This window comes from Elephas maximus, chromosome 12 (assembly GCF_024166365.1).
Source record: "Elephas maximus indicus isolate mEleMax1 chromosome 12, mEleMax1 primary haplotype, whole genome shotgun sequence".
Lineage (NCBI taxonomy): Eukaryota > Metazoa > Chordata > Mammalia > Proboscidea > Elephantidae > Elephas > Elephas maximus.
In genome coordinates, this window is record NC_064830.1 from 75184349 (window position 1) to 75256437 (window position 72089).

General features: G+C 43.5%; 1 pseudogene; it reads left to right on the forward strand.

The window, feature by feature from the left end:
* Window positions 1-47246: 47246 nt before the first annotated feature.
* Window positions 47247-48471, forward strand: LOC126086667 (plasminogen activator inhibitor 1 RNA-binding protein-like; annotated as a pseudogene).
* The last annotated feature ends 23618 nt before the right edge of the window (window positions 48472-72089 follow it).

Sequence of the window (72089 nt, forward strand, 5' to 3'; positions counted from 1 at the left end):
ACGATGAGATTCCATCTCACTCCAACAAGGCTGGCATTAATCCAAAAAAACGCAAAATAGTAAATGTTGGAGAGGCTGCAGAGAGATTGGAACTCTTATACACTGCTGGTGGGAATGTAAATTGGTACAACCACTTTGGAAATCTATCTGGCGTTATCTTAAACAGTTAGAAATAGAACTACCATACAACCCAGAAATCCCACTCCTTGGAATATACTCTAGAGAAACTAGAGCCTTCACACAAACAGATATATGCACACCCATGTTTATTGCAGCTCTGTTCACAATAGCAAAAAGCTGGAAGCAACCAAGGTGTCCATCAACGGATGAATGGGTAAATAAATTGTGGTATATTCACACAATGGAATACTACGCATCGATAAAGAACAGTGACGAATCTGTGAAACATTTCATAACATGGAGGAACCTGGAAGGCATTATGCTGAGCTAAATTAGTCAGAGGCAAAAGGACAAATATTGTATAAGACCACTATTATAAGATCTTGAGAAATAGTAAAAACGGAGAAGAACACATACTTTTGTGGTTACGCGAGGGGGAGGGAGGGAGGGAGGGCGAGGGTTTTTTATTGATTAATTAGTAGATAAGAACTGCTTTTGGTGAAGGGAAGGAGAACACTCAATACATGGAAGGTCAGCTCAATTGGACTGGACCAAAAGCAAAGAAGTTTCCGGGATAAAATGAATGCTTCAAAGGTCAGCGGAGCAAGGGCGGGGGTTTGGGAACCATGCTCTAAGGGGACTTCTAAGTCAATTGGCAAAATAATTCTATTATGAAAACATTCTGCATCCCACTTTGAAATGTGGCGTCTGGGGTCTTAAATGCTAACAAGCGGCCATCTAAGATGCATCAATTGGTCTCAACCCACCTGGATCAAAGGAGAATGAAGAACACCAAGGTCACACGATAACTAAGAGCCCAAGAGACAGAAAGGGCCACATGAACCAGAGACCTACATCATCCTGAGACCAGAAGAACTAGTTGGTGCCCGGCCACAATCGATGACTGCCCTGACAGGAAGCACAATAGAGAACCCCTGAGGGGGCAGGAGATCAGTGGGATGCAGACCCCAAATTCTCACAAAAAGACCATACTTAATGGTCTGACTGAGACTAGAGGAATCCCGGCAGTCATGGTCCCTAGACGTTCTGTTGGCACAGGACAGGAACCATCCCCGAAGACAACTCATGAGACATGAAAGGGACTGGACAGTAGGTGGGAGAGAGATGCTGATGAAGAGTGAGCTAATTATATCAGGTGGACACTTGAGATTGTGTTGGCATCTCCTGTCTGGAGGGGGGATGGGAGGATAGAGAGAGTGGGAAGCTGGCAAAATTGTCACGAAAGGAGAGACTGGAAGGGCTGACTCATTAGGGGGAGAGCAAGTGGGAGTAAGGAGTAAGATGTATGTAAACTTATATATGACAGACTGACTTGATTTGTAAACGTTCACTTGAAGCTCAATAAAAGTTAATAAAAAAACTGAAGTAGAATAGAATATTTTGAATGTATTGCAAGATAGAAGGATAAATATTTTATTAGGTTTTTAATGTTACATTAATGTGTATATGTATTGGGTTGCAATACAAAATGTTTCTTCCTGTGAATCATGTTATAAAAAGTTTGAAATCTGCTGGTTTGTACTTCATTTTCAGATTTTGCAGGATTATAAATGACCTTCTTGCAGGTATGTCTTTGGACACGATTTTTTTCTTTAGGTTCACTTGCCAGCATTGAGCTCCTTTATGGTTTCTGACACAGGCTAGAGGCTCCCATCTAATAAAGTTTGCTTCACACTGTCCCTAAGTTGAATTGCTTCTTAAGTTGAATTGTGGTGGAAAAAGCTAGTGCTGTTGTTTACCTAAGCTTACCCTAACTGCCCTGGAGGACTTGGGAGAGCTGAGCACCAGAGGCAGCCAGGAGGACCAGACCCCATCCATCTGCATGCTCCCGTTCCTGGGGTGCTTGTACGGGGCTGTCACTCCCTTCACATGCTGCTGCAGTTCCTTGGTGAGCTGGTCCCAGTCATGGGACAGGAACTGTGGGGACATGACAATGAACACCTTCACCCCCTGCAGCTCAGGAGTGAATTCATGGTGAGTGTCAACAAATTATATCCCTAGCCATTGCCATAGAGTTGATTTCTACCAGTAGCCACCCTATAGGACAGAGTAGAACTGCCCTATAGGGTTTCCAAGGCTTTATGGAAGCAGACTGCCACATGTTTGTCCAGCAGAGGGGCTGGTGTGTTTGAACCGCCGACCTTTTGGATAGCAGCCGAGCATTTAACCACCGCAACACCAAAAATGTCATGTTTATTGAATGAGTGGAAAAGCAAGATGATGCTTGAGCCATGTACTTGATAAGAGCATGGCGACTTTGGAAAAGAAAGAATCAGGTTCAAATCCCAGTACTTCTAATTCTATCTATGTGTTTGCAAAATTATTTAACTCTCGTAAATTCAGTTTCCTTCTCTGTGAAATGGGGACAATAAAATTTCATCCGTTACTTGGTATCTGTAAATATTCCAAGTGATGATATATGTGAAACATCTGGCTAGTTTAAATTTATTGTTACTGTTGTTCTAAGTAGTAGTATCATCATAGTTATTATTATTTTATGTACAGTTCCCTACATGGAACCTCGTGAGTACTAAATATTGGTCATTGATGATGATGATTAATGATATCCCCAATTTAACTGCATAGGGCTCAGCACATAGTAGGTTTTCAATAAATACTTGTTGAATCAAGGAATACAGGCTGTGGAGCCAGATTGCTTAGTTTCCCATTCGGACCCCATCACTTATTAGCTGTGTGATCCAGGTGAGTTAATTTCTTTATGCCTGTTTCCTCAATTATACAAACCAAACCAAACTCGTTGCCTTCCAGTCGATTCTGACTCATGGAGACACCATGTGTTACAGGGTAGAATAGCTCCATAGGATTGTCTTGGCTATACTCTTTATAGATGGTGATCACCAGGCCTTTCTTCTGCAGTGCCACTAGGTGGGTTCAGATTGTCAACCTTTAAGTTAATTTCTGAACTCTTGCCCAGCCAGGGATTGCTGCTCATCTATAAAAAGGGTATAATAAGAGTCCTTAACTCATTGCGAACGCTGGTGGCGCATTCATTATGAACTTGGCTTCTAACCCAAAGGCTGGTAGTTTGAATCCATCAGCCGCTCCTTGGAGCACTTCAACTTTGTCCTATAGGGTCACTATTAGTTGGTATTGACTCGATAGCAACGGGTTTTTTTTTCTTTCTCTAATAACTCATTGGGTCGTTGTGAGGGTTAAATGAGTTGGCACATAGTAAGTACTCATTAAATATTAGTTGTCGTAATTGTCACCATCATCATCATTCATAATTATTATCTACAGTGCCACAGAGGAGGCCAAGGCCATCTGCTGACTACACAGTGTAAGTCCACACACACATCAATTATGCCCCCTGCCAGAGGACCAAGACTGGCTAGATAGTGCCTTGAAGTTGATCCTGCTTCTGGCTTCCCAGTGCCCACATGCAGATATGATCCTCTACTCACCTTCCCTGGAATGGGGTCGAGACTGCTCGCCACGGCTGATTCAGCCACCTCTGGGTGCTCCGCCAGGGCATTCTCCACCTCTACTAGAGCAATTCAGTACCTGGAATATCCACTGTTCCTTCACGGGGTTTTCAGGCAGGTGCCAGAACTGGGTGACACATTGCCCAAATATCCGCTTTGAAGGGTCACGACTTCCCTTGGCACAGAGAGTAACTGGCATAGGGAGCCTGAGACTCGCAATCTGCCTCTGTCCTGGACTCAAAAAGTAAAACCCTCGACACTCTATGCTAAGAAATACCAACACTCAGGTGCTTTCCAGAGCAGTCATGACCTGAGATGACAGAGAGGGCGATGCTTTGTGTTCCCAGAGCTCTGGGTCCTTGGCTCAAGCAGCTTCCACCAGTGTGAAATTGCTTAGAAGCGTCAAATTTTATTGTAATCATTTATGTAAATTTGGCATCTTTCCCCTAATGTGTAATGTTTGCTTTAGAAATTAAAAAAAAAAAACAACTTGATTTCTTTTCATATCTAAGATTATTGGTGTAGGGTAATGTGTTTATTTTTTTTTTCTTCGTGTAGGGGCTTGGAACATGAATTCGGAGTCAGACAACCTCGATTACAATCTGGACTACACCGTATGATAGGTTTGAGACTGAAGGTAACCTTCTTCCCTGATCTGTGACTCAGTTTCCTCATCCTAAAATGGTATGAAAATAGTATCTGCCTCCTACCATTGAAGGAGCCTGGGTGGTGCGCGAAGTTTGTGATCAGCTACTAACCCAAAGGTTGGCAGGTGGAACCCACCCAGTGATACCGTGGAAGAAAGGCCCAGTGATCTGCCAAGAAAACTCTACGGAACAGTGCTGTTCTGTAACACATGGCATCTCCAGGAGTCTGGGGCCAACTCTATGGCAGCGAAGAGCTGCACAACATTGGGGGCTGGGTTAAATGAGTTAATAGGTATGAAGCTTTACGAGAGTGCTTTCACATCCTAAGTACTCCGTGAAACCAAAATACAAAACCCGTTGCCGTCGAGTTGATTCTGACTCACAACAGCCCTATAAGACTGAGCAGAACGGCCCCACAGGGTTTCCAAGGAGCAGCTGGTAGATTCTTACTGCTGACCTCTTGGTTAGCAGCCAAGCCCTTAACCACTACAGCACCAGAGCTCCTTAACCTGTGAAGTGCAAGCTCTTAACCCCATATGCGTACACCTGTGTAAACACCACTAAGATCATGACCCTCAGAATCGCTCCAGTTCCCAGCTGACTCCCTCAGGCCCTGTCCTACTCAGCAACCCCGGAAGACAACCAATAGCCATTTAAAGCCCCTTAGTAGTTCACAGGAGTCCTTGGGTTGCACAAATGTGTAAGTTCTTCACTTCTGGCTGAAACGTCGGCGGTTCAAACTCCCCTAGAGGTGCCTCGGAAGACACACCTGACAGTCTGCTTCTGAAGGGTCACAGCATTGAAAACCCTGTGGAGCACAGCTCTACCCTGAAACGTGTGGGGTCAGCATGAGTTGGAACTGACTCCACGACAAGCACCAGCAACAAGAGTAGTTACCAGAAAGGCTGTGACTGAGAAGGATGGGTCTTGGCTCCTCCCCGACTGAAGCAAAGTGGGCTGATCAGATCCAAGCTCGCTCCCTAGGGCAGGCTTTTTCACGGAAGAGCAGAAAGATCAGGAGAGGAATGGGTGGGAGCGATGGCGCCACCACCTTTCATGGTTTGGTGGGATGGTGTTCTTTGGGGATTATAGGGCTTTATTCCTGGGCCAGCCCTAAAGGAGTCAGTTCAAATTGAACCCTGGAGAAGGGCCCACTGGCATCTTCATTACCCCAGGGCCACATTGGTCCTAAACACAATGATTTTTACTAATGAACTCACTGCTTATGTCAATGGTCCCTGTGATGGTTTGTAATGTGTCAGTGTGGCATCCATTCACGTCTCCTGAAGCATACTCATTGTCCGAATAAAGACATGCTTCCACCGAACATGGTCCAACTATGCTGCATACAACCGAGTACACAGTCCCTGCTTTGTCTTTGGGTGTTCTTCTTATGTATCCCTCCCTGTTTTTCCCAGGGGTGTGTGTGCCAGATCCTCCTTTCAGCGGCTTTGTTGCTTGGCCTCTCTTGCTGATTGTCCATGAGGCATAAGAGTCAAACCGGGAGGAGGGTGATGTTGAAGAAATTCTAAGATCCTTCACAGAACTATTGGCAAATATGGACTTCAGAGAGTTAGGGCAGTTTACATTTGAAAGAGGGAAAATGAACAAGAGGGGAGATGGAATAGGCCCTTCAGAAAAGAATGAATTTCCTATCAGGAATTTAGAGTCTCTTGGGAAAATTGCTAAAGCCCTCAAATTTTTGAGTAAAAAAAAAAAAAAAAGGCCATCTTGTCATGGTGGTGTACAGGTTAGCAATGGAGTGAAAGATGTCCTGATACTCATCATATCATTTTGTTGGAAAGTTTGTACCTAAACTCCTCTCCATGGACGTCCATTCATTCTTGGTTTATTCCAAGAATTAGAGCATAGTTGCGATTATAACCTAAATGTGGTTAAATATAAACTTATTTTGACACACTTCAGATTTTTTTTTTTCCGTCGCAAATTCTCAGTGTGATTTTCTTCTTTCACTATGTACTGGTAACTTTCAGATTCTAAATGGACTCACCATTTTTTATATTATTTTATTGTGATTTCAGTGAAAGTTTACACAGCAAATTAGGTTTCCATTTAAGAATTTCTATATATATTGTTCCATGGCATTGGTTACACTTTTTACAATGTGTCAGCATTCTCATTATTTCCATTCTGGTTGATCTGCCTCCATTAATCTAGCTTCCCTATCCCCCAGCCCCTTATCTTCTCATCTTTCCTGTAGGGTAAATATTGATCCTTTGGTCTCGTATACATGATTATATAAAGGAGGACAGTACTCAAGGGGGATATTGTTTATTATTTTATGAGCCAATCTGTCATTTGTTTGAAAGGTGACCTGTGGGAGTGACTCCAGTTCCAAGTTTAAAGGGTATGTCAGGGCGAGAGCCTCGGGACTTCCTTTTGTCTGTTCTGGTCTAGGAAGTCTGGCCTTTTTTAGGAATCTGAGTTTTTTTCAGCTTTTTTCTCCCACTCTGTCTGGGCCCATCTGTTGTGTCTCTGATCAGAACATTTGGTAATGGTATCTGTGCACCATCTAGCTCCTCTGGTCTCAGAATACATGAGTCCGTGGTTTGTGTGGGCTATTAGTCCTGTAGACTAGTTTGTTCTCTGAGTCTTTGGTTTCCCTCTTTCCTTTTCAACCAGGCGAGTAGAGACTGGTAGGTGTATCTTAGATGGCTGCTGGCAAGTTTAAGACTGCAGATACTACTCACCAAACTAGTATGTAGAACATTATGTTTATGAACTACGTTATGCCAGTTGACCGAGTTGTCCCATGAGACTCTGGTCCTAAGCCTTCCATCCCAGTAAACCAATTCTGAAAGGTGTTTGGTTATGTCTAGAATGTATTCGTAACCATGCCCCCTATGTGCTTTATTATACATGAGTATATATGCAGCACACAGAGACATGTACATACGTATGCCTACAGAGGCACTTGTACCTGAACACCCATATATTCTCAAATGCCTTCCTGTACACATAGTTGCATTCATATCTACTTATGTAGCCATACACATATTTTTTGGTTGTTATTGCCAAATTGTATATGTTACAGCATTTACCAAAATTGTCCCTTATTCTCGTGCCCTTAGTGTTATTGTTCACCTTGGCCAGATTGTGCAGATATCACCCATATTGGGTATTGCCTTTCCCATCACCGAAAATGACAAGTGTCTGCTCTCTAGAAAGTGATTTCTCCTCCCTCCATCTCCCATCCCTGGTAAGCACCAAAGAAGATAGCTTTCTGTATGAATTAATGTAGCTTCTCTTGTCTTTTTTTTTTTTTTTTTTTATAAAAGTGAGACCATACACTATTTGTCCTTTTGTGATTGCCTTATTTCACTCAGCATAATGTCCTCCAGATTCATCCATTTTATAAGATGTTTTGAGAACTCATCATTATCATTTTTTAATTGGGCTTTAGGCAAAAGTGTACAGCTCAGGTTAGTTTCTCGTATAAAAATGTATACACACATTGTTTTGTGACCCTAGTTGCTATCTGTATACTGTGACAGCACACTGCCCCTTTGCACTTCAGATTTCCCCTGTCCATTGAAGCACCTTCTCTCCCTTTCTGCTTTCTCATCCCATCTCCAGACAGGAGCTGCCCGTTTAATCTCGTGTATCTACTTGAACTAAGAAGCACAATCTTCAAGAGTATCATTTTATGTCTTATAGTCCAGTGTAATATTTGTCTAAAGAGTTGGCTTCAGGAATGGTTTTAGTTTTGGTTTAACAGAGTTTGGGGGCCATGTCTTCTGGGGTTCCTCTAGTCTCAGTCAAACCATTAAGTCTGGTCTTTTTAGTCAATTTCAGTTCTGCACCCCACTTCTCTCCTGCTCCATCAGGGACCCTCTGTTTTGTTCCCTATCAGGGCAGTCATTGGTGGTAGCTGGGCACCACCTGGTTCTTCTAGCCTCAGGCTGTTGGAGTCTTCAGTTCATGGGGACTTTTTTGTCTGTTGGGGTAATATTTTCCTTGTATCTTTGGTGTTCTCCATTCGCCTTTGCTGTAGGTGAGTTGGGTCCAATTGATGTATCTTCGATGGCCACTCGTAGATTTAAGACTCCAGATGCCACTCACCAAAGAGGGATGCAGAACATTTTCTTAATAAACTTTATTATGCCAACTGATCTAGATGTCTCCAAAAACCATGGTCCCCAGACACCTGCCCCTGCCACTCTGTCCCTCGAAATGTTGGTAGTGGTCAGGAATCTTCTTAGCTTTTGCTTTAGTCCAGGTGTGCTGACTTCTCCTGTATTGTGTTATCCTTCCTTTTACCTAAGATAAGTCTTGTCTACCATCCAGTCAGTGAGTTCCCCTCTCCCTCTCTCCCTACCCTGTAAACATCAAAGAATGTTTTCTTCTGTGTTGAAACCTTTTCTTGAGTTCTCATAAATGTGGTCTCATACAATATTTGTCCTTTTGCGTCTGATTAATTTCATTCAACATAATGCCTTTCAGATTCATCTATGTTCTGAGATATTTTGAGAATTCATCATTGTTCTTTATCATTGCGTAGTGTTCCATTGTGTGCATATACCATAATCTGTTTATCCATTCATCCATTGATGGGCACCTAAGTTGTTTCCATCTTTTTGCTATTGTGAACAGTGTTGTAGTGAACGTGGGTGTGCATATATCTATTCGTGTGATGACTCTTATTTCTCTAGGATACATCTCAAGGAGTGGTATTGCTGGATCCTGTGGTACTTCTATTTATAGCTTTTTAAGGAAGTGCCAAATTGTTTTCCAAAGTGGTTGTACCATTTTCCATTTCCACCAGCAGTGTATAAGTGTTTCGGTCTCTCCACAACCTTTCTAACATTTATTACTTTGTGTTTTTGGATTAATGCTAGCCTCCTTAGGGTGCGATGGTATCTCATTATAGTTTTCATTTTCATTTCTCTAAAGGCTAATAATCCTGAGCATTTCCTTCTCTATCTATAAGCCGCGTGAAGGCCTTCTTTGATGAAGTGTCTGTTCATATCCTTTGCCCATTTTCTAATGGGGTTATGTTTCTTTTTGTTGTTGAAGTTTTGCAGTATCTTGTAGATTTTAGCGACTAGATTCTGATTGAATATGTCGTAGGCAAAATTTTTTTCTCAGTCTGTAGGTCGCCTTTCTACTCTTTTGGTGAAGTCTTTTGATGAGTGTGTTTGATTTTTAGGAGCTCCCAGTAGTTATCTAGTTTCTCTTCTGTTGTTTATGCATTGTTAGTTATGTTTGTATTCTGTTTATGCCATGTATTAGGGCTCCTATCACCGTCCCTACTTTTTCTTCCATGATCTTTTTGTTTTTGATTTTATATCTAGGCCTCTGATCCATTTTGAGTTAGTTTTTGTGCATGGTGTGAGATATGGGTGATATTTCATTTATTTGCAAGTGGAAATCCAGTTATGCCAGCACCATTTGTTAAAGAGATTGCATTTTCTCCATTTAACAGACTTTGGGCATTTGTCAAATATCAGGTGCTCATAGGTAGACAAATTTACGTCTGGATTCTCAATTCTGTTGCATTGGTCTATGTATCTCTTGTTGTACCAGTACCAGACTGTTTTGAGTACCGGGGTGGTATAGTTGGTTCTAAAATCAGATAGTGTCATGGCCCTGGGACCCATCCTCAGCCTAGTTGGGGTCCCTTGACCCGTCGGTGACCTGAGGGTTAGAGTCTCTCTGAGTCATCTGTGGTCACCATGTTGGTAACCACAGGGTTTGAATTCTTCTGTCTTTGGGAACACTCTTCTCTGTCTGTTCTCTATCCTTTATTTTCCTTCTCTTTCCTCTCCAAGTGGAAAAGGGTGGTTTTTCACCCCAAGGCAAAGTGTAACCCCAAGAATTACCAACCTTGGCTGTGGGCGTACTTCAGGAATTGTAGTAACTTAAAACCTAGTAGTGGCAAATACTTAGAGGAAATGGTGAACAAAAGTTGAATAGCTTTTGACTTCCCTTAGGGGTATGTCATAAAGAATTGTGATTTTTTTCAAATCCGAGGGAATGAAGAAGAAAAGCTAATTTTCTCACGTAATAGTGCTTTACGGGACCAAGGAAGGTGGTCATTGAATCTGTCACTGAACGGCAACACCATTCTTCAGCTAGATTTATATTATACGAGAAATGGTAAGTGGGATGAAAAGCGTTATGTGGAGGCCTTCATGTCAATGCAAAATGTTAAGAAAACTCAGAAGACTTGCAAAATCTGTGTATAAAAGGACAAGGAAAAGCCCATCGCTCTGTGGCCAGTGCTAGCGGTTGAGGACCGTTTGAACCCCAGCAGCGTGTCTATCTACAGCTCTCCTCCCTCACCTGCACCTGCTGGAGAAGGGCAGCTGGGGCAAGAAGGAGTGGGCTGGTGAGAGGGGGTGGAGAGCATGCTCCAGCTCCCCTTCTTGGCAACTGTTGTTTCCTGGAGTGGGGTGGGGGGTGGGGAGAGATGGAGAATTGAAGAGAAAAGTAAGGCTGTGCAAGTGCCCTGGGAATCTTCCTTAGCCATCACCCCATACAAGGGGGGGCACCGTATCAAGGGTCAAATGTGGCCCAGGGTGCCACAGAGCCAGGACAGAGCCAACAGGAAGGGCCACCCTCTGGCTAGTGTCCCTTCCGCCAAACAACTCCAGCAGCAGACAGGGGCCGGGTTCAGTTTTGTGTTCTCTTTTTTAGTATAGCAAACCTGATTAACTAGAAGAATTACATCCTGGGATATCTCAAGAACCCGAAAGAAATGTATGAAGTCTTTACTACCATCTTTAACTCTTTTGATGTCACATGGGCAGACTGTCAGTCCCTCTTCAGCACTCTCCTCTCCCCAGAAGAGAGGTGGGTGATCCTAGACAGGGCTGGAGAGGAAGCCCAGAGATGACGTGATGCTCAGCCAACCAGAGATGCAGTTGATGACATCTCCCCCTTAGATACCCTCCCTGGGATCACAATCACGCAGCAGAGTATGGTATGCTCACCCATTATCGGCACTGTCTCTTAGTGGGCTTTAAAAATGCAGCATCTAAGCACTTAAATTGGAGTAAGTTATGTGAAATTAAAGAGCAGAAAGAAGAGTTTTCTGCTTCCGTGGTGCAATGGATAGTGCATTCGTTGTCTGGCTAGATAGAGGCACTCAAAGTTATGGGCTCGAATCTCACCAGAGTTGTTAAGATAAGGATCCTTTAGCTTTCCTCAAAAAAGATTTATAGAGTCTTTAGGTAATACACTGATCAGGATCCAGGATACCTAGCCAAGATGGCATTCAAGGCCTATTACAACAGAGAAGACAAAGGCGGAAAGCCCCAGGTTGCCTCATTAGCAGCAGCAGTACAGGATAGGCTCCCTGAGAGGAGAAGATCTGTGGGCCCTAGTGGGGCCCGACCCCAGCCCCTACTGGGAAAGAACCAGAGTACGTACTGTAAAAAGGAGGGTCACTGGAAAAGAGTATGACCCAAGAAAAAGATTGGGCAATGAGTAATTCAAATGTTAGCCCTCACTCTGGAGGAAGACTCTGACTAGGGTGGACCAGGGGCAGGACCTCCACCTGAGCCTCTGGTTATAATGAATATGGAGGAAGAACCTACTCAATTTGCTAGCCACACCTCTCCCGACTCTGCTCCTGGGAGACCGCATTCACCATGACTGTGTCCAGACAGTGGACCTGGCCTGTGCCAGCCACCCAGACCTCTCTGTTGGTGACCTAAGGATTTGAGTCTCTCTGTGGTAGCTTCATAGAAGGTGGCCAGAAAGGGCTGGCTACGCAGTCTCAGCCACACCAAGGACCTCAAAGCAAACGGTCTCCCAAACGGTACCTCAACCCAAAAAGCCGAGCTGGTTGCGGTGACCCTGGCTTTGTGGCCGGCCAAGGCCCGAATTGGGTGATCATTTGTACAGATGGAAGAATGTATTTTCAGTTTTACATGCACACGGTGATCTGTGGAAACGGGAGGCTTCGAATGCGGCTGATAAAGGAATCAAACACAGCCAACAGATTTTTCAGCCTCTTGAGGCAGTGTTATTCCCCTGTGCTCTGGCTGTGGGACACTGCAAAGACATCAGCAGAAAGTTACTCCAGTGGCCCAGGGCAAAGGAAGGGCCGACTTAGAGGCCAAGTGGGCGGCAAGAACAATGACCCCAGCAGTAGTGGCGGCCTTCTTCCACACCCTAGCCCACCACAAGCCACAGAAGACCCTGGTTACAGTGACACAGACCTTTATGTGGCCCATTAGTGAAAAACTATAAGTGACTCTATATGAGGGATGGAAGACATCCTAACGCACGTACACGAGGCCACTCAGTACGGGTGGAAAATAATTTATAATCAGGTAAAGAGACACTTTGTCGGCCAGACTTTGCAGGCAATTTTCAGAGACATTATTAGACAGTGTGTCACCTGTCAGAAAAGCAACCCCAGGACATTCTAGGCAGTGCCAGAGTGGACCAAGTACCAAGAGTATGTTCCAGGAAATGACTGGCAGATAGACTTCACTGAGATACCCAGGGCTCCAGGTGATTACCGGTATCTGCTGGTGTTTGCAGACAGCTTTTTCCAATTGCATCGAAGTATTCCCCTGCAGGACTGAGAAGGCCACATAAATTGCCAGAAGCCTACTAGAAGACATCATCCCCAGATTTGGCCTTCTCCAAACCATCAGGAGTGGTCACTCACTACCAGAGGGTTCGAGTCCCTCTGTGATCGGCTCTGTTGAGGTTTCGAGTGCCTACCTGTTCTTCTCAGGTCACACAGCTTGTGGCCCAACAACTAAGGATTAAGTGATGTTTTCGCAGTGCCTGGAGACTCCAGTTCAGTAGAAAAGTAGAAAGACTGAACCCAACTATGGAAACCCATCTGACCAAACTTTCTCAGAAGATTGAATTAACATGAGTGAAGACCCTTCCCTTGGCTCCGTTCAGCATCAGGGTTGCACCTCAAACCAAACTTCAGGTAAGTCCTTTTGAGCTCATGTATGGGCATCCACAACTCTGTAACTTTTGGGAGGACTTAAATACTTTGGGTCCTGAAAACACCCTGGAGGGTAAAACATACACAAGCAAAGCTAGGTCAGTATTCAATAATATTTGTATTTTGTGGCGGTGGTCCTTCACTGTGGCAGACACCTGCAGAGCCTGAAGTCTCTCTCCACGTTCAGATCTGGAACACACCAGACTCGGCAGGAAAAATAGTAGGGATTTTTTGACGTGTTGATGTCAAACCCCGTCCCCTACACACACGCGTGCGCGCGCGCGCACACACACACACTCTGCAGTCAAGGTCTCCAGAAGGGGAGTGCGAATCCACCACTCTCGCATCAAACCAGCAACTGCAAAACAGTAAGAGTTGCAGGGCAGTGATAATTGGAAGACTCAGGCTTTAGAGGATTAAAAGTGATAGACAATTGTTTCCGTTGATTGTCACCCCCTGTTTGCCTTAAACGCCTTATTGGTGGTTTATTTTCTGGCTCTGGCTTTGTATGGCCTGGTGCCTATTTCCCACTGGACTCAGCAACCAGCTGTCACCTAGCTCTGTTCATGGCTGTGTTTGTGTTTGCCACCCACATGCCTATGGTTGCAATGGAAATTTTGCCTGGCAAACTGTCCAGGGTCTCGCTGACTCCAGTGCTGAAGCCCTGGAGAGTTGGTGTGGGACAGCTTGTGCACAGGCTGGTCTGGCCGGCTGGGTCTGCTGCACAGGGGCACCTGCTGGGGAGGGTGTCCAGGAATTTCCCAAGGGTTTTTTGTTTGCTCTTTGGCTGTTTCTTGCCCAGCCACAGGGGGCCTACAGCCTGGACAGGTTCGACTGCCTCTGAGGCATATTCGCAGTGCTGTAGGAGAGAGAGCCAGGGCCCCCGAGTGCCAAGTGTTGTGACCTGAGCTTTGTGCTCTCCTGGCCCTGAAATTGCAGAGCGGTGCTTGGGTCCAGCAGGCTTGCATAGCCTTCAGTGGCTGTGCCATCGCTGGGTCTTTGTCTGCCCCCTGTGGATGTATCTGGGTGCGTGGGTCCCGCTCGAGCCCAGCCGGCTGGGCGATTCCTTGTATCGACCCTGTCACTACCACCAGTCAGTGCTCTCTAGGATTTTTCTCCCCCTCAGGCACCAGTGTCCAATTATACCAGGCCTCTAACTGAACCTCAGGTAATAGATGAAAGAGAGCACTAGGTTTAATCCTGACTGGGGCAGGTGTAGTAATAGGGCTCCTGGCTCCTTGGGGAGAATTTGCGTATCATGAAGCCACTCTCCATAATCTGACTTTGTCTATAGAGAATACTGTGTAATCCACTGCTCGAGCCATCGACGATCAACAAATGAGCATTGACTTTCTGCCAAGGGTGGCCTTAGAGCATCATGTAGTTTGGACTACTTGCTAGCTGAATAAGCAGGCGTTTGTGCAGTAGCCAACACGTCTTGCTGCACTTACATCAACACCTCTGGAGAGGTGGAAATAAATGTGAAGAAAGATTTACAAAGAAAGCTGAGGAGGTAGAATGTGACTATTTAATAACAGCGACAGGAATCAGGGTCTTGGAGGGAAGGTTCTGGCACTTCTGGAATTGTATCCAGTGGTCGGAAGCTTTTAGATGGTCGCCACCGAGGACGCTGAGGCCGAGGAGTACTTGGTGCAGGCAGCTTTGGAGGCTCACATGGCTTCTTGGGTGGTGCAAGTGGACCACAGGCGAGCGGGGAAGGGGGACCCCAGCCAAGTGGGAGAGGCCGGAAGGGTGTGGGAGGGGGATGCCAGCCAGGTGGGGGAGGCCGGAAGGGTGTGGGGGGGGTGCCAGCCAGGTGGGGGAGGCCTGAAGGGTGGGGGAGGGGGTCGCCAGCCAGGTGGGGGTGGCCAGAAGGATGGGGGAGGAGGACACCAGCCAAGTGGGGGTGGGGGACGCCAGCCAGGTGGGGGAGGCCTGAAGGGAGTGGGAGGGGGATGCCAGCCAGGTGGGGGAGGCCTGGAGGGTGGGGGAGGGGGACGCCAGCCAGGTGGGGTAGGGGCATACCAGATGGATGGGGGAGGAGGTTGCTGGCCTGTTGGAGGTGGTGGAGGCCAGAAGGGTGGAAGAGGTGAGCACTCTGGTGCAGGCTTGATAGCTTTGCAGGGTATGCAAGGAGGTGGATCCTCTGTCCCAGCCTTGGGAGGCCAGCTGGGAAGAGGCCTGGAAGGGTCTAGGGGTGGTCCAGGAACAGGCCTCAGAGGAAGAAGGGGAGGTTGTAGTGGAGGACCCAGAATACTGCTGCCAGGAGGAGGGGGAGGCTCTGGCTGAGGTTTGGGAACACAGGTGGGAGGAGGAAGGGGAGGGTCTGGCCTGGTTTTAGGAACAAGAGTGGGAGGAGGAGGGGGAGGGTCTAGCCCAGGTTTGGGAACACTGGTGGGTGGAGGTGGGGGAAGGTCTGGCCTAGGTTTGGGAACATGGGTGGGAGGAGGAGAGGGAGGGTCTGGCCTGGTTTGGGGAATACGAATGGGAGGAGGAGGGGAGGGTCTGGCCAGGCTTTAGGAACATGAGTGGGAGGAGGAGGGGGAAGGTCTGGCCTAGGGCTGGGAACATGGGTGGGAGGAGGAGGGGGAGGGTCTGGCCCACTTTTGGGATCATATCTGGGAGGAGGTGGTAGAAGGTATGGTGAACAGTCAGTCCAAGGCTGGGGAATACATCTGGGTGGAGCTGGTGGCCCACTGCCCATGGGTACTGCTGGAGGGCATCTGATGGGGCAGCGTGTGGCCAATCCTCCGGGGCCAGGAAGGGTCCCTGCTGAAGCCCGCAGACCCTGCAGAATAGAAGCAGTTTCATTTTTAAAATACTTCAATAGGACAGACCAAAACACTACAAAGTATAAAAGCTGAAACATAATGAGGCATGCAGGCGTATGCAGCTAACACCTTCCCCTCCACCAGGTCTCAAAAGAGCATTGGTGCCAGAAAATTCTATTCCTCCTGCTGTTCCGCTACAGTTCAGGGATGCTAAAGGATCCAACCAAAAAGCGAAAAACAAAAACTAGATTGAGTAAGTCAAAGTGCACTAGAAACTTTGAGCTCTTACATAGGAGTAAGGAAGGGAAAGAGGAAGCCAGGCCCCTCCTGGGCCTGTCACCTAGAGTCCAACCAAGCCTTTGGTAAAAAGGAAGGGGAGAAGTGCCCCCACCCTCAGTGGTGGAGTGAGGACAGAATTGAGTGTTCAGAGCCCAGAAATAACTGTCAAGAATTTGATACAGAGGTGGTTACAGCACCCTTTAGAAAGCCCTGTTCTTCCATTCTGTGGTATTTTCATGGAGCATTTGTTCACTCTCTCTGTGCAGAACCGTATACACTCTTCCCTACACAACACAGAAAGCCTGGTTTCTGGGTCTTTCCACTTGACATTACATTAAGAGCATTTTCTGTGTTCTGAAATGTCTTTGAAACATATGAGTTTCAGGAGCTGCCTCCACTGTGAGGATTTACACTAGTTCCACCATCCCTCTACCATGAGTGATTCAGTTTGTTGCCACATTTGCACTGTAATCCATCCTGTTCCACTGAATGTGCTCTCACCCGGTCTTTGGATGCATGGTGGCTCTTTCATTAGGGAAGATGACTAGACATGGGACTGTGCTGAATAAAAGGCTGTATTTTTAAGGCTTCGGGTAGACAGTGTTACATTGCATTTCAGGATGGTTGTGAGAATTCACAATTCCACTCTCAGTGTGTGAAAGGGGCCCCAGAAGAGTTAATATTTAATTCTTTGATAGAATTTATCAATTTAAAGTTTTGTCATTGAAGTTATGTAGTTGTCTTATTCACTGATTCTTCACTAAAAATGATGAGACTGTTGTACAAAGTTAGCTTTGGTTTCACTCATCAATTTGTGTTCTCATTAGTAGATTAAGGGCAAATCCAATAATAGGCCAGTGAGTATAAAAATTCCTGATTATTCATGATTCAGAGCATAGGTATAAACCCAAAAACCCAGGCCTGGTGGTGTCAGGGTTAAGAGCTAAGGCTGCTAACCCAAAGGTTGGCATTCCGGTCCACCTGCTGCTCCTTGGAAACCCTATTGGCCATTCTACTGTGTCCTGATTATCCATGATTCAAAGATATCCATAAGGTATGTTAAAATACTCACCAAACGGAGACTGAAGAGAAAGAGTATTACTAAAGTACCAATCTGCAGAAGGAGGTACGCTGTTAAAAGTGTCTCGTCTGGCTCAGGAAAACTATTGTCAATGGGCTGAAAGAGCAATATTGAAAGTCACAAGAAGCCTCAAAGGAATGGACAGTATAGCAGTCACAGGGGATCATGGAGAGAAACCCCACATCAGCCTCTGAGAACCATCCCCCCTACCAGATATCTCCAGTGGATTTCTCTGCTTCCTGGAAGGTTGGCAGCTGGCCACCTGGTGTTTCTTCTGAGTCTGGCAGTGTTGTTAGAGGTTGTGAGTGTGCTTTCTCTAAATGGGGCTCAATCTCTGGTTCCCCAGAGGCTCTACCTGCCCTTGTGTCTAATGCTGAATCACACTTTTCTCATGGATACATTGAGTTTTTAGCATCTTAAAGACAAGCACGGGGCAAAAAAACAAAAAACCCAGAGGATCACTACAGAGATGTCTTTATTCAGAATTAATGAACTTTTAGGGCTTGAATAAAAGCAAAGTGGTGACCATGAAGATGACACTAACAATGTGAAGTTTCTCTAAGATCCTTGATTTTAATTCTATTCTACTCCTCTGTGAATGGAGACAGACTTCCTCTGAGTAAGTTCAGGCTGCCCCAATACCTGGTCTGGAGAGATTGCTGTGGATTTAACTGTTTGTTCTTGAAAACTCATTATTTTCATTCTAAACGTTTCCTTCAAGACAGTGTGTTCAACAGAGATATGCATTCGACAGAATATGATTCAGCAATAGAAACGAATGAATTATGGAACCAGGCAAGAATGATTCATCATGAACTTGCAAAATGGAAGTATAAGCTGGGACAAACAACCCTGTAAAGGTGCTGCTTTCTGGGTTTTTGTTTAAAGGGCCATGTCCTAATGGGAAGAACCAGCTCTCTAAGTCTCTTTCCAAGGTAAAGGATCAAGGTAAAGGATAAACACACTGTGGCATATTCATATATAGAACTTCTACTCAGTAATGAAAAGGAAGCAAGTATTAGCACACCAAACATCCTGGATAAATCTAAAAATGATTCTGCTGACTTGAAGAATCCTGAATAAAAACAAAAAGTAAATCTTGTATCCTTCAATTACATAAAAGTTCTCTAAAAATGCAGATCAATGGTTGGAAGAGGGGTGGCAGAAACGGAGGGAGAGGACAGAATGAAATAAAAGAATCAGCAGGAGTGTTTTGGGGGTGAGGGTTAGGCTCATTATCTTGATTATGGTAATGGTTTCATGGCTGTATACACATGTCCAAATTCGACAAACTGCATACTTTCATTAAAAAAAAAAAGCATACTTTTATTAGGTGCTGATTATTATACATCACTTATGCACGAGCTGTAGGAAAAAAGATTAGGTGTACAAACTGTTATAGTTTTTTATTTCCTTGACCAAAAGAATATTGTAAGTATTTTAAAAAAACCAACAGGATAAAATTTATGAATTTATAAGCCAATTTAGAATTGAGGAAAAAATACTTAAATTACGTGGGAATCCTGGCACTCTACAATGGTTAAGAGTACACCCAACCTGTAGGAAAGTCTGAGAAATAATAGGCATGAAAATTCTGTATTAAAGAGAGTATATTTGAGATAAATATAGATATATATAGTTACGGCCATAACTAGGAGAGATAGGCAGTTGCCATCATAATTTCATTTTCCAATAAAAAGTACAGAATACGGCTAACATCAAGTTTCTAAAACCATTGCAGTTTTCATTCAACATTCATTTTCATTCTGAACCAGGCCACGTCATGTCAGATTTTTGAAGTCCATAAAAGATTTGCATGAAAGAGGAATCTTGTGTATTATATGATTCAAACTATGAAAATAGCAGCCAGTTACAGATAGCCACTAACAAGAATTTCCTTTCATATTTCATAGTATTTCACCTAAACCAATGAATAGCAACATGGAAACTAATACATAAAAGGAATATAAAAATTTCTGGAATGTATGGTCACCACAACAAAAGGCAAATCTTGTTTCTTTAAAAACAAGATTGTACAAGTATTTCAGGAGAAAATAACTTTGCAATGGAATTCATACTCATCCACATGGAGGTTCAGTTTCATGCAGATTGAAATCTCTCTGGAAAATAAACTCTGAGCTCTCTAACACTTTCATCTCAGCCCTCACAGCTGAGGTGACTACTGTCTGTGCTTTCAGGAAACACATTGTCTTGAGTAGCCCGTGTCTAAAAGGGAGCAGTCACTCTCAGCAGATTCATTAAAGAAGCGGATCAGATGCATGAAAAGACCAAGGCCATCCTTTCCTCACTGGTCAAACACCCCAGTTCTGGGCACTCTTGTTCCATCTGGCTGTGGTCGAGACGCCGGTGTCAGGAGTGCCCTACTCCCTAAGTCAGCTCAGACAGGGGCCACTAAACACTGTGGTTCTGCTGGTCACCCTTTGTGCTGGACTGAGTCCCCCTCAATCACCCCAGGAAAGGCTGTTGTTTAGTGTGAAAGAGCCCAATAAAAGGTGAGAAAGTACGGCATGTTCAAGGATTACTCACATTTTCCAATGGAGTAGTTGGTGGCCAGAGCACCAGGAACCAGAACAATACCCTTTGTGCCTTCATGTCCTGTCCCGTTGAGGAGGCTCAGTAGCACAAAGTAGGAGTCGGGTAAGTGTGGGATGGGGACAGGGCCAGTTGTATATGAGAGTGGAACAAGAGGTATGGCCTCGAGAGACAGGGGGTGCTTGTTTTCCTGGGATGGGGGGAGGTGGAGGGAAGGGAAGGGAAAATGGTAGAGATGGCAGGAGTGGGATGGCTGAGCGAGGACACCACACAGGAGAGAAGTTGGAGGAGGTTTCGAAGTCGGTCAGTAGGTGAGTAGGTCAGCAAGGAGCAGAAGAGTTGGACTCGCAGGATCAGTAGCCTTCTCCTGTCTGGTCGATCCCTTAGTAACCTGCATGGCTTATAAATTCTCCCTCGTCCAATCCCTGCCTTCGCCCCTGACGCGTCACAATGGAACCCAAGCCTGACACACCACAGGTAACCCACCATGTACCATCCCCCAGCAACTGCCATACCAACTACAGGTCCTCTCTGGGACCATCAAGAAACTTGTGATTTATGGTCCTTCCCAACCCATCTTCCTTGTCCCCCACATTCTGGGTTGTTCCCCTCTTTCCTGAGCTCCCAGAATTTCCCATCCTAAGTCTTGGCTACAAAACTTACAGCGTGAATGATGCCAGAGCTCTGAGTAGAAACAAAGAGAGGCAGAGCAGGGGATTTCCACCCCTGCCCTCTCTCTGCAACTGATAGAATAAACAGACAAAAATCAGTGAGGATGTGGAACATTTGAATAGCAAAGCGATATATATGTGTGCTTATCTCATTATTCCTAACAGCTGTACTAGAAACGTTATTTTCAAGCACACGTGGTTCATTTACAAAAATCACTCTATTCTGGACTTGAAGCTCGTCTCCATCAATGTCAGAGGAATGAAATCACAGAGAACATGTTCTCTTGTTTTGTGATCATAACATAATCGTGCTAGAAATTATGATAGAGCACTTACTAGAAACTCCCCATGGTGGAACTGGTAATGTGCTGTTTTAAATGAAACACGAATCAAAGGAGAAATCTCAGAGGTAAAGGAATATGTATGAACTCAGTGATACCAAAGCCAGATATAGAAAGACCTCATAAGCAAATAAAAATGTAGAGCACTATCCCTTAAGAATATGGATGTAAAAATCCTCAGTGTAAATCTGAGAGCACATCCAAGGGATTATACACTGTGAGCAAGAGGGATTTATCCCAGAAATGCGAGGGTGATTTTATGTAAAAATCAATCAATGTAACAGACTACATTAATAGAATGAAGCACAAGAGCCCACACATGATGTTAATTGGTTCAGAGAAAGCATTTGAGAATATCCAATACTCTGTCATGAAAAAAAACGTTGAGAAAGTTTGAACTAAGAGGGAACTTCCTCAACATGATAAAGACCATATAGGAAAAACCCACAGCTAACGTTATACTTGATGGTGAATGACTGGAAGCTTTTCCCCTAACATCAGGAACGGGACAAGGATCCTTGCTGTGAATACTTCTTTTCAACATGTAACGGAAGTTCTGGCCACATTAGGCAAGAAAAGAATTACCCACATTGGATTGGAAGAAGTCAAACTATCCCTACTTACAGTTGATGTGATCTTGTAAAGATTAAAGCCTAAAGAATTAACAAAAAACACTCTTAGAGCAAAGAAACATTTGACAAGGTTACTGGATACAAGACCAGCACAAAAAATCGGCTGAATGCCTATATAGTAATGAAAAATCAAGAAGTAAACCGAGAAAAACATTCCATTTACAATAGCATCCAAATGAATACAGTACCTAGGAATAAATATAACCAATGAGGTAAGGTTGAAAGATTTGTACCCTGAAAACTAAAAAACATTTCTGCAGGAATTTAAAGAAGATCTAAATAAATGGAAAGGTCCTGTGTTGGTGAATGGAAAGATTTAATATCCTTCAAATGGCAGTATTCCCTAAAGTAATCCACATATGTAATTCCCTGCCTATCAAAATTGCTACCCTTTTTGTGTAGAAATGGTAAAGTGGGTTCTGATGTTGGTACAGAATTGTAGGGAAACTCAAGTAGCCAAAATAATCTTGAAAAAGAAGACCACGAGGCAGGACTCTCATTTTCCAATTTCAAAACTTACTACAAAGGTTCAATAATCAAAACAGTGTGGCGCTAGCATAGAGATACACGTATAGATCAATAGAATAGAACTGAGCATCCAGAGCTGAACCCTCACCTACGAGGCCAATTGCTTTTCCACAAGGCTGCCAAGTCCATTCAATGAAGAAAGAAGAGTCTTTTCAACAAATGATGCTAGGGGAACTGGATATCACATACAGAAATTGATGTTGGACTTTTCCTCACCTTGTATACAAACATTAATTCAAAATAATGAGTTAAATATAGGTACTTCAACTATAAAAGCCTTCTTAGAAGAAAACACAGGTGTAGTTTTCGTGACCTGGGATTGGCCAATGGTTCCTTAGAAGTGGCATCTAAAGCACAAGCACCTACTGAAGAAGTCGAGAAATTGAGTTTCATCAAAAGGAAAAATTCTTGTGCATCAAAGGACGCTAACCAGAGAGTGGAAAACAAATACAGAATGCGAGAAAATGTTTGCAAATCATATTTGATAAAGGTCTAGTATCAAGAAGTTATTGAGAAAACTAAGGACAAAATCACAAACCACCCAATGCAAAACTGGGCAAAGGAATTGACATTTCTCCGAAGAAGATTACAAATGGCCGACAGGCACATGGGAAGATGTGAACATTATTAGTCACAAACCCTATTGCACAAAGCCTTCAATCAGGATCCCATATAGGTCTACAATTACTGGTGCCTGCAGGCTCCCCGACCCTTTAAACCTATAGAACCTGAATCCCTGTCTCCAACTGGTCAAGAACCCGGGCACTTCTCTGTCTTGAGCATTAGTAACTCCCATTGCCCTGCCCCTCTGTTCTTTCTCTCTTTTTCCAGGCCCCTCAGATAACCTTTGGGCATTTCCTAGACAAACTGGGGCTCCAGGGAAGGTGACTGCTGAGTAGTTGGGCAAGTGTTCGATGCTGCTCGTTACTAACACTGTAACCACATCATAAATACACGCTCAAGACACACATTCACACTGATCATACAACTTCTGAGCACATGAAAATGAGTACAGCACACACAGATATTGTAAATGATTTTTTATCTTCTAACAACCCATCAGTACTGAGAACTCACACATATTCTGACCACACTTACATCCTGAATTCACACACTGACCACATATTCTCACTAGTCCACCGTGAAAACACACAAAACACTGACAAACACACGCTCATTGCATATTGTCCAAATTCCCACGTCCATTCCCCAACTGTCCATAGCAGACATACATACAAAGAGACCCTGAAATGAACATCTACCCTCTGATCATACCCAAATATGAAAATCAAGTACACACCCTAACAACATACAGACCCCAAGCACAATGACCGTTCACTCTCTGCACACACACAAACACAGACCACACATGCACCCGGAGTTAACAAGGCACCGGGCTGTGCATGCTAGGTTGGCAGTTGGAATCCACCCGGTGCTCTTTGGAAAGCCTATGAGGCAGTTCTACTCTGTCCTATAGGGCCGCTATGAGTCAGAATGGACTGGGCGAACAATGGGTTTGGGTTTTTTTTTTTAATGAGTCGGAATTGACTTGAAGGCAGTGGGTTTGGTTTTTGTTTCACTTTTTACCTGTAACTTTGAAGTAGCTGGGAAATAGTAAAAAAAAAAAAAAGAAAAGCAGATGTATTAAAACCCTGAACATTAATTTTAATTATTTTCTTTATTAATATACTAGAAATTACTATAATTTTACTGTCCTAGTTTTCATGAAGGCTTTGCTGTTGTTAGTTGTGGTGGAGTGAACTGGATTCTGACTGAGAGCAACCCATGTGAGCAGAGTAGAACTGCTCCATAGGGCTTTGAAGGCTGTGACCTTTCGCAAGCAAATTGCCAGGTGTGCCTTACAAGGTGCTTCTGGATGGCTTCCAACCGCCAACCTTTTGGCTTATAGCCCAGTGCTTAGCCATCTTCGCAACCCAGGGAATCCTCATAGAAGCATAAAAACAAACCAAAACCAAAAACAAAGAAACAAAAAAAAAAAAACGTTGCCATCATGTCTGACTCATAACGACCCTGTAGGACAGACTAGAACTCCCCCATAGAGTTTCCAAGGAGCAGCTGGTAGATTCCAACTGTCAACCTTTTGATTAGCAGCTGTGGCTCTTAACCACTGCGCCACCAGGGCTCCCATGGAAGGATAGTCATAAATAACATTTTTTTTTATTAACTTTTATTGAGCTTCAAGTGAACGTTTACAAATCAAGTCAGTCTGTCACATATAAGTTAATATACATCTTACTCCCTACTCCCACTTGCTCTCCCCCTAATGAGTCAACCCTTCCAGTCTCTCCTTTCGTGAAAACTTTGCCAGCCTCCAACTCTCTCTATCCTCCCATCCCCCCTCCAGACAGGAGATGCCAACACAGTCTCAAGTGTCCACCTGATATAATTAGCTCACTCTTCATCAGCATCTCTCTCCCACTCACTGTCCAGTCCCTTTCATGTCTGATGAGTTGTCTTCGGGGATGGTTCCCGTCCTGTGCCAACAGAAGGTTTGGGGACCATGACCACCGGGATTCCTCTAGTCACAGCCAGACCATTAAGTATGGTCTTTTTATGAGCATTTGGGGTCTGCATCCCACTGATCTCCTGCTCCCTCAGGGGTTCTCTATTGTGCTCCCTGTCAGGGCAGTCATCGATTGTGGCCGGGCACCAACTAGTTCTTCTAGTCTCAGGATGATGTAGGTCTCTGGTTCATGTGGCCCTTTCTGTCTCTTGGGTTCTTAGTTATCGTGTGACCTTGGTGTTCTTCATTCTCCTTTGATCCAGGTGGGTTGAGACCAATTGATGCATCTTAGATGGCCGCTTGTTAGCATTTAAGACCCCAGACGCCACATTTCAAAGTGGGATGCAGAATGTTTTCATAATAGAATTATTTTGCCAATTGACTTAGAAGTCCCCGCAAACCATGGTTCCCAAACCCCCACCCTTGCTCCGCTGACCTTTGAAGTATTCAGTTTATCCCGGAAACTTCTTTGCTTTTGGTCCAGTCCAGTCCAGTTGAGCTGACCTTCCATGTGTTGAGTGTTGTCCTCCCTTTCACCTAAAGCAGTTCTTATCTACTAATTAATCATTAAAAAACACTCTCCCTCCCTCCTTCCCTCCCCCCTTGTAACCACAAAAGTATGTGTTCTTCTCAGTTTATACTATTTCTCAAGCTCTTATAATAGTGGTCTTATACAATATTTGTCCTTTTGCCTCTGACTAATTTCGCTCAGCATAATGCCTTCCAGGTTCCTCCATGTTATGAAATGTTTCACAGATTCGTCACTGTTCTTTATCGATGCGTAGTATTCCATTGTGTGAATATACCACAATTTATTTACCCATTCATCCGTTGATGGTCACCTTGGTTTCTTCCAGGTTTTTGCTATTGTAAACAGAGCTGCAATAAACATGGGTGTGCATATATCTGTTTGTGTGAAGGCTCTTGTTTCTCTAGGGTATATTCCGAGGAGTGGGATTTCTGAGTTGTATGGTAGTTCTATTTCTAACTGTTTAAGATAACGCCAGATAGATTTCCAAAGTAGTTGTACCATTTTACATTCCCACCAGCAGTGTATAAGAGTTCCAATCTCTCCGCAGCCTCTCCAACATTTATTATTTTGTGTTTTTTGGATTAATGCCAGCCTTGTTGGAGTGAGACGGAATCTCATCGTAGTTTTAATCTGCATTTCTCTAATGGCTAATAATCGAGAGCATTTTCTCATGTATCTGTTAGCTGCCTGAGTATCTTCTTTAGTGAAGTGTGTGTTCATATCCTTTGCCCACTTCTTGATTGGGTTGTTTGTCTTTTTGTGGTTGAGTTTTGACAGAATCATGTAGATTTTAGAGATCAGGCGCTGGTCTGAGATGTCATAGCTGAAAATTCTTTCCCAGTCTATAGGTGGTGTTTTTACTCTTTTGGTGAAGTCTTTAGATGAGCATAGGTGTTTGATTTTTAGGAGCTCCCAGTTATCTGGTTTCTCTTCATCATTTTTGGTAATGTTTTGTATTCTGTTTATGCCTTGTATTAGGGCTCCTAGGGTTGCCCCAATTTTTTCTTCCATGATCTTTATTGTTTTAGTCTTTATGTTTAGGTCTTTGATCCACTTGGAGTTAGTCTTTGTGCATGGTGTGAGGTATGGGTCCTGTTTCATTTTTTTGCAAATGGATATCCAGTTATGCCAGCACCATTTGTTAAAAAGACTATCTTTTCCCCAATTAACTGACACTGGGCCTTTGTCAAATATCAGCTGCTCATATGTGGATGGATTTATATCTGGGTTCTCAATTCTGTTCCATTGGTCTATGTGCCTGTTGTTGTACCAGTACCAGGCTGTTTTGACTACTGTGGCTGTATAATAGGTTCTGAAATCAGGTAGACTGAGGCCTCCCACTTTCTTCTTCTTTTTCAGTAATGCTTTACTTATCCGGGGCTTCTTTCCCTTCCATATGAAATTGGTGATTTGTTTCTCTATCACCTTAAAAAATGACATTGGAATTTGGATCGGAAGTGCATTGTATGTATAGATGGCTTTTGGTAGAATAGACATTTTTACTATGTTAAGTCTTCCTATCCATGAGCAAGGTATGTTTTTCCACTTACGTATGTCCTTTTTAATTTCTTGTAGTAGAGCTTTGTAGTTTTCTTTGTATAGGTCTTTTACATCCTTGGTAAGATTTATTCCTATCTTCTTGGGGGCTACTGTGAATGGTATTGTTTTGGTTATTTCCTCTTCAATGTTCTTTTTGTTGATGTAGAGGAATCCAAGTGATTTTTGTATGTTTATCTTATAACCTGAGACTCTGCCAAACTCTTCCATTAGTTTCAGTAGTTTTCTGGAGGATTCCTTAGGGTCTTCTGTGAATGAGATCATGTCATCTGCAAATAGAGATAATTTTACTTCCTCCTTGCCAATCCGGATGCCCTTTATTTCTTTGTCTAGCCTAATTGCCTTGGCTAGGACTTCTAGCCCGAAGTTGAATAAGAGCAGTTATAAAGGGCATCCTTGTCTGGTTCCCGTTCTCAAGGGACATGCTTTCAGGCTCTCTCCATTTAGAGTGATGCTGGCTGTTGGCTTTGCATAGATGCCCTTTATTATGTTGAGGAATTTTCCTTCAATTCCTATTTAGGTGAGAGTTTTTATCATAAGTCGGTGTTGGGCTTTGTCAAATGCCTTTTCTGCATCAATTGATAAGATCATGTGGTTTTTGTCTTTTGTTTTATTTATATGGTGGATTACATTAATGGTTTTTCTGATATTAAACCAGCCTTGCATACCTGGTATAAATCCCACTTGGTCGTGGTGAATTATTTTTTTGATATGTTGTTGAATTCTATTGGCTAGAATTTTGTTCAGGATTTTTGCATCTATGTTCATGAGGGATATAGGTCTGTAATTTTCTTTTTTTGTAATGTCTTTACCTGGTTTTGGTATCAGGGAGATGGTGGCTTCATAGAATGAGTTGGGTAGTATTCCGTCATTTTCTACACTTTGAAATACCTTTAGTAGTAGTGGTGTTAACTCTTCTCTGAAAGTTTGGTAGAACTCTGCAGTGAAGCCGTCCGGGCCAGGGCTTTTTTTTGTTGGGAGTTTTTTGATTACCATTTCAATCTCTTTTTTTGTTATAGGTCTATTTAGTTGTTCTACTTCTGAATGTGTTAGTTTAGGTAGGTAGTGTTTTTCCAGGAATTCATCCATTTCTTCTAGGTTTTCAAATTTGTTAGAGTACAATTTTTGGTAATAATCTGATATGATTCTTTTAATTTCAGTTGGGTCTGTTGTGATGTGGCCCTTCTCGTTTCTTATTCGAGTTATTTGTTTCCTTTCCTGTATTTCTTTAGTCAGTCTGGCCAATGGTTTATCAATTTTGTTAGTTTTTTCGAAGAACCGGCTTTTGGCTTTGTTAATTCTTTCAATTGTTTTTCTGTTCTCATTTAGTTCAGCTCTAATTTTTATTATTTGTTTCCTTCTGGTGCCTGATGGATTCTTTTGTTGCTCACTCTCTATTTGTTCAAGTTGTAGGGACAGTTCTCTGCTTTTGGCTCTTTCTTCTTTTTGTATGTGTGCATTTATCGATATAAATTGGCCTCTGAGCACTGCTTTTGCTCTGTCCCAGAGGTTTTGATAGGAAGTATTTTCATTCTCGTTGCATTCTATGAATTTCCTTATTCCTTCCTTGATGTCTTCTATAACCCAGTCTTTTTTCAGGAGGGTGTTGTTCATTTTCCAAGTATTTGATTTCTTTTCCCTAGTTTTTCTGTTATTGATTTCTAGTTTTATTGCCTTGTGGTCTGAGAAGATGCTTTGTAATATTTCGATGTTTTGGATTCTGCAAAGGTTTGTTTTATGACCTAATATGTGGTCTATTCTAGAGAATGTTCCATGTGCGCTAGAAAAAAAGTATACTTTGCAGCAGTTGGGTGGAGAGTTCTGTATAAGTCAATGAGGTCAAGTTGGTTGATTGTTGTAATTGGATCTTCCGTGTCTCTACTGAGCTTCTTACTGGATGTCCTGTCCTTCTCCGAAAGTGGCGTGTTGAAGTCTCCTACTATAATTGTGCAGGTGTCTATCTCACTTTTCAGTTCTGTTAAAATTTGATTTATGTATCTTGCAGCCCTGTCATTGGGTACATAAATATTTAATATGGTTATGTCTTCCTGATCAATCGTCCCTTTTATCATTATATAGTGTCCTTCTTTATCCTTTATGGTGGATTTAAGTCTGAAGTCTATTTTGTCAGAAATTAATATTGCTACTCCTCTTCTTTTTTGCTTATTGTTTGCTTGATATACTTTTTTCCATCCTTTGAGTTTTAGTTTGTTTGTGTCTCTAAGTCTAAGGTGTGTCTCTTGTAGGCAGCATATCGACGGATCGTGTTTCTTTCTCCAGTCCGAGACTCTCTGTCTCTTTATTGGTGCATTTAGTCCATTTACGTTCAGCGTAATTATAGATAAATAAGTGTTTAGTGTTGTCATTTTGATGCCTTTTTATGCATGTTGTTGACATTTTCATTTTTCCACATACTTTTTTGTGCTGAGGCATTTTTCTTAGTAAATTGCGAGATCCTCATTTTCATAGTGTTTGACTTTATGTTAGTTGAGTCGTTACGTTTTTCTTGGCTTTTATCTTGAGTTCTGGAGTTGTTATACCTCTTTGTGGTTACCTTAATATTTACCCCTATTTTTCTAAGTAAAACCTAACTTGTATTGTCTATATCGCCTTGTATCTGTCTCCATATGGCAGTTCTATGCCACCTGTATTTAGTCCCTCTTTTTGATTATTGTGATCTTTTACATATTGACTTCAGTGATTCCCTGTTATGAGCATGTTTTTTTTTTTTAATTAATCTTAATTTGTTTTTGTGATTTCCCTATTTGAGTTGATATCAGGATGTTCTGTTCTCCGACCTTGTGTTGTGCTGGTATCTGATATTATTGGTTTTCTGACCAAACAATATCCTTTAGTATTTCTTGTAGCTTTGGTTTGGTTTTTGCAAATTCTCTAAACATATGTTTGTCTGTAAATATCTTAATTTCGCCTTCATGTTTCAGAGAGAGTTTTGCTGGATATATGATCCTTGGCTGGCAGTTTTTCTCCTTCAGTGCTCTGTATATGTCATCCCATTCCCTTCTTGCCTGCATGGTTTCTGCTGAGTAGTCTGAACTTATTCTTATTGATTCTCCCTTGAAGGAAACCTTTCTTTTCTCCCTGGCTGCTTTTAAAATTTTCTGTTTATCTTTGGTTTTGGCAAGTTTGATGATAATATGTCTTGGTGTTTTTCTTTTTGGATCAATCTTAAATGGGGTTCGATGAGCATCTTGGATAGATATCCTTTCGTCTTTCATGATGTCAGGGAAGTTTTCTGTCAGCAGATCTTCAACTATTTTCTCTCCTCCCTCCCTGTTCTGGGACTCCAATCACCCGCAAGTTATCCTTCTTGATAGAGTCCCACATGATTCTTAGGGTTTCTTCATTTTTTTTAATTCTTTTATCTGATTTTTTTTCAGCTATGTTGGTGTTAATTCCCTGGTCCTCCAGATTTCGCAGTCTGCATTCTAATTGCTCGAGTCTGCTCCTCTGACTTCCTATTGCGTTGTCTAATTCTGTAATTTTATTGTTAATCTTTTGGATTTCTACATGCTGTCTCTCTATGCATTCTTGCAACTTATTAATTTTTCCACTATGTTCTTGAATAATCTTTTTGAGTTCTTCAACTGTTTTATCAGTGTCTTCGTTGGCTTTTTCTGCAGTTTGCCTTATTTCGTTTCTGATGTCTTGAAAAAAAATTTTTTTTTTTTTTGAAGCATTCTGTAAATTAGTTTTTTATATTCTGTATCTGATAATTCCAGGATTGTATCTTCATTTGGGAAAGATTTTGATTCTTTTGTTTGGGGGGTTGTAGAAGCTGTCATGGTCTGCTTCTTTATGCAGTTTGATATGGACTGCTGTCTCTGAGCCATCACTGGGAAACCAGTTTTTCCAGAAAATCCCCTGACCGGGACGCTGGCTCCAGGCTCCAAAAACAGTCACTGCTTCCCCGTATTTGTTCGTTTTTCATCTCTAAATCTGTGTTTGTTGTTCAGGGTTTGTAGATTGTTATGTATGTGATCGATTCACTAGTTTTTCCGAGTCTTTGTTGCAAGAGGGATCCGAGGTAGTGTCTACCTAGTCTGCCATCTTGGCCCCGCCCCCAATAACATTTTTTAAATACTATTTTTTGTCTAATTTTCAATTGAGATAATTGCCGAGTTTGAGGATTTTCATGACTCAGTGATGACCTCAAATAATTTCTAATTTCAGCCTTCTGAAAGGTATTTTCATAGAACCCCATCGTGGCCATTAATGTTGGAAAAAAAAAAATTACCAAAACTTGCTCCAAGTCGGTATAATATTGTCCTAAGCACAATTCCTGAATCAGATTTAGATGAATAAAGAACGTTGATATCTATTTTAGTACCAACTATTGATATTTGACGCAGCTTAAAACTCTTTAAGATGAAATTTCTGCAGGACTTAAGTTGCTAGAATTTTTAATAGCCAAGCCAATGGCTGTAAGTTGGATGTAGTCATTGAAAATAATTTTTTTTTCTATTAAAAATTCAAGATTCAGACACAGTAAACTTTTTCTGTCTTTACTTTAAGGGCAAAGTCGGGGTGTTCATAATGTCCTGTTTAAAATACATCTATTCCTGTAATAATTGATACTTGGATCCAGTGAACCATACATTTCCCATTCCTTCATTTTCTTATATTTGCATTCAGAAGTATATGTCTTGTTAAAGTTTTACCTCCACCAAACATGCTTTCCAAGTTACTTTCTCTCATTTGCTGTAAGCAAGGGGCTAGGCCTTCTAATAGTCATGGAGCTTTCTGTGTACTCAGGATTTCTCACTGGACAGCTTTATTGACTTTTTCTCCTTGGTTCAAAATATCATCCCACATTGAGGAGTTACACAAAAAGTTGGAATCTATTTGCACAAATACGCTTTTCATTTCAGCATAGGAGCTTTCTCCATTTGATATTTTATGTACATTAGTATTGGAATAATATGTCAGTTTGTATGGGCATTGCTCTGATAACTGTACATCTGATCTTCACATCCATTGGGTATCTTTCTGTGTTTATAATGTAGTGTTTAGAATACACATGATAATATCTTATCTGCTCATTTAATTTAAACCAAAGTAGTATATTCTTTGTTCTGTATTTTAAAGGGTGGTTGTTGTTATTTGCCATGGAGTCCATTCCGACACACAGCAACCTTATAGGACATCATGGGACACATTTTTGTGGCTATTGTGTCAATCCATCCCATAGAAGGCTTTCCGTGTTTTTGCTGACCCTCTGTTTTACCAAACACGATGTCCTTTGTCTAGTGATTGTTTTTTCCTGATGACATGTCCAAAACAGGAGAGCCAAAGTAAACCTTGCCATCCTCACTTCAAGGAGTCTTCTGATTGTATTTCTTCTAAGACTGATTTGTTTGTTCTTCTGGCACTCCACAGTATATTCTATATTCTTTGCCAACACCACAGTTTTTCTTCTGCCTTCCCTTTTAAATGCATCAGATTTTCTCCTGCCTTCCCCTTTCATTGTTCAGGTTTTGCATGCATGAGGGGATTGAAAAGACCATAGTTTAGGTCAGGGGCATCTCAGTCATCAAAGTGACATTTCCAGTTTTTCAAACTTTAAAGAGGTCTTTTGCAGATTGGCCCAATGCAATGCATTTTTTGATTTCTTGACTGCTGTTTACATGGATGCATTCATCATCAAAAAGACCATTTCAAGATCTATCCTGAAGTACATTGCTGTCAGTGATAGGATAATACCCATATCCCTGAAAGGAAGACCAGTTAGTAAGACTATTATTCAAATTTAGACATGAATCACTAACATGAAGGCCAAACATGAAGAAATTGAAGAGTTTTACGAACCTGTGCAGTCTGAAATTGGTCAAACATGCAATCAGGATGCATTGATAATTACTGGTGACTGGAATGCGAAACTTGGAGACAAAGAAGATCTGGTAGTTGGAAAATATAGCCTTGGTGATAGAAATGATGCTGGAGATCACATGATAGAATTTTGCAAGACCAACGACTTCTTCATTGCAAATACCTTTTTTCAACAACATAAATGGCTACTGTACACGTGGATCTTGCTAGATGGAATACTCAGGAATCAAATCAACTACATCTGTGGAAAGAGACGATGGAAAAGCTCAATGTCATCAGCCAAGACAAGGCCAGGGGCTGATTACGAAACAATCAGTTGCTCATATGCAAGTTCAAGTTGAAACTGAAGAAAATTAAAACAAGTCCACAAGAGGCAAGGCATGACCTTGAGCATATCACATGTGAATTTAGAGTCTATCTCAAGAATAAATTTGACACATTGAATACTAATGACCGAAGATCAGACGAGTTGTGGAAGGACATCATACATGAAGAAAGGAAAAAAAACAAAAACTCATTTCCATTGACTTGATCCTGACTTATAGCAACCCTATAAGACAGAATAAGAACTGCCCTATAGACTTTCCAAGGAGCACCTGGTGGATTCGAACTGCTAACCTTTTAACCAAAAGCCATAGCACTTAACCATTACGCCACCAGGGGAGGTCATTAAAAAGACAGGAAAGAAAGATAAGACCAAAATGGATGTCAGAAGAGACTCTGAAACTTGCTCTTGAACGTCCAGCAACTAAAATGAAAGGAAGAAATGATGAGGTGAAAGAACTGAATAGAAGATTTCAAAAGTCGTCTCGAGAAGACAAAGTAAATTGTTGTAATGACATGTGCAAAGGCCTGAAGATAGAAAACCAAAAGTGAAGAACACACTTGGCATTTCTCAAACTGAAGGAACTGAAAAAAAAAATTCAAGCCTCGAGTTGCAATATTGAAGGATTCTACAGGGAAAATATTAAACGATGCACAAAGCATCAAAAGAAGGAATACACAGAGCCAGTATACCAAAAAAAATTCGTCAACATTCAGCCATTTCAGGAGGTAGCATATGATCAGGAACTGATGGTATTGAAGGAAGAAGTCCAAGCTTCACGGAAGGCATTGGCAAAAAACAAGGCTCCAGGAATTGATGAAATACATATTGAGGTGTTTCAAGAAATGGATGCAGTACTGGAAGTGGTCACTCATCAATGCAAGAAATTTGGAATAAAGCTACCTGGCCAAGCGCCTGGAAGAGATACGTATTTATGTCTATTCCCAAGAAAGGTAATCCAGCCAAATGCACAAATTATTGAACAATACCGTTAATGTCACATGCAAGTAAAATTTGATGAAGATGATTCAAAAGCGCCTGAAACACTATATCCACCAGGAACTACCAGAAATTCAAACAAAATTCAGAAGAGGAAGTGGAACCAGGGATATCATTGGTGATGTCAGATGGATCCTGGCTGAAAGCAGAGAACACAGGAAAGATGTTTCCCTGTGTCTTATTGACTATGCGAAGGCATTCGACTGTGTGAATCATAAGATATTATGGATAACATTGCAAAGAATGGGAATTCCAGAACCCTTAATTGTGCTCGTGAGGAACCTATACATAGATCAAGAGTCACTCGTTGGAACACAACAAGGAAATACTGCGTGGTTTAGTCAGCAAAGGTGTGCATCAAGGTTGTATCCTTTTGCCATACTTATTCAGCCTGTGTGCTGGACAAATAACCTCAGGAGCTGTACTGTATAAAGAAGCATGGGGCATCAGGATTGGAAGAAGACTGTGATATACAGGTGAACGACCTTGCTTGCTGAAGGTGAAGACGACTTGAAGCACTTACTGATGAAGATCAAGGACCACAGCCTTCAGTATGGATTACACCTCAACAAAAAGAAAACCAAGTCTTCACAACTGGACCAATAAGCAACATCATGATAAACGGGGAAAAGACTGAAGTTGTCAAGGATTTCATTTTACTTGGATCCACAATCAACACCCACGGAAGCAGCGGTCAGGAAATCAAAAGTCGCATTGCATTGGGCAAACCTGCTGCAAAAGACTTCTTTAAAGGGTTGAAAAGCAAAGATGTCATCTTGAAGAGTAAGGTACACCTGACCCAAGCCATGGTGCTTTCAATCACCTCATATGCGTGGGAAAGCTGGACGATGAATAAAGAAGACAGAATAAGAATTGACACCTTTGAATTGTGGTGTTGGCGAAGAATAGTGAATACACCCTGAACCCCCCAAAGAACAAACAAATCTGTCTTGGTACAAGAACAACCAGAATGCTCCTTAGAAGCAAGGATGGCAAGACTGTGTCTCACATCCTCTGGATATGTGTTGTCAGGAGGGATCAGTCCCTGGAGAAGGGCATGATGCTTGGTAAAGCAGAGGACCCGTGAAAAAAAGGAAAACCCTGAGCAAGATGGACTGAAATAGTGACTGCAGCAATGGGCTCAAGGTTAACAACCGTTGTGAGGATGACCCAAGACAGGGCAGTGTTTCATTATGTCGTACATAGGGTTGATATGAGTCAACGGCACCTAACTACAACAACAGCTTGCATGGATATTTATTATTGATCGAAGTAGGATGAAACCTTTGGCAACCTCAATATATTTGCCATCTTCCATGACGTGTTTTATTGGTCCAGTTGTGAGAATTTTTGTTTTCTTCACGTTTTGGTGAAATCTATAGGGAAAGCTCTAGTCTTTGACTTTGATCAGTAAGTGCTTCAAGTCGTCTTCATTTTCAGCAAGCAAGGTTGTGTCAATTGATTATTGAATTTGTTAATGAGTGTTCCTCCTTTCTTGATGCTGTCTTCTTCATATAGCCCAGCTTCTAGGATTATTTGTTCAACATGCAGATTAAATAAATAAGGTGAAAAAATGCAACCCTGCCACACACCTTTTGCAGTTTTTTCTGTTTGAACAATTGTTTCTTTTTCCACGTTGAGGTTAGGCATGAGCACAATTAGGTGTTCTGGAGTTCCCTTTATTTATAATGTTCCTCATGTCTGGAATATGCTTTTTTTATTCACTGGGCATTTCCTCTGTTCATCCTCTACGACAGGCCCCTTGCCTTCCCTTACATTTGTACACACAGGTAGGACTAGCACACAAAACTAATCATCACAACACCTATGAAAATTAACAACAGTTCCTGTGGCCTACCTTGACCTCTGCATCCACCAGGCTGTACGAGACACCCCCACTCTAAGGGTCCCTGACAGGATCCAAGTCCCAACCTTGTGCCCAGAGGCTTTTGTCACAGCCACCCAGGTCTGGCCACTGTCAGAGCCCTGGGCACAGCCCTCTAAAGGGCCCCAGCATGAATTTGGAGCCAGGAAAGCACTCCCTGTTGTGACAGCTTCGATGGAGCAGGGCATGCCTGGACCATAGCCCCGTTTGCCTGCAGTGGCCTCTGTTGGGAGTGCCAGGGCCCTCTGTGTGTCCTGTGGGGCCAAGGGTCTGTGCATGTGTGTGAGTGTGTGGGTGCAGTTGTGTAATCTGTGTGGCTTTCTCTGAGTTTCTGAGTCAGTGAGTATTTTGACTGTGTGTTGTGTTTTCTCATGTGGCTGTTGTGTTTCTATGCTCTTCTGTATGTGTGTGTCTGTCTCAGTGAAGAGGTGTATGTCATTTGTGGAAATCCATGTATCTCTCTGCCTGTGCCTCTGTGCTTGTGTGTGTGTGTGTGTGTGTGTGTGTATCTGGGCATGTGTTTCCTTGCTGGAGTGTCTGTGTGTGTCTGTGTTTTGGATCTGTGTGCTTGTGTAAATTTGCTCCTTTGTGTGTGTGTCCATCGTGTGTCAGTTTGCCTGGGGGCTGTCTCAGGTGACCCTGAGTGTGTGTCTGTGTGTACGTGTGCTCCCCATAGTGTCTCTGCCTGGATCTGCTGTGTGGGGCCCTGTGACCCTATACATAAGCCCACATCTGTGTTCCCGCCTGAGACCACATCTGTGTTCCCAGCTGAGACCGGGTGGTCTCTGTTTATGCGTCTGTGTGCTCGTTCCATCCATACATTTCCCACTGAGTGTGTGTATGTGTGTGTGTGTTCCCCAGGAACATGCAGCCACAGAGGGGACTTCTTCGAGGGCCACCCCCATGTAGGTGAGAGGAGACAGTTTGTCCATCCTCCTCCCTCAGGCGGGGCTGGGCCCTTTCGTCACTGATCCATCAGCCTCTGGTGTGCTCCTGGTGGTCCCACCTCAGACCCCAAGGATGGAGGGAGTGAAGGGTCAGTTCATAGGACCCTCCAACCAGGGGGCAGCTGCAGAGGGTTATACTGAGTGCGAGAGGATCAGGGGTGGGGTTGGGGGAGTCTTGGGTTCCTGGGAGAGGTGATTGTGTGGGTGTCCCTAGGGAGGCCTGGGGGTCTGTAGGGCTCTGTATCCCTGGGGTGGTGTGAGTCGCTGGGGGTTGGTGGGAGAGTTGGGGCAGTTTTGGATCCCTGGCAAAGGTTTGGGTAGGAGGGAACTCTAGGGAAATCCGAGGGAGAGGGCTCCTGGGGCCTGGTTAGGGATGATTGGGCAGCACACCTGGGGAGGACTGGGGGAGTCCTTGGGGCTCCTGGATCCCCAGAGAGCCCTCATCCGTCACTCACCGTGGTGCCTAGGAGGTTGGGCGGTGGTAGCACCAACAGCAGATAGTATGTCAGGAGCAAAGGCAACAGACCCACTGGATGGTAGCAGGTGCTGGAGTAACTGGGAAACGAGTACAGCCACCAAGCAAGGGCCAACCGTGTAGACACTGCTCCTGGGTGACTTTTGGGCCCACCCTCCTGTGAGGCCCAGTAGGAGGCCAGCAGAGCCTGATCCTAGGGCCACATGGAGTTTCCCTTCGGGCCTCAGTGTCCCTGGCCATGGAAACGGGCACATGGGGCCACATGTTGATGCTGGTTCCAGTAGGGAGAACCTTTCTGGCCTGGGTTATCTCAGATTGGGGGTTGGGGAGACTCAGAGAGGAAGTTGTGAGAAGTGCTTAGCACAGGCCCAGGCACAGAGCAAGCTCACAAAACAGGGCAACTGTAGACGTTGATGGTGGCATTGTATTACTCCTCAGCCCCAGTCCTAGCACTCTTCTGGCAACCCCAAAGGGGAATAGGCGTAAATATGGATCTCTTCCAATCAGTTGGCCAGGAAGCTGTCTTCCATATTTCTTGGCATAGACGAGTGAGCACCTCCAGCACTGCATCTGTTTGTTGAAACATCTCAATTGATATTCCATCAATTCCTGAAGCCTTGTTTTTCGCCAATGCCTTCAGAGCAGCTTAGACTTCTTCCTTCAGTACCATCGGTTCTTGATCGTATGCTACCTCTTGAAATGGTTGAACAGCGACTAATTCTTTTTGGTATAATGACTCTGTGTATTCCTTCAATCTTCTTTTTTGCTTCCTGCGTCGTTTAATATTTTCCCCATAGAATCCTTCCCTATTGGAACTCGAGGCTTGAATTTTTTCTCCATTTCTTTCAGCTTGAGAAACGCTGAGCGTGTTCTTCCCTTTTGGTTTTCCATCTCCAGCTCTTTGTACATGTCATTATAATACTTTACTTTGTCTTCTTGAATGTCTTTGAAATCTTCTGTTCAGTTGTTTTACTTCATCAATTCTTCCTTTTGCTTTAGCTGCTCGACGTTCGAGAGCAAGTTTCAGAGTCTCCTCTGACATCCATCTTGGTCTTTTCTTTCTTTCCTGTCTTTTCACTGACCTCTTGCTTTCTTCACGTACGATGTCCTTGATGTCATTCCACAACTCATCTGGTCTTCGGTCAGTAGTTTTCAATGTGTCAAATCTATTCCTCAGATGGTCTCTAAATTCAGGTGGGATATACTCAGGGTCATATTTTGGGTTTCGTGGACTTGCTCTGATCTTCTTCAGTTTCATCTTGAACTTGCATATGAGCAATTGATGGTCTGTTCCACAGTCAGCCCCTGGCCTTGTTCTGAGTGATGATATTGAGCTTTTCCATCGTCTCTTTCCACAGATGTAGTCAATTTGATTTCTGTGTGTTCCATGTGGCGAGGTCCATGTATATAAAAAAAAAAAAAAAATTTTTTTTTTTTTTTTTATACTCACCGTTTATGTTGGTGAAACTGACAGACGTGTGGGGGGTATAAGATCATCCAGAACCCAAAAAACCCAATGCTGTCGAATCGATTCCGACTCATAGTGACCCTATAAGAGAGAGTAGAACTGCCCCATAGAGTTTTCAAGGAGCGCCTGGTGGATTTGAACTGCCAACCCTTTGGTTAGCAGACATAGCACTTAACCACTGTGCCATAAGATCATATCATCTGCAAATAGGGATACTTTTACTTCTTTGTTACCAGCTTGGATGCCCTTTATTTCTTTTTCTTGCCTTACTGCTCTGGCTCGGACCTCCAGCAAAACGTTGAATAAGAATGGTGGTAAAGGACATCCTTGTATGGTTCCCATTCTGAAGGGCAATGCTTTCAGACTCTGTGTACTATGATGTTGGCTGTTGGCTTTGTGTAAATGCCCTTTATTATGTTGAGGAATTTGCCTTCTATTGCTATTTTGCTAAGAGTTTTTATCATGAATGGGCGTTCGACTTCGTCAAATACTGTTTCTACATCAATTGATAATATCAAGTGGCTCTTATCTTTTGTTTTATTTATGTGATGGATAACATTGATTGTTTCTCTAATGTTGAAGCATACCTGCATGCCTGGCATGAATTCCACTTGGTCATGGTGAATTATTTTTTTTGATATATTGTTGAATTCTATTGGCTAGAATTTGTTGAGGGTTTTCGCATCTAAGTTCATGGGGGATATTGGTCTGTGATTTTCTTGTTTTGTTGTAGCTTTCCCTGTTTTTGGTATCAGGGTTACTCTGGCTTCATAGAATGAGTTCGGGAGTATTCCGTCCTTTTCTATGCTCTGACATACCTTTAGTAGTGCTGGTGTTAACTCTTCTCTGGAAGTTTGATAGAATTCTCCAGTGAAGCCCTCAGGGCCGGGGCTATTTTTTTCCCTTGGGAGATTTTAAATTACCTCTTCAATCTCTTCTTTTCTTATAAGTTTATTTTGTTGTTCTACCTAAATCTGTGATAGTTTAGGTAGGTAGTGTGTTGTAGACATTTGTCCATTTCCTCTAGGTTTTCAAATTTGTTAGAATACAATTTTTCATAGTCATCTGATATGATTCTTTAAATTTCAGTAGGTTTCTGTTTTGATATTGCCCATCTCATTTCTTATTCGGGTTAATTGCTTCATCTGCTGTTTTTCTTTTGTCAGTCTGGCGAGTGGTTTATTGATTTTGTTGATCTTTTCAAAGAACCAGCTTTCAGTCTTGTTAACTCTTTCAATTGTTTCTCTGTTCTCTATTTCAATTATTTCTTCTCTAATTTTTATTATTTCCTTTCTTCTGGTTCCCAAAGGATTCTTTTACTGCTGTCTATTTGTTCAAGTTGTAGGGTAAATGTTTTGATTTTGGCCCTTTCTTCTTTTTGGATCTGTACATTTACTGCAAAAATGACCTCTGAGCACTGCTTTTGCTATGTCCCAAAGGTTCTGGTTGGATGTGTTTTCGTTCTCATTTGATTCTGTGAATATCTTTGTTCTGTCCATAATTTCTTCTATAACCCAGTAGTTTTTGACCAAGGTGTTGTTCAGTTTCCATGTATTTAATTTTTTTCTTTGCTTTTTCTGTTATTCATTTCCACTTTTATGGCTTTACAGTCAGAGAAGATTCTTTGTAATATTTCAATATTTTGGATTCTGTTAAGGCTTGCTTTTGTGGCCTAGTATGTGGTCTACTCTAGAGAGTGTTCCATGTGTGTTGCAAAAGAAAGTATACTTGGCTGCTGTTGGATGGAATGTTTTGTATATGTCTACGAGGTCAAGTTGGTTGGTTGTGGTATTTAGATCGTCCGTGTCTTTACTGCGTTTCTTCCTGGATATCCTGTCCTTTACCGAAAGTGGTGTATTGAAGTCTCTTACTAGTATTGTGGAGCTAAGTCTCTTTTCAATGGTATTAGGGTTTGTTTTATGTATTTTGAAGCCCTGTCATTGGGCCCATAAATATTTATTATGGTTATGTCCACCTGGTATATTGATCCTTTAATCATTATATAGTGTCCTTCCTTATCCTTTGTGGTGGATTTAAAGTCTATTTTGTCAGAAATTAATATTGCCACCCCTGCTCTTTTTTGATTGTTGTTGGTTGATGAATTTTTTCCATCCTTTGAGTTTTAGTTTGTTTGTGTCTTTAAGGCTAATGTGTGTCTCTTGTAGGTAGCATATAGATGGATAGTGTTTTTTATCCATCCTGCCACTCTCTATCTCATTATTAGCACATTTAGTCCATTTACATTCAGCAGAATTATGGGTAGGTATTTTTTTTTTTATGAGTTTAGTGGTGTCATGTTGATATCTTTTTTGTGTGTTGTTGACAGTTCCTTTTTCCCACTTAATTTTTTGTGCTAAGTATTTTATCTCTATATATTGTCTTTTCCTCATTTTCATTGTTGTTGATTTTGTTTTTCCTGCATCTTTATGTTTTTCTTGTATTTTATTTTGATGTGTAGAATTGTTTTTTTTTGTGTGTGTGGTTACCTTATTATTTACCCCTATTTTTCTAAGCTTAAACCAAACTTTTATCTTTATATATTGCCTTGACTTCCTTTCCATATGAAAGATTCATGACTTCATTTTTTAGCCCCTCTTTCTTGATTTAATGTTGTCATCTTTTACGTATTGATGTCCCTGTTTCCCTGTTTTCAGGGTTTCAGCTTTATTTTTGTAACATCCCTATCTAGGTTGGTATTTGGTTGTTCTGTCCTGTGTTCTAGTTTTGAGCTGTTTTCTGATGTTATTAATTTTCTAACCCGAGGACTCTCTTTAGTATTTCTTGTAATTTTGGTTTGGTTTTTACAAATTCCCTTAACTTCTTTTTATCTGGAAATGCCCTAATTTTTCCATCATATTCGAAAGAGAATTTTGCTGGATGTATAATACTTGGCAATTTCCACTTGCTGTCTCTCTGTGGATTCTTGCAGCCTGTTAAATTTGTCATTATGCCATTGTATAACCTTCTTATGTCCGTCTGTTGCTTTGTCTGTGTGTTCCTTGACTTGGTCTGCATTTTTCCTAATTTCCTTCCTGATCTCCTAAAAAAAAAAAAAAAATTTTTTTTTTTAAAGAGATCTCTGTACATTAATCTTTTGAATTCTACCCCTGGAAACTCTAAGACCTGCTCTTCCTCCAAGAGGTTTCTTGGTTCTTTGTTTTGGTCACTCGCTGAAGCCATCATGGTGTGCCTCTTTATATGCTTCTATACTGACTGTTGACTCTGAACCACCAAAAATATATTATATTCATTTTACGTTTGCTTACTGTGTCCTAGCTTCTTGTTTTGTTTTGATATGCCCAAGCAGGCTGGTCATGTGAGCTACTTTGATTATTGGCGTCTTTGAAGCTCTCAGGTCCTATCACCAGGTGGTTAGAGCTCTTACTAGGTATGCGAACCCAGGAGCCCATTTGCTTTTCTTGTGTGGGTACACCTCAGGTGTCCAGGTCGTTGGTCATCGTGTGTGTGGTGCAGGGCGTCACCTACAATCCTAGAAGGTCAGGACTACGTAGGGGTGATTGGAGCAGGCACAGGTATCTGGTTGCAGTTGGGGGTTATGTGGTGAGCAAAGTTACGGAGATGACAGCTGCCACTGAGTGCCGGGGTGGAAGTCACGTCCCTGTTCCCTAGAGCGCATAAGTGGGTGAATTTTGTAGCTGGTCTCCGGGCACCCAGTACTGTTGGCTGTAGAGACTGAGAGGCAACACTTATTCTCAGACCCCTGTTGCGGGTGGCTAGGTGGAGTGAGTGGAGCCACCAGTTCTCAGGCCCCTGATGTGGGTAGGTAAGGACCCTGCTTTATGGGCAGGGTGGTGTCAGATGTCATGAATCTGCCACTCCCCGTTAGCTGTTGCAGTTGAAAATAGGCTTCAGGTATATACCCTGTTGTACTGTGGTAATGAGGGCGTATGCTGTTGAAATGGCCCCACACAGGTCTAGGCAGTGGTGAAGGGCATTCAAAGTCTGTGGATCCCTTGTGCCTGTATCTAGCCAAAGGGGCTGTGCCTGCCCTGAGTTCCTGGTTTAGGGGAGCTGGCAGATTATTTTTTCCCGTTTGTTAATTTATTCCCTCTCCACAGCTGGTAGAATGGCTTGGGATGAGCTACAGGTTGTACTTGTGGCCGAGGGGGCAAGGTAATGGCTGTACCAGAGTGGGGAGGGGGTAAGTGGGATAGAGGTATTTCCCAAAGGGGAGAAGGGATTTTTTTTATCCATGTGGTAGGTTAGACACTTCCACTTAACGTTCACAGATTCAGCACTGCTTCTTCCTGGTACTGGAAGCTTGAACAGACTCTCCACCGCTCAGTTTCTTCAGGTGTGGAAAATGCATCCTGAGCACTGCTGCTTGCCTTAGGCAGTGTGAGCCAGCTGATCTAGGCTCCAGGGTGCTGGCCAGATCACGTCTGGCAAATCCTTGGTGCTTCTGAACTGTGTCTCCCTCCCTGTAACACTGAGTCCAGATCCTCAACTTTGTATTTGGTGTTCAGGGCTCCTAGATTGTCATATATAATTGATTCAATTGTTTCTTCAGGTCTTTGCTGTAAGTGGGAACATAGGAAGCATCTGACTAGCCCACCATCTTGGCGCCACCTTCCCTCAATCTCTTTTGTGATATAAAAGTGCAGATGGAGCAAGTAAGGAGGCAAACAGAGATAGATGCCACACCACATGAGATCTCCACAGAACCAAGAAAGAGAAGTTGAAGAGTGATAGGGACCGTCTCCTAGAGCCAACAGAGAGTCTTCCCCTATAGCTGGCACTCTGAATTCAGACTTCTAGCGTCTTAAACTGTGAGAAAATGCATTTGTTAAAGCCACCCACTTGAGGTATTTCTGCTATAATAGCACTTGATAACTAAGACAATAACCTACTATATGCTCTATCCTAAAGTCTGTGTGCACTGGAGAAGAATGTGCGTACTACTGATGTTGGGTGGAGTGTTCTGTATAGTTCTACTAGGTCTAGTTGGTTTATAGTGTTGTTCAAAGCCTCTATTTCCCTGTTGATGCTCTGTATAGACATCAATACATTGTTCCATTTTTTAAACAACTATGACTGTAGAACTATTCCTAAGCTCAGTTCCATCATGTTTACTTCATCTGTTTTAGGGCTCTGTTGTTAGGTAATATCTTCTTAATGAATTGACCCTTTTATCAGTATGTAATGTCCTTGTCTGTTGTAACAGATTTTGACCTAAAGTCTATTTTGTCTGATATTCATACAGTCATCCAACTCTTTTGGTTGCTATTTGCATAGAATTTCTTTTTCCCATCCTTTCAGTTTCAACCCATTTGTGTATTGGATCTAAAGTGTGTCTCTTGTAGACAGCATATCGACACATGAAAACTTAGGGAAAGAGGTCTTTACCTAATATACAAATGGGAATCAGTAGTATGTAGAGGGCAGTTTAAGTCATGAAAGTGGTTGTGAATGAGCGGAATGACGAGAATACAGTCAAGAACACAACTTTGGGGCATTGTTACTGGGAGATAGGGGCATGTCACTCAACCTTAGTTTCTTCAAAGGTGACTTTTTTGGGCGCTGATGTCCTCTCTGGAACCCTGTGGCACAGTGTTGAAGAGGTCACCTGCTAACCAAGACGTTGACAGTTCAAATCCACACTCCTTGGAAACACCAGGGGACAGTTCTACTCTGTCCTATGGGGTTGCTGTGAGTCGGAATGGACTCTATGGCGAAAGGTTAATATCCACTCCAGCTCGAAGAGCTTTTGACAATTGTTGCACACACTTATTTCAGACTCTTGCATCTGAAAGCCATGTGGCCAAGGATCAAGTGTATTGTTGTCATAGCAGAAAGCAGGTGCTCAATAAAGCTTTGTTGTGTAAACAAATATCAGTGTAGACTGGTTGTGTACTTATCTTACATCTAATGAAGTTATGCCAGATACCAGTTGTAAAATTCTTCTTTAAATGTGATTAATTTTGGTTGATAACTGATGTTCTATAGTGATCAGGGTATTGGAAGAGGAGACTCTGGCAACTCTGTAATGCTCTTCAGAGACCGGAAGCATAAAGGTGGTTGAGGCGTGTGGACATTTCAGCCTGGGAGTATGTGGAGGAGGCTGCTGATGAGACCCACATGGCCAGTTGGGTGGGAAGTTGGACAAGAGCTGGGTAGCAAAGTAGAGCACCAGTCATGTGGTAGAGTGTGATGCCAGCCATGTGGGGGAGGGGGACCCCTTCCCTGTGGGCAAATTAGGGAGTGGGGACTCGAGCTGTGTTTGGGAGGGGAATCAAGGCCCAGGAACACAGTTGTGGGGGTAAAGGGGAAGAGTCTGGCAGAGGTCCAGAAAGACAGCTGAGAGTAGGAGGGGGAGGGTGTGGCCTAGGTCCAGTAACACAGCTGGGAGGAGAAGATGGACTATATGGTTAAGGTCCAGGAACACAGCTGGGAGGAGGTGGGGGAGGTTTTGGCCAAGGTCCAGGAACACAGCTGGTGGGAGGAGGTAGAGGGTCCTTCCAAGTTCTAGGAACACAGTTGGGAGGAAGACTAGGGCTTGAGCAAGGTCCTAGGGCACAGCTGATAGGAGAAGTGGTACGGGCCTGGCAGAAGTCCAGGCACAGCTGAGAGGAAGAGATGGATGGTCTGGCCTAGGTCCAGGAGCACAGCTGGGAGGAGGTGGAGGGTCTTTCCAAGTTCCAGGAACACAGTTGGGATGAAGAGGTGGAGGTACTGACTGAGGTCCAGGAACACAGCTGGGACGAAGAGCAGGATAGCCTATCCAAGTTCCAGGAACACAACTCAGAGGAGGAGGGAGAGGGTCTGGCCAAGGTCCAGGAACTCAGGTGGGAGGAACAGGTGGAGGATATGGCCAAGATCCAGAAACACAGCTGGGAAGAGGGGAAGGAGAGTCTAGCCTAGGCCCAGGAACACGGTGGGGAAGAGGAGGGGGAAGGTCTGAACAAGGTCCTCAGCACATCTGGGAGGAGGAAGTCCAGAGTCTGGCAGAGGTCCAGGAACACAGCTGGAAGGAGTTGGTGGAGAGTCTGACTGAGGTCAAGGAACACACCTGGGAGGACGTGGTGGAGTGTATGGTGAAGGATCCAACCAAGGCCTGGGAAGACATCCTGGTAGAGTACTTTGCTCACTCCCCATGTGTGCTGATGGAGGGAGTTTATTGGGCAGTGTGTGACCAATCGTCCTGGGCAATGAAGGTCTCTCCTCAGCCCTCTGATTCTGCTGAATAGAAACAGTTAAATTTTTAAAAATATTCCTGTAGAACAGACCAAAGCACTTCAAAATATAGAAGCTGTAACAAAAAGATGCGGGTGTCATCACCTGGCACCTTCCCCTCCACCAGCTCTCTGAAGATCAGCATCAGGAGGCAGAGCCAAGATGGCAGAATAGACAGATGCTTCTGGTGGGCCCTCTTTACAACAAAGACCCGAAAAAACAAGTGAAATGAGTACATTTATGACAAGCTAGGTGCCCGGAGCATCAAAGGCAAGCTTAGAAAACAAACTGAGAGGCAGGGGGAGGAAGAGACGGTTCAGAAGCAGAGAGGACTTACCAGACCTGCATCGTGGAGAGCCCTCAGGCACCATTCCTGGGAGCGGTGGTGGCACGCTGGCACTAGTGTTCGGCCACAGTTTCCTCAGAGAGAAGCAGCCAGCCACACAGCCTAGTCACACCTCCAGAACCAGAGAAGAATGGCGCTCTTGGGAAAAGCTAAGTACTTGTATATATTTCACCGCGCCCCCACCCCTGCCTACTCCCACACCTGCTTCAGTGGCTGACTTCTTTGGGCCTGAGATAGGCCCTGTTGAGAGCCTAGAGCCATCCTCCCGGCCTTGCAGATGGAATAAACCTGAAATTGGGGGAAAAGATAATTTGCCAGCTCCACTAACTGGGGGAGCTCAGGACAGACGTGTCTCCTGTCCAGGCATAAACAGTCCATGGACTTTGAGTACCTTTCCACTCTGCATGGACCTGTGTGGGCCTATTTTAGGAGAATAGGCCCCTGTTGGCAGACTCAAACCATTTCAGCTGTGCAGTGCACAGGTGGGTGTTTGATGTTTGACATTGCTTTGCCTATTAAACAGGGTCCTCACCAACCCACATCATGGGCATAAGGACTGGTGGCTCCACTCAGGTCACCCAGCCACCCACGACAGGGGTCCAAGGATAACTGGTACCTCCTAGTCCTTACAACCAAAAATATTGGGTGCCCATGGTCTGTCTGCAGAACCCACCTATCTGTATGCTCTAGGAAACAGGGACATGCTTTCCTCAGAGACACGCGGGGGACAATTCTCAGCCCCCTGGCTTGTTCAGAGTGTGACCCCCTGCTGCAACCAGATACCATTGCCTACACTAATCACCCCTGCCCCTCTAAGAGTGTAGGACAGAGCCTGTACCATACAATTGATGATCAGCTACCTGGACATCCGGGCTGAATTCATACAAGAAAAGTGAATGGACTCCTAGACTAATATACCTGATAACAGCTCTAGCCATCTGGGGAAAGGATGTCAGAGCTCCAAAGGCGAAAATAATCAAATTAGCTCACTCAACCAACCCATTTGGGCATATCAAAACAAAACAAAGGCCATCTTGTGGGAAGTGCTGAAACAGGCACTCTTGGCTCAGCGCGGCCCACTGCAATCGTGGAGGAATGCGCCTCCCAGCCACCATCATGCCTGGGCACTTACAGGAAGGCTTCGGCTGCGTGGTCACCAACCGATTCGACCAGTTATTTGATGACGAATCAGATCCCTTGGAGGTGTTGAAGGCGGTGGAGAGCAAGAAAAAAGAAGCTGGCGGAGGCAGTGTTGGGGGCCCTGGGGCCAAAAGCGCACCCCAGACCAACTCCTATGAGGCAGGCAAACAGTTGAGTAAAGAGTCCCAGAAAGACCGGAAGAACCCACTGCCTCCCAGTGCTGGCGTGGTTGACAAGAAAGAGGAGACGCAGCCACCCGTGACGCTTAAGAAAGAAGGAATTAGACGTGTTGGAAGAAGACCTGATCAGCAACTTCAGGGTGAAGGGAAAATAATTGATAGAAGACCAGAAAGGTGACCGCCTCGGGAAAGACGATTTGCAAAACCACTTGAAGAAAAGGGTGAAGGAGGAGAATTTTCATTTGATAGACCAATCATTGATAGGCCTATTCGGGGCCGTGGTGGTCCTGGAAGAGGTCGAGGAGGCCGTGGACGTGGAATGGGCCGAGGAGATGGATTTGATTCTCATGGCAATTGTGAATTTGATAGGCATAGTGGAAGTGATAGATCTGGCCTAAAACACGAAGACAAACGGGGAGGTAGCAAATCTCACAACTGGGGGACTATTGGAGATGAATTAACTGACTTGGATCATTCGAATGTGACTGAAGAAGCACCTGAAGGTGAAGAACATCCAGTGGCAGACACTGAGAATAAGGAGAACGAAGTTGAAGGGGTAAAGGAAGAGGTCCAAAAGAGATGACATTGGATGAGTGGAAGGCTATTCAAGATAAGGACCGGGCAAAAGTAGAATTTAATATCTGAAAACCAAATGAAGGTGCCGATGGGCAGGGGAAGAAGGGATTTGTTCTTCACAAGTCAAAGAGTGAAGAGGTTCATGCTGAAGATTCGGTCATGGATCATCATTTCCGGAAGCCAGCAAATGATATAATGTCCCAGCTGGAGATCAACCTTGGAGAACTTGGCCGTCCAGGACGTGGTGGCAGGGGAGGAAGAGGTTGACGTGGGCGTGGTGGGCGGCCCAATCATGGCAGCAGGACTGACAAGTCAAGTGCTTCTGCCCCTGATGTAGACGACCCAGAGGCATTCCCAGTTCTGGCCTAACTGGATGCCATAAGACAACCCTGGTTCCTTTGTGGACCCTTCTCTCTGAGGCTTTGCATGCTTAAGGATCCCAAACAACTAAGAAATTAAAAAAAAAAAAAGACTCATTCATACCATTCACACCTAAAGAGTGAATTTCATCTGCTTTGAAAATGAACTTCTCTTGCTACACAGAAGTAACAAATATGGCAGTCAGTTTTGTATTTAGAAATGTATTGGTATCAGGGATGTTTTCATAATTTTTAGAGATTTTGCATTCTTCATGAATACTTTTGTGTTGCTGCTTGCAAATAAGCATTTCCAAACTTGAAATATAGGTGTGAATAGTGTGTACCAGTTTAAAGCTTTCACTTCATTTGTGTTTTTTAATTAAGGATTTAGATGTTCCCTCAATTACAAAGTGATTTTAAATATTGGACATAATATTGGTTTTTATACCTGCTTTGCGTTTTCACACATGGTCAGCTGAGACATGTAAACTTGATTTGTCAAATTTTATGCTGTGTGGAATACTAACTCCTTTATGTATTTTAACTTAGTTTTAATATTTTCATTTTTGGGAAAAATCTTTTTTCAATTCTCATGATAGCTGTTATATATGCTAAATCTTTATATAGAAAATATCAGTACTTGAACAAATTCAAAGCACATTGGTTTATTAACCCTTGCTCCTGCAGTGATGTATGGTTCATTAGGTTGAAATTATACTTGATTCACGATTTTAACTATATGACATTTCCATTTAAAAAAGCAAATTAGGTACATTATAGGTGAAAGTTGTTTAAGCTTATTGTTGGTAGACAAATCCTGTCGAGTGAAGTAGTTACATGGGTATGGATTTTTTCCCCCCTCCAACAGAGTGGTGGAATAGTTTGATTTGGCTAATGCATAATATTTAAACTATGTAAAATAAGTGTCTGGCCCTTCAGTATGATTTGTATATTTGGAAGGTCCCCAAATCAAAATTGTACTTCTTTAAAGAACTCTTTAACCCTTCCTTGTTCTGAAGAAGCCAAAGGGCACTGGCTAGTATGGTGAGAGGGAAACTCTTTTAATTTTTGGAATTTGGAAAGCAGGCAGCTTTACATTATAAGGTTGGAACAGCAGCACTATCCATGAAATACAAACAAAAATCTTAAAAAAAAAAAAACAAAGCAAGAAGCTATGACACAGTAAGCAAACATAAAATAAACTAGTACAATAACTTATAGATGGCTCAGAGACAACAGTCAATATCAAGTCACATAAAGAAACAGACCATGATTGCCTCAGCAAGCTCTCAAAACAAAGAGTCAAGGGATCTTCTAGGTGAAAGTACATTCCTGGAATTATCAGAGGCAGAATACAAAAGATTAATATACAGAACCCTTCAAGACATCAGGAAGGAAATGAGGTAATATGCAGAAGAAGCCAAGGAACACACAGATAAAGCAACTGAAGAAATTAAAAAGATTATTCAGAAACATAATGAAAAATTTAATAAGCTGGAGAAATCCGTAGGCAGAAAGCAATCAGAAATCTGGAAGATTAACAATAAAACTACAGAAGTAAATGCAATAGAAAGTCAGAGGAGCAGAACTGAACAACTGGAAGGCAGAATTCCTGAACTTGAAGATAAAGCACTTGGCACTAATATATTTGAAGAAAAATCACATAAAATATTTTAAAAACATGAAGAAAACTTAAGAATCATGTGGGATTCTATCAAGAGAAATAACCTCTGAGTGATTGGAGTACCAGACCAGGGAGGGATAACAGAAAATACAGAGAGAATTGATGAAGATTTGTTGGCAGAAAACTTCCCTGATATCGTGAAAGATGAAAAGATATCTATCAAAGATGCTGGTCGAACTCCACATAAGGTAGATGTTAAAAGAAAGTCACCAAGACATATTATAATCAAATTAGCCAAAACCAAAGATAAAGAGAGAATTATAATAGCAGCTATGGATAAATGAAAAGTCACCTACAAAGGAGAGCCAAAAAGAATAAGCTCGGACTACTCAGCAAAACCATGCAGGCAAGAAGGCAATGGGAATCCTCATGAGAGCATTAAAACAACAATAACAAAAACGTTGCTGTTGTGTCAAACCTACAGCGACCCTATGGGCCAGAGTAGAACTGCCCCCTGGGCTTTCCAAGGAGTGACTGGTGGGTTGGAACTGCCAACTTTTTGGTTAGAAGCCTAGTTCTTAGCCACTGTGCCACCAGGGCTGCCATGGAAGCATAGTCATCAATAATATTTTAAAACTGTAATTCTTAGTTTGTCTCATTTTCAATGGAGATAATTGTGTTTGTCGATTTTGATGACCTCAAAGAATTTTAAATTTCAGCTTTCTGAACCATCTTTCATAGGATCCTTCGGGATCATTAATGTTTTAAAAAAAATTACCAAGGCTCATTCCAAGTTGGGATAATATTGTACAAAGCACAATTCATGAGTCAGATGTAGATGAACAAAGAACATTAATGTATTTTTTAGTACCAACTATTGATATTTTACACAGCTTAAAACTCTAAGATGAAACTTCTACAGGATATAATTTGTTAGAATATTTAAGAGCCAATCAAATGACTGCAATTTGGATGTTTTCATTGAAAATACATTTTTTCTATTAAAAAGTCAAGATTTGAAAACTGAATTTTTTTGTATCTTCACTTCAAAGGTGAAATGAGAATGTCCATAATGTCCTGTTTAAAATATATCTATTCCCATAATAATTGATAGTTGGATCCAGTGAGTCATACATGTCCCATTCCTTTACTTTTCTTTATTTTCAAATTCAGAAATGTACTCACATGTCTTGTGAAAGTTTTACATTCACCGAACATGCTTTCAAAGTTACTTTTTCTCATTTGCCGTAAGCAAGGGGCTAGGCCTTCTCATAGGCCTGGAGCTTGATATACACTCTGGATTTCTTATTGGATGGCTTTATTGACTCTTTCCACTTGGTTTAAAATATCATCCCACATTCAGGAGTTGCATAAAAGGTTGTAATCTGTTTGCAGAAATATGCTTTTCATTTTGAGCAGAGGCACTTTCTCTCTTTGGTATTTTATGTATATTTTATTGGGATAATATGTGAATTTGTATGGGCATTGCCCCGATCAGCATACATCTGAGCTTGACATCCATTGAATATCCTTATATGTTTATAATGCAGTTTTTAGAATAAACATGAGACTATCCTATCTGCTCATTTAATTAAAAAGAAAGTGATGTATGGTTTTTCTATATTTTAAGGAAAGCCTGGTGGCGTAGTAGTTAAGAGCTGCAGCTGCTAACCAAACAGTCAGCAGTTGAAATCCACCGGGCACTCCTTGGAAACCCTGTGGGGCAGTTCTGCTCTGTGCTGTATTTTAAAAGGTTGTTGTTTGTGTTTTTTGTTGTTATTTGCCATGGAGTCCATTCCGACTCACGGCAACTTTATACGACAAAATGAAGTCCATCGTTGGGCTGTTGTGTCAGTCCATCTCATTGGGGGTTTCCCTTGTTTTTGTGGCCTCTTTATGTTACCAAACACAATGTCCTTCTCTAGCGATTGGTCTTTCCTGATGACACGTCCAAAATAAGCAAAACAAAGTAGATCTTGACATCTTCATTTCTAAGGAGCCTCCTGCTTGTATTTCTTCCAAGACTGACTTGTTTGTTCTTCTGGCACTCCACAGTATATTCAATATTTTTTGCCAACACCACAGTTTAAACGCATCAGTTCTTCTTCTGACTTCCTTTTTCATTGTCCGAGTTTCCCATGTATATGAGGTGATTGAAAAGACCATGGCTTAGGCCAGGGGCATCTTAGTCATCAAAGTAACTTTTCAGTGTTTAAAACTTTGAAGAGGTCGTGTGCAGCAGATTTACCCAATGCAATACATTTTTTGATTTCTTGACTGCTGCTTGCATGGATGTTGATTGTTGATCCAAGTAGGGTGAAATCCTTGACAACTTCAGTGTCTTTGCCATTTATCATGACATTGTTTATTGGTCCAGGTGTGAGTATTTTTCTCTTCTTCACATTCAGGCATAATCTATACGGAAGGCTCTGTCTTTAACTTCATCAGCAAGGGCTTCAAGTTGTCTTCATTTTCTGTAAGCAAGGTTGTGTCAATTGAGGTTGTTAATGAGTATTCCTCCCATCCTGATGCTGTCTTCTGCATATAGTCCAGCTTCTAAGATTATTTGTTTAGTGTGCAGATTGTATAAGTAAGGTACAAGGATACCTCCCTGCCGCACACCTTTTGCAGTTTATTCTGTTGGAACAGTCGCCTCTTGATCTGTGTAGAGGGTAGGCATGAGCGCAATGTAGTGTTCTGGAGGTCCCATTATTTGTAATGTTACTCCTGTCTGGGATATGCTTTCATTATTAACTGGGCATTTCCTCTGTTGATCCTCTAGGACAGTCCCTTGCCTTTCCTTACATTTACACACACAGGTAAGATTGACACACAAAATTAATCATCACAACACCTATGAAAATGAACAACGGTTCCTGTGGCCTCCATTGACCCATTCATCCACCAGGCTTCATAGGACCCCCCACCCCACCCCTACTCTAAGGGCCCCTAACAGGGTTCAAGCCCCAACCTCGGGCCCAGAGACTCTTCTCAAAGCCACCCTGCCCTGGCCACTCTCAGCGCCTTGGGCAGAGCATGAATTTGGACCCAGGAAGGACTCCCTGTTGTGACAGCTTCAGTGGAGCAGGGCATGTCTGAGCTTTAGCCGTATTTGCCTGCAGTGGCCTCTGTTGGGAGTGCGGGGTCTGTCTGTCTGTCCTGTGGCACCAAAGGACTGTGCGTGTGTGTGTCTGTGTGCAGTTGTGTAATCTGTGTGGCTGTCTCTGTCTGAGTTTCTGAGTCTATAAGTGTACTGATTGTGTTTTGTTTTCCCCTGTGTGGCTGTTGTGTGTATCTTTGTGCCCTTCTCTGTATATGTGTGTGTGTGTGTTTGTGCATCTGTCAGTGAAAGGGTGTGTGTCAGTTGTGGAAATCCATGTAATCCATGTGCCTCTGTGCCTGTGGTGTGTGTGGGAATGTGTGTCCTTGTTGGAGTATCTGTATTCTGGATCCGTTTCTGTGTGAATTTGCACCTTTGGGTGTTCCTGAGTGTGGATCTGTGTGTGCGTGTGCCCATCATGTGACAGTTTGTCCTGGGTGGACATCTAGGGTGGCCCTGAGTGTGTGTCTGTGTGAGCCTCTCCATGAGCCCGCACCCTTTGCCCAGGTGTGTCTGGGTGGTCCTTATCTGCACGTCTCCATGCTTGCTGTGTGTGTACACTTCTCACTGAGTGTGTTTGTGTGTGTGTACCCCAGAAACACACAGACACAGAGGAGACTTCCTCTAGAGCCACCCCAGGGGTGGGTGAGAGGAGACAGTATGTCCATCGTCCTCTCTCAGGTGGGGCTGGGCCCTTCTGCCCCTGCTCCTCTCAGCCTCTGCTGTCCTCCTGTTGGTCCCACCTCAGCCCCAAGGATGGAGGCAGTGAAGGGTCAGTTCACGTGGCCCCCAGCCAGGGGGCAACTGCAGAGGGCTAGAGTGAGTGGGAGGGCTAGAGAGGGTCCTGGGTTCCAGGGGAGGTTCTGGGGGAGTCCTGGGTCCCTGGGAGGGGTGATTGAGTGGGTGTCCCTTGGGAGGGCTGGATTCTGAGGGCTCCGTGTCCCTGGAGTGGGGCAAGTAGCTGGAGTTTGTTGGGAGTTTTGGGGGAGTCCTGGATTCCTGGGCATAGGTTGAGTTGGGGAATTCTGTAGGGAAATTCAAGGGGGAAGGCTTCTGGGGCCCTGGTTAGGGGTGAGTGGGCAGCACACCTGGGAATGACTTGGGTCCCCAGAGAGCCCTGATCCCTCAGTCATCATGGTGGCCAGGAGCTGTGGTGGTAGCATCAACAGCAGCGTTACTGTCAGGCACAAAGTGACAGACCCACTGGATGGTGGCAGGTGCTGGACTGTCTATCCAGCAAGTGCAGCCACCAAGGGAGGGCCGAGCCTCCAGAAGCCCTTCCCGGGCCACTCCTGGGTTCACCCTCCTGTGGAGCCAAGAGGAGCCCAAAGGGCTAAAGCCTAGGGCCACCTGGAATTTCCCTCCCAATCTCAGTGTCCCTGACCATGGGAATGGGTACACTGGGCCACCTGATGGTGCTGAATCGAGGAGGGAGAACCTATCTGGCTGGGGTTATCTCAGATTGGGGGCTGGGAAGGATGGCAGAAGAAGTTGTGAGAAGACTTAGCACAGGCCCAGACACAGAACAAGCTCGCAAAACAGAGGCGCTGTAGACGTTGATGGTGGCATTTTATTACCCCTCAACCCCAGTCCCAGCACTCACCTGGCCAATCCCAAAGGGACAGAGCAGGGAAGGAGGGGGAGTGACTGAATTTAACTTCAAAGAAGAAAAATGTAGGAATCTAGGCACTCCTGATCCCCTTTGAAATCAACTCTCTTAACATAACTCCCCCCAGCATATTGGGGAAACTGAGGCTGCTGGGAGTGTGCCCAAGTTCACTTAGCAGGCCTGAGTTGACTGTTGATTATATCCACCCAAACTCATTTTTCTGAGGTTCACTCTGTTTGATCTTGCCAGGAATGGTTTTGGGCAGCTCTGAGATAAACTCCACCTGGATGAGAAAGAACCATATCCAACCTGACTCAGTCCTGGTATCATTTCCTTCCATTCCCCACTCCCTTCCTTACCACCTGCACAGACCCCAGACAGGCTAACACCATGTAGGGATCTCCATGGGTCTCACCAGGTGTCTCAGGTCTTCCTCCTCACTACCGGAGGGTGGATGTAGCCACAAGACTTGCTTTGGCCGGTGAACTGTGACGTGTGTCACCTCTAGGCAAAAGAGCTCAGAACCCTTCAGATTGGAGGCTGACCAGCCTGTCTTCCCATCAGAATAGTACGTGACAGGTGTCTACATGGTAGTCGTGCTTTATCCAGGTCCCAGGATGACGGAACATGGAACAGAGTTCCCAAGAGACCCATGGTAATAAACTTTCTTTGCTATCAGCCTCTAAGACTCTAGAGCTGTTTGTTATTTTCTTAGGCTGGGTTGTATAAAAAAAAAAAAATTTTTTTTTTTTTTAGAGAAGAAAAACCCGTAAACCTTATATATGTATGTGTATATATATATATATATATATATATATACCAAACCAAAACCAAACCCAGTGCCTTCAAGTTGAGTCCTACTCATAGCGACCGTATAGGACAGAGTAGAACTGCTGCATAGAGTTTCCAAGGAAAGCCTGGTGAATTCAAACTGCCAACCCTTTGGTTAGCAGCTGTAGCACTTAACCACTATGGCACGAGGGTTTCCATATATATATATATATATACATATATATATATGCATATATATATATGTATACACACACGTATATATAGAGAGAGATTTATATCAAGGAAATGGCTCACGTGGTTGTAGAGGCAGGAATGTCCCAAGTCCGTAGTCAGAATGGAGGCTTCTCCTGATTGACGCAGCTGCAGGGGCAGGCAAATACAAGATTATCAGGTTGGAGAGCATGGCTGTTTTTCACAGACGGTGAAGATTGATGAATCCCAAGATCAGCAGGCAAGACCACAGGTAAACAGCTAGCTCAAGCCCTGAGAACTGGAGGTCAGATGAACAGGAGTCAGCTGCAGGATCCAGAACTGGCAAAAGGCCCTGAGTCGTGTCAGAATGTCCCCGCACACTTGATGGAGACCACACACCCAAGGAAACTTCCTTTGAACTGACTGGCTACTCAGAGCAGATCCTGTCCTGGGGGTGATCACACATCAGATCTCAACAGGGAAGTGATCAGAACATCACGTGAGTGCCAAAACACTGAGAATCATGCCCCAGCCAAGTTGACACACAATCTTAACCATCACAGTTACCCATAGTATAATCTAGCCCACCTAATGCTATGCATCATTTTCTCTGTTCTCTGTGAGGCAGCATTGTTGTTGCTGTGAGCTGCCACTGAGTCAGTTCTGATGCATGACGACCCCAAGGACAACAGAATGAAATGTCGCCTGGTCCTGTGCCATCTCTATGATCATTGTTATGCTCAAGCCCATTGTTTTGGCCAGAATGTATTCTGAGCACATTCCAACTGAGAAGGCTGATGTTCCAACTCTATACCAGAAAATCCTCTGTTGTGATCCATAGGATTTCCGTTAGCTAAGTTTTGAAAGTAGATTGCCAGGCCTTTGTTCCTGTTTTGTCTTAGTCTGGGAACTCCACTGAAACCTGTCCACCATGGGTGGTCCTGCTGATATTTGCAATACTTATCTGCCTGTTGGTCTTACTGGTGTTGCATGATGTGAAAGCTATGAGGCAACATAGCCTAAAATGAAAAGCATCGCTTTGCCTATGAAACAGGATCCTCACCTACCCACATCATGGTCCTAAGGACTGGTAGCTCCACTCAGGTCACCCAGCCACCTGCAAAAGGGGTCCAAAGATAACTGGTACCTTCCAGTCCTTACAACCAAAAACTTTAGGTGCCCGTGGTCCCTCTGCAGAACCCACCCACCAGCACGCTCTGTGGAACAGAGACGCGTTTTCCTCAGAGACACTTGGGGGTTGGTTCTCAGCCCCCTGCCTTGTTCAGAGCATGACCCCCTGCTCCAATCAGATACTGGTATATATGCCAGTCACCCCTGCCCCTCTAAGACTGTAGGACCCGGAAATAGTGCCTGAGGGCTTCCTGTGATTGAGGTCCCGGTGACTCTTCTCCACTCTGAATGGCCTGTTCCTCCCCCGCCCCTCAGTTCACTGTCTAAGCTTGCCTTTGATGCTCAGGCCTCCCAGCTTGTCACAAATATACTGATTTCACTTGTTTTTCCGGATCTTTGTTGTAAAGAGGGCTAGATGGAAGCGTCTGTCTAATCTGCCATCTTGGCTCCGCCTCCCTTAGTAACATTCTTCAAGTCAAAAGGCTGCACCTTGAGAACCAGCTCCAAGTGGCCACCCAGGCTCTCGCAGATTCTGACCTCGGAACTTCCCTCCTCTGGAGGGATGCACAATCATTAGCCCACCGTTGTACCTGGAGCCCATTCTGGAGCGAAAGTTCCATCTACCAGTACATGCAACCCAAGATGACCCGACAGACTCCCAAACTTGGACAGGGGAGGGGAATTCCAAGAATGGGCAGGCTAAAGGGACTGAGGTATAAGACCCAAAACTAGTCTCCCCCTTAAAGATCCCCAAGTTACCAGCTTGGGGAGCTCATGGTTTAGACCCTGCGTTGCTCCTTATCTGCGCCGATAATAAACTTGCCACTTTCTGTTTCCCTTAAAACTGTTGTCCCTCTTACTTCAGTTGGGAACCTTGGGGCCTATGGTTAAGTGCTAGGGCTGCTAACCAAGTCGGCAGTGTGAATTCACCAGGCGCTCCTTGGAAACTCTGTGGGGCCTTTCTACTCTGTCCTGTAGGGTTGCTATGAGTAGGAATTGACTTGACGGCAACCAGTTTGGCTCTTTTTTTGTTTTAATGGTAGATGCTAAGAACCTAAGAGGCCTTGGGTTATAGAGGCAGCTGCTGAGGCCCATATGGCAGATTGGGCAGGGAAAGTGAAGGACAGCCAAGGGATGGAGGGGGATGCCAACCAGGTGGGTTACTGGGCCCTCAGGTGGGTGGGGGAGTGGGATACCACTGGGGTGGAGGAGGGGGACCCAACTCATGAGGAGGGGGAGGTCGACCCCACCCACCAGGGGGAGGGGACCCCAGCCATGTGGGGGAGAGGGACAGCAGCCAGGTTGACAAGGGTCGCAGCACCTGGGTGGGGGGAATGGACGGTAGCCAGGTGGGGCTGGTGGACGGCTGCCCGATGGGGTGGATGGACGGCATACTGGCGGGTTGGGTGGAGGGCAGCCTCCTGTGGTAGGCAGAAGCCAGGTACGTGGAGGCAGGGGAAGCGAGCTGGGTTGGGGAGAGGGCTCCCAGAAGGGTAAGGGAGGGGGAAGCCAGCCAGGTGGGGGAGGGGCTTGCCAGAGTGGTGGGGGAGGAGGGTTCCAGCCTGGTAGAGGAGGTGGAGGGCAGAAGGGAGGGGGAGGTGAGCACCCTGGTGGAGGCTTGGGAGGACAGCAGGGTGTACAAGGAGGTGGAGATTCTGGGGAAGCCTTGGGAGGCCAGCGGGGAGGAGGAGGGGAAGGGTCTAGGCGATGTCCAGGAACAGGGTTAGCAGGAGGAGGGGGAGGGTATAATGGAGGATCCAGAATACTGCTGGGAGGAGGAAGGGGAGGCTCTGGCCCAGGTTTGGGAACTCAGGAGGGAGGAGGAGGGGGAGGGTCTGGCCTGGATTTGGGAATGCCAGTGGGAGGAGGCTGGGGAGGCTCTGGCCCAGGTTTGGGAGCACAGGTGGGAGGAGGAGGGGGAGGGTCTGGCCTAGGTTTGCAAACACGGTTGGGGGGGGTTGGCCCAGGTTTGGGAGCACAGGTGGGATGAGGAGGAGGGGGAGGGTCTGGCCCAGGTTTGGGAACACTGGTGAGAGAAGGAGGGGGAGGGTCGGGCCCAGGTTTCCTAACAGGGGTGGGAGGAGGAGGGGGAGGGTCTGGCCCAGTTTTGGCAACACGGTTGGCAGGAGGATGGTCTGGCCGGGGTTTGGGAACACAGGTGGAAGGTGGAGGTGGAGGGTCTAGCCCGGGTTTGGTAACACAGGTGGGAGGGTGTGGGGGAGGGCCTGGCCCAGTTTTGGGAATGTATCTGGGAGGAGGGGGTAGAAGGTATGGTGAAGGGTCATTCCAAGATTGGGGAAGACATCCAGGTGGAGCTTGTGGCCCACCACCCATGGGTACTGATGGAGGCCATCTGATATGGCAGCGTGTAGCATATCCTTCTGGGCAAGGAAGGGTCCCTGCTGAAGCCTGCTGACCCTGCAGAATAGAAGCAGTTAAATTTTTAAAATACTTCAATAGGACAGACCAAAACACTATGAATTATAAAAGCTGAAACATAATGATGCAGGCCAGTGTCTACACCTGACACCTTCCCCTCCACCAGGTCTCAAAAGAGCATCAGTGCCAGAAAACTCTATCGCTCCCGCTGATCTCAGTACAGTTTAGGGGGTGGGAAAGGATGCAACCAAAAAGCAAAAAACAAAAACTAGATTGAGGAGTCAAAGTGCACAAGAAACTTTGAGATCATACATAGGAGTAAGGAAGGAAAAGAGGAAGCCAGTCCCCTCCTGGGCCTGTCACTTAGAGTCCAACCAAGCCTTTGGTAAAAAGGAGGAAAGCGCCCCCACCCTCAGTGGTGGAGTGAGGACAGAATTGAGTGTTTGGAGCCCCAGAAATAACTGTCAAGAAGTTGATACAGAGGTGGTTACAGCACCCTTTAGAAAGCTCTGTTCTTCAATTCTATGGTATTTTCATCAAGCATTTGTTCACTCTCTCTGTGCAGAAGCATATACACTCTTCTCTACACAACATAGAAAGCCTGGTTTCTGGGTCTTTCCACTTGACATTACGTTAAGAGCATTTTCTGTGTTCTGAAATGTCTTTGAAACATAGGACTTTTAGGAGCTGCCTCCACTGTGAGGATTTACTCTAGTTCCACCATCCCTCTACCATGAGTCATTCAGCTCGTTGCCACATTTTCACCGTAATCCATCCTGTTCCACTTGAATGTGGTCTCACCTGGTCTTTGGATATGTGGTGGTTCTTTCATTAGGGTAGATGACCAGACATGGGATTGTGCTGAATAAAAGGGTGTGAGTATTTGGAAGGCTTCGGGTAGACAGTGTTACATTGCATTTCAGGATGGTTGTGAGAATTCACAATTCCACTCTCAGTGTGTGAAAGGGGCCCCAGAAGAGTTAATATTTAATTCCTTTGATAGAAAGAATTTATCAAATAAAAGTTTTCTCATTGAAGTTATATAGTTGTCTTGTTCACTGTTTCTTCACTAAAAAAGATGAGACTGTTGTACAAAGTTAGCTTTGGTTTCACTCATTGATTTGTGTTCTCATTAGTAGTTTAAAGGGAAATCCAATAATAGGCCCGTGAGTATAAAAATTCCTGATTATTCATGATTCAAAGCATATGTATAAACCAAAAGAAACCCAGGCCTGGTGGTATAGTGGTTAAGAGCTAAGGCTGCTAACCCAGCGGTCGGCATTCCAGTCCATCTGCTGCTCCTTGGAAACCCTACTGGCCACTCCACTCTGTCCTGATTATCCATGATTCGAAGTGTATCTATAAGGTATGTTAAGATACTCACCGAACAGAGACTGAGGAGAAAGATTATTCCTAAAACAGCAATCTCCAGAAAGAGGAACATCGTTACAAGTTTTTGGTCCAGCCCAGGAAAACTATTGTCAATGAGCTGAAAGAGCAGTATTCAAAGTCACGTGAAGCCTCAAAAGAAATGTACAATATAGCAGTGACATGGACTCCTGGAGAGAAACCCCAAATCAGCCTCCAAGAAGGAGCCCCACCCATCAGATATCTCCAGTGGATTTCTCTGCTTCCAGGAAGCTTGGCAGCTGGCCACCTGGCGCTTCTTCTGAGTCTGGCAGTGTTGTTAGAGGTTGTGAGTGTCCTGTCTCTAATGGGGCTCAATCTCTAGTTCCCCAGAGACTCTACCTGCCCTTGTGTCTAATGCTGAATCACACTTTTCTCGTGGATACATTGACTTTTTAGCCTCTTAAAAACCAGCACAGGGCAAAAAAAACAAAAACAAAATCACTACAGAGATGTCTTTATTCAGAATTAATCAACTTTTAGGGCTTGAATAAAAGCAAAGTGGTGACCATGGAGATGACACTAACAACATGAGGCTTCTCTAAGATCCTTGATTTTAATTCTATTCCACTCCTCTGTGCATGTAGACAGACTTCATATGAGTAAGTTCGGACTTTTCTGATGCCTGGTTGGGAGAGATTGCTTTGGTTTTCACTATGTGTTCTTGAAAAATCATTACTTTCATTCTAAACATTTCCTTCAAGACAGTGTGTTCAACAGAGATACACATTCAACAGAATATGATTCAGCAACAGAAACGAATGAATTATGGAAGGAGGCAAGAATGATCCATCTTGAACTTGCAAAATGCAAGTATAAGCTGGGAGAAACAACCCTGTAAAGGGGCTGCTTTCTGGGCTTTTGATTAAAGGGCCACGGCCCATTTGGAAAAACCAGCCCCCGAGGTCTCTTTCCAAGGTAAAGGGCAAACCCACTGTGGTATATTCATATACAGAACTTCTACTGAGCAAGGAAAACAAAGCAGCTACTAGTACAGCAAACATCCTGGATGAATCTAAAACGAGTATGCTGACTTAAAGGATCCTGGATAAAAACAAAAAGTAAATCTCGTACGCTTCGATTACACAAAAGTTCTTTAAAAATGCAGATCAGCGGTTGGAAGAGGGGTGCCAGAAATGGAGGGAGAGGACAGGATGAATTAAAAGAATCAGCAGGAGTGTTTGGGGGTGAGGGTTAGGCTCATTATTCAAAATTCAACAAACTGCATACTTTAATTAGGTGCTGATTATTATATATCATTTATACACGAGCTGTAGGAAAAAAGATTAGATATACAAACTGTTACAGTTTTTTATTTCCTTGACCAAAAGAATATTGCAAGTATCTTTAAAAAGTCAACAGGATATAATTTATGAATTTATAAGAAAATTTAGAATTGAGGAAAAAATACATACTTAGATTATGTGGGAATCCTGGCACTTTACAATGGTTAGGAGTACACCCAACGTGTATGAAAGCATGAGAAATAATAGGAATGAAAATTCTGTGTTAAAGAGAGTATATGTAAGATAAATGTAGATATAGTTATGGCCATAACTAGGAGAGAGAGGCAGTTGCCATCATAAGTTCCTATTCCAATAAAAGGTACAGAATACTGCTAACATCAAGTTTCTAAAATCATTCAAGTTTTGTTTCAGCATGCATTTTCATTCTGAACCAAGCCATGTCATGTCAGATTTTTGAAGTCCATAAAAGATTTGCATAAAAGAGGAATTTTGCGTATTATATGATTAAAACTATGAAATTAGCAGCCAGTTAGCAACACAATTCCAGATAGCTGCTAACAAGAATTTAGTTTTGTATTTCATGGTACTTCACCTGAACCAATGAATAGCAACATGGAAACTAAAGGAATACAAAAAATTCTGGAATGTGTGGTCACCACAACAAAAGGCAAATCTTGTTTCTTTAAAAACAAGATTGTACAAGTATTTCAGGAGAAAATACCTTTGCAATGGAATTCATACTAATCCACATGGAGGTTCAGTTCCATGCAGATTGAAATCTCTCTGGAAAGTAAACTCTGAGCTCCCTAACACTGTCATCTCAGCCTTCACAGCTGAGGTGACTACTCTGTGTGCTTTCAGGAAACACACTGTCTTTGCGTAGCCACTGTCTAAAAGGGAGGAGTCACTCTCAGCAGATTCATTAAAGAAGCAGACCAGATGCATGAAAAGGCCAAGGCCATCCTTTCCTCACTGGTCAAACACCCCAGTTCTGGGCACTCTTGTTCCATCTGGCTATGGTCAAGACGCTGGTGTCAGGAGTGCCCTACTACCAAATTCAGCTCAGACAGGGGCCACTCAACACTGCAGTTCTGCTGGTCACCTTTCATGCTGGACTGAGTCCCCCTCAACCACCCCAGGAAAAGCTGTTGTTTAAACTAATGTGAAAGAGCCCAATAAAAGCTGAGAAAACATGGCATGTTCGAGGACTACTCACATTTTCCAATGGAGTAGTTGGTGGCCAGAGCACCAGGAACCAGAACAATACCCTTTGTGCCTTCATGTCCTGTCCCCTTCAGGAAGCTCAAGTGGCACAAAGTAGGAGTCGGGTAAGTGTGGGATGGGGACAGGGCCGATTGTGTATGAGAGTGGAACAAGGGGTATGGCCTGGAGGGATAGGGGATGCTTGCACTCCTGGGAGGGGGAAGGGAGAGAAAGGGATGGGAAAATGGTGGAGATGGCAGGAGTGGGCTGGAGGAGGAAGGAGACCACACAGGAGAGAAGTTGGAGGAGAGTTCAAAGTCAGTCAGTCAATGAGTAGATCAGCAGGTCGGTAGGATGCAAGGAGCAGAAGAGTTGGATTTGCAGGATCAGTAGCCTTCTCCTGTCTGGTCGATGCCTTTGTTTCCTGCATGGTTTATAAATTCTCCCTCGTCCAATCCCTGCCTTCGCCCCTGACGCATCACAATGGAACCCAATCCTGACACACCACAGGTAACCCACCATGTACCATCCCAGACCAACTGCCATACCTACTACAGGTCCTCACTGGGGCCATCAAGAAACTTGTGATTTATAGTCTTTTCCAACCCATCTTCCTTGTCCCCCACATTCTGGGTTCCTCCTTTCCTGCACTCCCAGAATTTCCCATCCTAACTGATGGCTATGAAACTTATAGCATGAATGATGACAGAGCTGCGAGAAGAAACAAAAGCAGAACAGGGGAGTTCACACCCCTGCCCCCTCTCTGCAACTGATACAGTAAACAGACAAAAATCAGTGAGGATGTGCAACATTTGAATAGCACGTTGAATATATGTGTTTATCTCATTTTTCCTAAGAACTGTACAAGAAACGTTATTTTCAAATACATATTCACAAAAATCACTGTACTTTGGACTTGAAGCTCGTCTCCATCAATTTCAGAGGAATGAAATCACAGAGAACACATTTTCTTGTTTTGTGATCATAACATAACGGTGCTAGAAATAACGATATAGCGCTAACTAGAAACTCCCCGTGTTGGAAATGGTAATATGCCCTTTTAAATGAAATACCAATCAAAGGTGAATTCTCAAGGGAGAAGGAATATATGGGACCTCAGTGATAGGGATAACAGAAAACGGAATTCAAATGCAACTCCTTTTGGCCTGGGAATTCCGATTTGGGTTGGGAAGATATTCGGGTCTCAAAATCATCCCTTATTAACTTAGAAAATATCACACCTTAAATAGTTATAAAATGTCAGTTAACTATGTCACCCCACTATTCATTAGTGTGGACTTTAAATGATGCACATAATCTATGTATGTATCAAGCTGACTCTCACACTCGAACTTCCTGGGATCTCCAAAGAACTTGTGCATTTTAAAAAAGTTCCGCAGCTTCTGTCCTGGGGGGCCAATGAACAATACCCAGAGAGCATGGCAACCCCAGGAATAATGGGTGGTGAGTGTCAAGAAGGTAGGCAGGGCCTAGAGGCACCCGTGACTAGGACAAACCCACATGGGTGATCATCTTCCCCAGGCCCTGTCCTGAGTTGAACTCTTATTTAGGTGTTTATCTGCATGATTGGACACAGTGATTCTGAAATTTATTCAGGCCCCTGGCAGCTTCAAGACTGTCACATTAACTCAAATTACAAGAATCAAAAATGAAAGTGATGACATTACTATCAGCCTTACAGAAGTAAAAATAGGTTTTAAGTGAATAATTTGAACAACTGAAAGCCAACCAAATAAATAGGGTAAATCAAATGAGCAAATTCCAAGAAACACACATACTACAAAAGAGTTGAAAGAGAAATAGGAAATGTGTATAGACTTATAACAAGACATTGAATCAGTCATAAAAGCTCTCCCAACAATAAAGCCTGAGAACAGAATCTTTTGTGGCTAAATTCCACCAAACATTTAAAGAATTATCACCAATTATTCTCAAAATCTTCAAAAACAAAAGAAGACGAGGGAATACCTCCTAACTCATTCTATAAGGTCAGCATTACTCTGATACTAAAGGCAGATATAGACTTCACAAGAAAAGAAAAATGTGGCACACTATTCCTTAAGAGTATAGACATAAAAATCCTCAACCAAACAAGGGCAACACAAATCCAGCAGTACAGCAAAAGGATTATACACTGTGAGCAAGAAGGGTTTACCCCAGAAATCCATGGGTGGTTTAACATAATCAATCAATGTAATATGCTTCATTAATATAAGGAAGCACACAAGCCCACACATGATCATGTTAATTGATGGAGATAAAGCATTTGAGAACATCCAATAGTCTGTCATGAAACAAATGTTCAGTATGTTTGAACTAAGGGAATTTCCTCAACATGATAAAGGCCATATATGGAAAAACCCACAGCTAACGTTATACTCAATGGTGAAAGACTGAGAGCTTTTCCCCCTAACATCAGGAACAGGACAAAGATTCTTGGTGTCAATACTACTATTCAACTTGTATTGGAAGTTCTACCTAGCCAGATTAGTCAGGCAAGAAGAAGAAATAGCGTATCCAGGCTGAACTGGAAGAAGTCAAACTATCTGTACTCACAGTTGATATGATAGTGTAAAGATTAAATCCTAAAGAATTAACAACAAACACTGTTAGAGCTAATCAACGAATTCAGCAAGGATGCAGGATACAAGACCAACACAAAAAATCAGTTGAATATCTATACGCTAGCACTGAAAACTCCAGGAAGGAAACTGAGAGAACAATTCCGTTTACAATACCATCCAAATAAATACAATACCTAGGAATAAAATTAACCAATGAGGTGAAAGATTTGTACCCTGATAACTACAAAATATCTCTGCAGGAATTTAAAAAACACCTAAATAAATGCAAAGATCCTGTGTTCGTGAATAGAAAGATTTAATACTCTTAAAATGGCAATATTTCCTAAGGGAATTCACATGTGCAATGCCTTGCCTATCAAAATCCCAACCTTTTTTTACAGAAATGATAAAGCCAGTCCTAAACTTGGTATAGAATTTCGGGGAATCTCATGTAGCCAAAATTATTTTTAAAACGAAGAACCAAGTGGCAGAACGCATACTTTCCAATTTCAAAACTTACTAGAAACCTTCAGTCATTAAAACAGTGTCATACTGGCATAGAAATACATATGTAGATCAACAGAGCATCCAGAATTGAACCCTCACGTATGAGGCCAATTGCTTTTCCACAAGGCTGCCAAGTCTATTGGATGGAGAAAGAAGAATCTTCTCAACAAATGATGTTAGGGGAACCGGGTATCACATACAAAAACTGATGTTGGACATTTACCTCACCTCATATACAAATATGAATTCAAAATAATCAAAGATCTAAATATAGGTACCAAAACTATAAAAGTCTTAGAAGAAAACATAGGTGCAATTTTCACAACCTTGCATTTGGTGATGGTTTCTTAGAAATGGCACCTAAAGCACAAGCAACTATAGAAGAAATAGAGAAACTGATTTTCATCCAATTAAAACAAATTTTTGCCTCAAAGGATGCTAACCAGAGAGTGGAAAACAAACCACAGAATGGGAGAAAATGTTTGCAAATCATACGTTTGATAAAGGCCTAGTATCCAGAAGATACAAAGAACACTAAGGAAGAAATCATAAACCAGCCAATGCAAAACTGAGCAAAGAACTTGAATAGACATTTCTCCAAAGAAGTTTACAAATGGCCAATAGGCACATGAAAAGTAGTTCAGCATTCTTAGTCCCAAATCCCTATCTTGCACAAAGCCCTTAATCAGGATCCCATAAAGTTCTACAGTTACTGATGCCTGCAGGTTCCCCAACCCCTTGAACCTACAGAACCCAAATCCCTGTCTCTAGCTGGTCAAGAACCTGTCCTGAGCATTAGTAGCTCCGATTGTCCAGATGCCTCTGTTCTTTCCTTCTTTTTGCAGACCTTCAGGTAACCTTTGGGCAATTCCTGGATAAACTGGGGGTCCAGGGAAGGTGACTGCTGAATAGTTGGGCAAGTGTTCAATGCTGCTTCTCACTAACACTCTCTAACCACATCATAAACACACACAGAGACACACACATTCCCACTGACCACACAACTTCTGACCACATGAAAATCAATGCAGCACACACAGAGATATTGCAAATGATTGTATATGCTGACAACACATCAACACTGAGAACTCACACATATTCTGACCACACTCACGTCCTGAACTCACACACTGATCACACATTTTCACATGTCAGTCCAATTTAGAAACGCACAAAACACAACAAACACACATTGCACATTCGCCAAGATTCCACATGTCCATACTCCCAGTGACCATAGCAAACATAATAAAATACACATACAAAGAGACCCTGAAATGACCATCTACTCTCTGATCATACATAAACATGAAAATCATATGTACACACCCTAACAACACACTGACCCCCACCACAATGACCATTCACTCTCTGAATACACACAGAGACCAGGCACACACCCAGAGTCAAAAAGGCACCTGACTATGCATGTGTGGGCTTTGATCATGGGGCATGTCCCACCTCACCATCAACACAGAAACCCGGAGAAGGATAGGGAGTCATGGGACACAGGGACAAAGTGCAGGAGATTGTGATGTTTGTCCCTCATGAAGTACATCTGAGCTTTCAGAGCTGGTTGTTATAGTGGCAGCATGTGAAAAAGAGATAGGAGAGGCAAGAGGGTCAGAAATGATGCATAAGACGTCTCTGATAAATACTTATTTCCAAATAAAGAATATAGGTATTCCACTCAAGCTCTGAGAAGAATTCCTCAAGGAATTACCGTGTGTTCATTTTAACGTGATAATGGAGAATTCTTCCTGAAGATCAGTCAATATTGCTGGTGAAATTCCTATTTAAATGCTTCTCTAGATAACACTGTAATTAACCTTTTTTTTCTTTTCTTTTTGATTTAAAACATCACTTAGAATTGAGAATGTCATTCCCAGGGGGCGGTGCGGCCACCGCTAACAGTTTGCACAAAGCGACCTTTCCTGGGCGGCAGCAGCCGGCAGAGGGCGCCCCGTCGCCATTTTGACCGGCGGCGCCTGGAAGAGCTGGTGGATCGGAGCTTCGGCCTGGAGGGTGACGGGGCTGTCGGGGAAGGAAAAAGAGCTTAGTTTCCAGGGGACCCAGCGTCAGGGAGGCCCCGCGGCTATGGGACCCGAGAGTCAACAGTGAGTACAAAGCTTTGTTTTGGGGCCCTGAGTGCTGAGGAGAAGGGGCTTTGCTGTGGCTTCTCAGGCCAGCCACGGTGGAGCCCGAGGGGGAAGGGAAGACGCTACCCCTGTGTACAGGCTGTTGTTGCCTTTTTAATGGTTCTTTTTACCTAAAGAAGGAACCCAGGTGGAGGCGCAGTGGTGAAGCGCTCGGCTGGCTGGTAACTGAAATGTTGGCGTTTGGAACCCACCAGCCGCTCAGCTGGAGAAAGATGTGGCAGTCAGCTTCCTTGAAGATGACATCCTTGGAGCCCCTAGGGGCCAGTTCTCCTCTGTCCTGTAGGGTTGATATGAGTTGCAGTGGACTTGATGGCAGCGGGTTTTTGTTGTTATTTTTACGTATAACTTTAAAGTAGCTGGGAAATAGTAAAAAATTGGAAAGTAGGTGTATGAAAACATTCAACATTAAGTTGAATTATTTTTCTTTATTAAAATATTAGAAATTACTCTAATTTTATTGTCCTGGTTTTCGTGAAAGCGCTGATGTTTTTGTTGCGGTAGAGCGGGTTCGATTTTGGTTCAGGGCGACCCCATGTGTGCAGAGTAGAACTCCTCTATGGGGCTTTCAAGGCTGTGATGTTAATGGAAGCGGATTGCCAAGTTTGTATTACAAGGCACGTCTGGGTGGGTTCTAACCACCAACCGTTTGGCTTGTAGCCCAGCGCTTAATCATCTGCACAGCCCAGGGAGTCCCTATGGAAGAATTAAAAAACAAAACAACAACAAAAAACAAACTCACGTTGCTGCGGCATCCACCCTGTAGAGACTCTATACGACAGAGTAGAACTGCCCCGTAGGGTTTCTGAGGAGTGGCTGGTGGATTGGAACTGCCAACTATTTGGTTAGCAGCCTAGGTCTTAACCAGTGTGCCACCAGGGTTCCCATGGAAGGATAGTCATCAATTACATCTTTGAAATGTAATTATTAGTTTGTCTCATTGTCAATGGAAATAATTGCTATGTTTGTTGATTTTCATGACCTCAAAGAATTCTAAATTTCAGCTTTCTGAACCATCTTTCATAGGATCCAGTGGGACCACTAATGTTTAAAAAAAAATTTTACCAAGGCTTGTTCCAATGAATGGATAAATAAATAATTTATGATGAATGGATAAATAAATTATGGTATATTCACACAGTGGAATACTATGCATCGATAAAGAACAGTGATGAATCTGTGAAACATTTCATAACATGGAGGAATCTGAAAGGTATGCAGAGTGAAATTAGTCAGTTGTGAAAGGACAAATAATGTATAGGGTGACTATTATAATCTACGAACTCAAGAAATAGTTTAAACAGAGAAGAAAATATTCTTTGATGGTTACGAGGGGGAAGGAGGGAGGGTGGGAGAGGGGTACTCACTAATTAGATAGTAGATAAGAACTACTTTAGGTGATGAGAAAGACAACACAATATAGGCGAGGTCAGCACAACTGGACTAAACGAAAAGCAAAGAAGTTTCTGGAATAAACTGAATGCTTCGAAGGCCAGCGTAGTAGGGGCAGGGGTTTGGGGACCATGGTTCCAGGGGACATCTAAGTCAATTGGCACAATAAAAATCTATTAAGAAAACCTTCTGCATCCCATCTCGGAGAGAGGTGTCTGGGGCCTTAAACGCTAGCAAATGGCCATCTAATATGCATCAATTGATCTCAACCCACCCGGATCAAAGGAGAATGAAGAACACCAAAGACACAAGGTAATTACGAGCCCAAGAGACAGAAAGGGCCTCATTAACCAGAGACTACATCATCCTGAGACCAGAAGAACTAGATGGTGCCCAGCTTCAACCGATGACTGCCCTGACAGGGACCGCAATAGAGAACCCCTGAGGGAGCAGGAGAGCAGTGGGATGCAGACCCCAAATTCTCATAAAAATACCAGACTTAATGGTCTGACTGAGACTAAATGGACCCCAGTGGTCATGGCCCCCAGACCTTCTGTTGGCCCAGGACAGGTACCATTCCCACAGCCAAATCTTCATACAGGGATTGGATTGGACAATGGGTTGGAGAGGGATGCTAGTGAGGAGTGAGCTTCCTGGATCAGGTGGACACTTGAGACTATGTTGGCATCTCCTCCCTGGAGGGGGTTAGAAGCTGGTGAAATGGACTCGAAAAGAGAGAGTGGAGGGAGGGAGTGGGTTGTCTCATTAGGGGGAGAGCAGTTGGGAGTATGTAGCAAGGTGTATATAAGTTTTTGTGTGAGAGACTGACTTGATATGTAAACTTTCACTTAAAGCACAATAAAAATTAAAAAAAAAAAAAGACTTTTAAGAGGTCTTTTGCAGATTTGCCCAATGCAGTACATTCTCTGATTTCTTGACTGCTGCTTGCATGGATATTTTTTTTTTTTATTAACTTTTATTGAGCTTTCAGTGAATGTTTACAAATCAAGTCAGTCTGTCACATATAAGTTTATATACATCCTACTCCTTACTCCCACTTGCTCTCCCCCTAATGATTCAGCCCTTCCAGTCTCTCCTTTCCTGACAATTTTGCCAGCTTCCAACTCTCTCTATCCTACCATCCCCCCTCCAGACAGGAGATGCCAACACAGTCTCAAGTGTCCACCTGATATAAGGAGCTCACTCTTCTTCAGCATCTCTCTCCTACCCACTGTCCAGTCCCTTTCATGTCTGATGAGCTGTCTTCGGGAATGGTTCCTGTCCTGTGCCAACAGAAGGTTTGGGGACCATGCCCGCCGGGATTCCTCTAGTCACAGTCAGACCATTAAGTATGGTATTTTTATGAGAATTTGGGGTCTGCATCCCACTGATCTCCTGCTCCCTCAGGGGTTCTCTATTGTGCTCCCTGTCAGGGCAGTCATCGATTGTGGCCGGGCACCAACTAGTTCTTCTGGTCTCAGGATAATGTAGGTCTCTGGTTCGTGTGGCCCTTTCTGTCTCTTGGGCCCTTAGTTGTCATGTGACCTTGGTGTTCTTCATTCTTCTTTGATCCAGGTGGGTTGAGACGAATTGATGCATCTTAGATGGCCGCTTGTTAGCATTTAAGACCCCAGACGCCACATTTCAAAGTGGGATGCAGAATGTTTTCATAACAGAATTATTTTGCCAATTGACTTAGAAGTCCCCTTAGAGCATGGTTCCCAAACCCCCGTCCTTGCTCCACTGACCTTTGAAGCATTCATTTTATCCCGGAAACTTCTTTGCTTTTGGTCCAGTCCAATTGACCTTCCATGTATTGAGTGTTGTCCTTCCCTTCACCTAAAGCAGTTCTTATGTACTAATTAATCAGTAAAAAACCCTCTCCCACCCTCCCTCCCTCCCCCCCTTGTAACCACAAAAGTATGTGTTCTTCTTAGTTTATACTATTTCTCAAGATCTTGTAATAGTGGTCTTATACAATATTTGTCCTTTTGCCTCTGACTAATTTCGCTCAGCATAATGCCTTCCAGGTTCCTCCATGTTATGAAATGTTTCACAGATTCGTCACTGTTCTTTATCGATGTGTAGTATTCCATTGTGTGAATATACCACGGTTTATTTACCCATTCATCCGTTGATGGACACCTTGGTTGCTTCCAGCTTTTTGCTATTGTAAACAGTGCTGCTAGCATGGATATTGATTGTTGATACAACTAGGAGGAAATCCTTGACAACTTCAGTTTCTCTGCCATTTATCATGATGTTGTTTATTGGTCCAGTCTGAGGATTTTTGTTTTCTTCACATTCAGGCGTCATCTATACCAAAGGCTCTATGTATCTTTGATCAGTAAGTGCTTCAAGTCTCTTCATTTTTGGCAAGC